Source organism: Vicia villosa, linkage group LG4 (assembly GCF_029867415.1).
Source record: "Vicia villosa cultivar HV-30 ecotype Madison, WI linkage group LG4, Vvil1.0, whole genome shotgun sequence".
NCBI classification, from domain to species: Eukaryota; Viridiplantae; Streptophyta; class Magnoliopsida; order Fabales; family Fabaceae; genus Vicia; species Vicia villosa.
In genome coordinates, this window is record NC_081183.1 from 1700917 (window position 1) to 1773005 (window position 72089).

The 72089-nt window shown below is 34.9% G+C and overlaps 3 protein-coding genes across 5 annotated transcripts; 1 reads left to right on the forward strand and 2 right to left on the reverse strand.

The window, feature by feature from the left end:
- Positions 1-23266: 23266 nt before the first annotated feature.
- Positions 23267-28742, forward strand: LOC131594299 (polyprotein of EF-Ts, chloroplastic-like). 2 transcript variants are annotated; one of them, XM_058866391.1, is made up of 6 exons: positions 23267-23494; positions 24199-25794; positions 25918-25986; positions 26186-26485; positions 27078-27789; positions 27915-28742. In XM_058866391.1, the coding sequence occupies exons 2-6, from the start codon at positions 24255-24257 to the stop codon at positions 28546-28548; spliced, it is 3255 nt and encodes a 1084-aa protein (XP_058722374.1). In that variant the 5' UTR covers positions 23267-23494; positions 24199-24254; the 3' UTR covers positions 28549-28742. The 2 variants fall into 2 exon arrangements, with proteins under 2 accessions (XP_058722374.1, XP_058722373.1); XM_058866390.1 differs by having other exon boundaries at positions 23268-23494; positions 25915-25986.
- Positions 28743-29242: 500 nt separating this feature from the next.
- Positions 29243-31831, reverse strand: LOC131594300 (uncharacterized). 2 transcript variants are annotated; one of them, XM_058866392.1, is made up of 9 exons: positions 31677-31826; positions 31507-31563; positions 31130-31227; positions 30926-30995; positions 30577-30625; positions 30103-30191; positions 29962-30009; positions 29715-29774; positions 29243-29583 (listed from the first exon to the last, which is right to left on the reverse strand). In XM_058866392.1, exons 1-9 carry the CDS (start codon positions 31734-31736, stop codon positions 29482-29484), a joined length of 633 nt encoding a protein of 210 aa, XP_058722375.1. In that variant the 5' UTR covers positions 31737-31826; the 3' UTR covers positions 29243-29481. The 2 variants fall into 2 exon arrangements, with proteins under 2 accessions (XP_058722375.1, XP_058722376.1); XM_058866393.1 differs by lacking the exon at positions 29243-29583 and having other exon boundaries at positions 29732-29827; positions 31677-31831.
- An 849-nt stretch (positions 31832-32680) lies between these two features.
- Positions 32681-35183, reverse strand: LOC131598698 (uncharacterized). Its single transcript, XM_058871284.1, has 3 exons — positions 33745-35183; positions 33589-33647; positions 32681-33039 (listed from the first exon to the last, which is right to left on the reverse strand). The coding sequence occupies exon 1, from the start codon at positions 35120-35122 to the stop codon at positions 34217-34219; it is 906 nt and encodes a 301-aa protein (XP_058727267.1). The 5' UTR covers positions 35123-35183; the 3' UTR covers positions 32681-33039; positions 33589-33647; positions 33745-34216.
- Positions 35184-72089: the final 36906 nt, after the last annotated feature.

The following is a 72089-nucleotide window of genomic DNA, read 5'->3' on the forward strand; positions in this document are numbered from 1 at the left end:
CTAAGGCTAATCGAAACAAAAACTTGCCTAAACCTAAGGGAGTGATCAATCCACCAAAGATTCAAACAACAAAATCTCGATCAAACTTCTTCCTTAACCACAAGTTTCTCAAACCAATCACAATACTTATTAGCACAATTATTCACTTTCATTTTGTTGAATGCAGTATAGGGCAAGCAACAGAAAAGATTTGGAAATATTGATCCGGGAATTATCGTCCTCAGAGATGGAGAGATGCCATTCAACAGTTTCTACGGTTTCGAACTCGGGTTTGAATGAGCAAAAAGTAAACAAAGATATAGACAGGAAAAGAATAAACACATTCTTAGAAGAGAAATAACATATCAGGAATGTAAATATATTCACTCTTCACAAACATACACTTACCAACCCGTTATACTCAACCTATGATACTCATCTATGTCATCACGTATCTCTCACATAAGCGTCCATCTCTGGAGCACAAACGAGATCATCTCACAACTAAGGTTATCTCTAACGCGAAGTCGCAAGAACATCCGTATTCTCGCGTCGGCGATCTCTCGCGCGTCGCTCAAACACAAAAGCATTAAGAACAGATACAAACGGTGAATGCTAGCTCTAAATCTATCTCTAGAGTTCATAACCAACAGATTATCATCCTAGATAAGGATTCAAGAAGTTTATCTCTAAAGCACCCCAAATCCCCAGCATAGAGCAAAAATCCAGGATAACATCAACACAGATTCGTAAAGCAAGTAAAATATAACATTATAATCGGTAAATATACATAAGATTCAAGTAAATATACAAACAAACCCAACCAAAGAGAAATACACAAAGAAGAAGAGAAATGAACCGAAGATCTCCCGGTTTGTCAGCTCCGTTCGACGCTCAATCCACCCCCGATCATCCTTATGCAACCTCCGAAGTTGTTTTCTAAGCCAATTCTACTCTAAGAATGAAGTTGATGGTGTTGGGACTCAAAAATACCCAACCCATAACCTAAAAATGTGATTTTGGCCCCTTTTAACGAGCTGCTGTCTTAGCAGGTCCGCTTAGCGGACCCCCTCCGCTCAGCGGGCTCAAAATTGCATCCAGACGCTGATTTGCTCCGCTGGAGCTCCGCTCAGCGGACCCCCCTCCGCTTAGCGGAGTCTGCTAAAAATCAGATTTTGTTTTCGCCATAACTCGAGAACCGTAACTCCGAATTGCGCCCGGTTCGAAGCGTTGGAAAGCTTATTCAATGCTCTATCAAATAATGAATGAATGGAAACCAAAATGATGATTTTGGTCATCCTTATTTTGAGTCTTTGGAAGTCTGCTTGACGGTGGCTAAGCGGGCTTTCACCAAAATTGCGAAATCGAAGTCGTGACTTTGACACTTTATTCCTCAAGGCTCCAATAAGCATGAATACCTATAAAAACAAAGGAAAAACTATCAAATGATATAAAACTATATGAAAATATAACTATTCACAAAGTATACGTATTTATACACAAAACGGGGAATTACTCAAACGGTGTTAACAAAAGTATCGATAAGTGCCACTATTTACATACACAAAATAAGTACATTTTGGCACTTATCAAACTCTCCCCAACTTGAAACTTTGTTTGTCCTCAAACAATGTCAAATAAATCAAAGAATCAAAAGTAATAAACCAAAGAATTGTGAATCAACAAGTTTTGAAAACCAAAAATAAATGTATGGCTCAATACAAAAACGTATAAACAAAGTAAATACTTACCACTATCCTACAACGACAACATGTAAACGAAACAAATCCTAAGTGCAAAAAACATACTAAACATTCTAAAGCAATACATGCTCACATCATGAATCACACCTAGCAAAAATTCATCAATGGATGAAGAACACACAAAAATGAGGACTTTTAACACTCATCCAACAATCTTGCAAACAAAAGATTAAATTATGCATTCATCCAAAAATCACATTGAAGATACAAAAGCAAGATCACAAGGGCTTTTCAAGGTTGTAATGTGGCTTGGTTAACAAACAAGGGATATATCCTAAGGCTAATCGAAACAAAAACTTGCCTAAACCTAAGGGAGTGATCAATCCACCAAAGATTCAAACAACAAAATCTCGATCAAACTTCTTCCTTAACCACAAGTTTCTCAAACCAATCACAATACTTATTAGCACAATTATTCACTTCTCTTTTCTTTTTCTTTTTCAAAACTTTTTTTCTCTTTTTTTTTTCTTTTCTTTTCACTTTTTTACTTCTTTTTTTTCTTTCTTTTCAACCTCATAGCAACAACCAAATAAGTACACAACCATTTCTCTCCCCAACTTGAATTCAACCACACCATCATATGAATACTCCCTACTTTCTAAGGCAAGGTAAAAATTCATACCAAAAATTCATGGTTGAGGGTTCAAGAAAACAAAGAATCAATCATCCATGCAAAAATGACAACTAAACACTCAAAGATAAGCATTTAGCAAATACAACATGGACATTGACAAAAAAGCTCAAAAGGGTTAACAAATGATCACACACTCACAAGGTGAATTGACTATTTGGTTATGGTGGTTGTGCTCAAAATAAAACAAAATGCCTTGATCCTTTTCATGCTTTCATAAAATCAACATAAACAAAAGATTAAGCATGATAAAATCCAGTTAAAACAAAGATTGTGGCCTCCAGCATATATGTAAACAATGGAAAGTTTCCTCACATTTATGGTTTGGGAACTAAAGTGATTCAATCAATAAGCAAGTAATGCAAAAGAATGAATGGTATGGTAATTGTACAAATGAAAAGTTTCATAAACATGTTATGCTATAGAAAGCGATAAATGAGTACCTTGAATGATACAACTTCAAAAATAATATCCTACCATACATCCGCAAGTTGAAACACTCAAGCTTTGGAAAATCACCTCAAAAATCTTCGAATTACCGACAAAATTTAAGTACAAACAACCAACAAAAGAATTAGAAAAACAAAACTAATATATACTACTAATTAGCCTTGGTGAAAGTGGGAAAAAGAGTGAACCAAGTGGAATGGGAACCCCACTGGTACAGAGTAGAAAAACAAAATTCTGCTATGCTCGCTTAGCGAGCTCTACTCCGCTTAGCGGACATAGCAGAAACCAGAAAAATCAGAACAGGATTTGTTGTTCTAATCACTCACCACTTCACCTAAATACCTCATAAATAGAAATATAAACAATATTTACAACCGTTGGGGTGCCTCCCAACAAGCGCTTGTTTTACGTCGTTAGCTCGACACCTTTATTGTTTCGGTGTTTGGAAAGTAGCCTCCTCTCGTCATGCCATGGTGACGTCTCACCGCATAAGCCTAAAGAAAGTGTCCTAACCAAAACACTCAACAAACGTTACGGGTACAAATATATACAACAATTATACAAACATAAAAGAAAACACACATATACAAATATGTACAAGAGCAAACACATATATACAAACATGAAACACATATAAGTATTAACATACATAAAGAGAAAGTTGGTGAATGTTGGATGCACAAGTTGAAAAGTGAAGATTTGTAAGGAAATAGCTAATCCGAGATCAATATGTTTCACCAACATTCACCAATAAAAGTATAATTATATGTAACATATACAAGTAAACTTATATGGTGAACATAAACAAGTAAACATGTACAAGTAAATATATATACAAGTGAAACTATACAATATATACGATATATACAAAGCTCAAAACCACGAAAACTATTGCGATGCAATCACAACCATCCCCGGCAACGGCGCCATTTTGTTGAATGCAGTATAGGGCAAGCAACAGAAAAGATTTGGAAATATTGATCCAGGAATTATCGTCCTCAGAGATGGAGAGATGCCATTCAACAGTTTCTACGGTTTCGAACTCGGGTTTGAATGAGCAAAAAGTAAACAAAGATATAGACAGGAAAAGAATAAACACATTCTTAGAAGAGAAATAACATATCAGGAATGTAAATATATTCACTCTTCACAAACATACACTTACCAACCCGTTATACTCAACCTACGATACTCATCTATGTCATCACGTATCTCTCACATAAGCGTCCATCTCTGGAGCACAAACGAGATCATCTCACAACTAAGGTTATCTCTAACGCGAAGTCGCAAGAACATCCGTATTCTCGCGTCGGCGATCTCTCGCGCGTCGCTCAAACACAAAAGCATTAAGAACAGATACAAACGGTGAATGCTAGCTCTAAATCTATCTCTAGAGTTCATAACCAACAGATTATCATCCTAGATAAGGATTCAAGAAGTTTATCTCTAAAGCACCCCAAATCCCCAGCATAGAGCAAAAATCCAGGATAACATCAACACAGATTCGTAAAGCAAGTAAAATATAACATTATAATCGGTAAATATACATAAGATTCAAGTAAATATACAAACAAACCCAACCAAAGAGAAATACACAAAGAAGAAGAGAAATGAACCGAAGATCTCCCGGTTTGTCAGCTCCGTTCGACGCTCAATCCACCCCCGATCATCCTTATGCAACCTCCGAAGTTGTTTTCTAAGCCAATTCTACTCTAAGAATGAAGTTGATGGTGTTGGGACTCAAAAATACCCAACCCATAACCTAAAAATGTGATTTTGGCCCCTTTTAACGAGCTGCTGTCTTAGCAGGTCCGCTTAGCGGACCCCCTCCGCTCAGCGGGCTCAAAATTGCATCCAGACGCTGATTTGCTCCGCTGGAGCTCCGCTCAGCGGACCCCCCTCCGCTTAGCGGAGTCTGCTAAAAATCAGATTTTGTTTTCGCCATAACTCGAGAACCGTAACTCCGAATTGCGCCCGGTTCGAAGCGTTGGAAAGCTTATTCAATGCTCTATCAAATAATGAATGAATGGAAACCAAAATGATGATTTTGGTCATCCTTATTTTGAGTCTTTGGAAGTCTGCTTGACGGTGGCTAAGCGGGCTTTCACCAAAATTGCGAAATCGAAGTCGTGACTTTGACACTTTATTCCTCAAGGCTCCAATAAGCATGAATACCTATAAAAACAAAGGAAAAACTATCAAATGATATAAAACTATATGAAAATATAACTATTCACAAAGTATACGTATTTATACACAAAACGGGGAATTACTCAAACGGTGTTAACAAAAGTATCGATAAGTGCCACTATTTACATACACAAAATAAGTACATTTTGGCACTTATCAATGACATGTTTAAATTTTGCATTTTACATTGATTATTGATAAAGAGTCTAAAATGTGCTACTGCAACTTAATCAACAAATGTTCATCCACAAAACAGTTGTTGAAACAATTGTAGTACAATTATATTATTCAATCAAAAATACAATGAAGTGAATATTTTTATATTGTCTTTACAGGGACTAGTGCAACAAAACAACTTATGAGTAATAGTCACTATTTTAAGCGAATAGGATTTTCAAGATTGTCATGAAAAATGTTTTTAGAAACTAAAAACAACAAAGTAAAAGTTGAGTATAAATAGTAATATAGACATGTTTGGGTTAGATTGCGACTACTATAACCAGATCCATCATAATAATCAATTATACATAACTTAGCTATTAACTTATACCATCGTCAATCTCTCAGTAACATCATTCATGTCTAATTATGTTGCGATATCAATTGAATAGTTTATTCGAAGATCTCTCAACCTAATGAACAATACGATAGCATTACGATTCGACATTATATCTGAATATATAACATCAATATATCTCCAGAGCTTAGCATTTGATACATGATTATTCAAGGTCTAACCTTAAATAGTGCATCTCAATAGTCGTATAAGTTCACAAAACAGGTTATAAATGATCAAACCATATTAGGCATAAATATATATCATTGGTCTAAACCTAAGAGTGCTTCTCAACATCAAATTAGACTCACAAACATGATCAAGATATAATAGGCACTAATCACGAAAATAAAGATAAATATGTTTGAACAACTAAAATGAACATAACACCATGATCAAAAGTAATACATATATGTTATAATAGCATACAAATTTAACCCATAACACCATGATCAAAAGTAATACATATTTGTTTTAAACTATACCTTTTTAAACTTGTCCAGTTCACCCCCACCCTCTTGTGTATGGAATAACATGTCACATGATCTGGAGAGCTTTAGTTGCAGCATCCGTGTCTCTCCAAATGTCAACGAATCTCTTCCATACAATAGAGTTGCTTTGAAATGAGCATGAGACTTAGGTAAAGAAATTATCAATAATAGCGCTTGATCTTCATCATCGGTACTAATCTCGATATTCTCTAGATCAAGGATCAGCTTGTTGAATGTATCCAACTGCTCTATCAAGACTCTATCTTCACTCATCTTGAATGAATACAGAGTCTGCTTCAGGTACATGCGATTTACCAAGGATTTAGACATGTACAACCCTTTGAGGTTTCTCCACACACGTGTTGTCGTCCTCTCTTTCAAGACCTGCTAAAGAACCTTATCACTGAGGTTCAATATGAAGACATTGTGGGTTTTGTCGATCATTGCTGTCTTCTCCTTCTCCGTTAGCCCAACATCCATCTTCCACAATCCTTTCAACGCTTCTAACAAACCCTACTAAATAAGTAGGGCTAGCATATTTAAACACCACAAGCCGAAATCATCACACCGGCGGATTTCTCAATCTCATACTTCGTTGACGGCATCTTGATCTATGTTCACCGCACCAGTTTGTTGTGACAATCGTCGCAACAGGAATGAATACAGACTATGAGAAAGATTGTGTTTTCTTGAACAAACATAAGAAACCCTTCAATTTTCGAGAGAGAGAGAGAGAGAGAGAGGGAGAAGGGAAGAAGAAGAATAAAATAGGATTGGCTAAAACCGTTTACTATTACTTTCTCAATTAGCGCAAATTGATTACAAGCAAATATCAACCAACCTTAACCCTCTCTCAACAACCTGGGAGAGCAACCTATTTATAGACTATAAGCTAACTTAAATACTAATTAGCTAACTAAAGAAACAAGCTAACTTATACAACTGCATGTTAGAACACGTTTTGACTACAACATGCACACCTTCGATGTAACAACCCATAATTATTTCTTATTATTTAATTTAAATGAGGATATATTATTTAATTTGAATAAGTGATATTGTGAGGATTATTGAGAAATATTGGAAAATATAGTTATTGGGTTTGCGTTATGGTTAGTAAATAGGAGGTGTTAACTTACTAAGCCCACTAACCACAATTATTCTATTTTTCATAAAATAGAAGGAATATTGTGAAAAGAGGGATTGCAGCATTTGGGAGAAGAGAAGGAACGTGAAAACCTGAAGAGCTTTGGAAAGGGGAAGACCGAAGATCAAACCTAAGGTAAGGGGGGATTCGTTTTCGGTTAATGATTATTATGTAATTGATAGTGATAGGATTGTTTAGGATGATTAGTTGGGTCAATTAGATGTATAATGAATGAGTAGGAATGTTAGGTTTTGATGATTTGATGAATTGATGAATGTTTTCGATGTTAGATGACCTCTAAAATATGTTATAATTGTAGTATATTATGTTGCTTGATGATGTTTTGATGAGGGGATGATTATGGTGTGATTGGACTGAAATTGAGAGAGGAAGGATGTCAGAATTGCAACATGCGTCGACCTGAGTGTCAGTTGCGTCGACTCATTCAGAAATTTGCGTCGACCTATAGTGTCGACTTGCGCTTACCCGAGAGTGGTAGAAATTCTATGCGTCGACCTGAAAGAGTCCATGCGTCGACGCACAACATGCATTTTTTGAAAATCTTCTGAAGGTCATAACTTTTGATCCGTTTTTCCGATTTATGTGCCATTTTGGGCATTGCGAAGCTAATTAGATGTTTTACATGATAAAGTGATAAAATGGACGGTGGTGACTTTATTTTAAAAACTCGACTTAATTGCTTTGGTGGATTGAAACATTGTTTATGTATAAATGTGTTTATATATATATATATATATATATATATATATATATATATATATATATATATATATATATATATATATATATATATATATATATGACCATGTGTTTGTGTGATGGTTTGATGATTTGTGATTGTATTAATATGTGATTAATATTAATATGACGATTGTGGTGAATATGTGTGAATGATTGAATGATGCTTAGACATGTACATGCTTACGATGTCGATGAGATAAGATGAAAATAGACGATGTTAAGCATCGTATTGATGATGATATAAGTATGTGATATGTGTGCATTCATTCATGAATCATTTGCATTGATGATATATCCCGATGATGAGTGGATTTTGTAGGACATAATTTCCATTGTGCGGAATTTGTGTCGGTGGACTGTATCTCGATGATGAGTAGATCAGTTGAATGGGTTTAGCCCATGATTTGGTACAACATGCATTAGTGTCAGTTCATTCATATGCATTATAAGATGTTATGGTTTGGAAGAATTGGGTTGTGATTGAGGATATATTTCGATATGTTTGAGGAATATGGATTATTGGAATGATTGGTATACATGTAGGTTGAGCGATTGATAATTCCTTGACGTTTTATTGCTTACGACTATATAATACTCGTTAATTGAGAATGAGACTCACCCTTACATGTTGTTTTTCAGATTGAGGAGTAGCGGCTTAGCTGATTTGGTGAGGATAGCTCTTAGAGTTCATCCATGAGTCATGTCGGTCATGCTCTGATTGTAACACTGGGGAACGCTAGTTTAGAGATGAACTACTCTAACTGGATTTTATTGTTTTAGACTTGGTTTGGATTAATTTGCATGGATGATGACTATGCAACATTATGAATTATAATCCGCTGTGTTGAACATGAAAGGTGTTTTATGTTAAATTGTTCCTCGTGTGGCATGACAATTGGCATTGGTGTTTATTTTGAATTAATTGTGATACCCTTGTATTTCATGTTTAATCTGAATTATTCTATTTATTTCCGCGGGGTTTAGAAAGGTGTTACATTCGACACCTGCATGTTTGAACAAACTTCGACTATAACATGCATCTAACCCTATCAAACTATGAAGCTATTTCTACCAAATTTAGAGTTCGATCCAATAAACCATATATATCTTAATGGATATTTTGCTAAATAAATTAAAATAACTATAAATATTAGTATTTTCCATCTAACATTTATACCAAATAGTTAAATTAAATGTAACAATTTATTGGTTATGTTGGTTTGTGTAAAAAAATGAACCAGCCCATAATTAAAAATGAACAAAATATGTAGTTAAGAAAAAAGAGAGAGAAATCATCACATACCAAATCACATAGATAATGATTAGATACAAACTAGGGATGTAAACAAGGGATTATGTTGATCCGATTAGATTTAGGTGCATTATTATGGACAGAGATACATGGGGATTATGTGTGTATCTTTTCATTCATGTTGTAATATATAGAAATAGGAAAACGTTGAAAAGGAAGTGGAAAGAGATGTAGGGAATATATGGTGGTAGTACCTACCTATTATATACATTTGTGAGGGCACATGCAAACCTCAAACATGCATGTTTCATACCAAAGGATTCGAAAAGAAAAATAGTCCTTTAAAAATGATGTATGTATTCATTGAAGCTTAAGTTTCATATCAACACAAATCAGTCACGGGGACTTGAGCCTAAATCTCATCATTGTTAAGATTAAACAATTGGGTGGGTGGGGTGTGTGTGTTAAGAATAAAATCAATGAGCCTAAAAAATTAATGATGACTATCTTTCTTGCTCGATTTCTCAATATACAATTTGTTCGGATTACAAAATTCTAATGTGCCAAAAATACGTTTTCTTAATAAATTGCATGATTTGAGAAATGTAGAGGAGACTAAGAGAAACTATCAAAGCAAACAAGATCATTATGTTGATCAATAATTTATTCAAAATATTTAGGATGAATTTCGAAAAAAATCGTATGATTTAATTCGTTGAAGTTTTTAGAATTATATGCTTATTAGATTTAGTTTTAATGTTAAGTGGAGATTTTGAATATGTGCATATGTGTTCTTTGAAACTTTTATGATCTTAGTTAATAGTTGTCCGGTCTAAAAAACTAACGACCAAAGGAAGTTGAAGAAATGTGGTCCTCTAACTCTGTTTCTCTCCTTGCTTATGCTTATGGCTGAAGGCATGAGTGGGTTATTTACTAAGGTTGTGGATTTAAGCCTTTTTCTACTTTAGAGTGGATTTTTCAGATTTGAGTGTCTCTCATCTTCATCTTCATCTTCAGTATGCGAACGATACAATTATTTTGACCTATGTTTTGATTGATAATCTTTGGGCGAATAAGGTCATTCTTGGGGTTACGAGCTACCTTCAGGTCAATTTTGTTAAGAGCAACTTCATTTGAGTCAACGTGTATCTTGTCTTTTTGGACTTATCTAATCATTTCCTCCATTGTAAGTTAAAGACCCTTTCTTTCAAGTACCTTGGGTTACAAATATGTGTCAACCCGTGAATTGACTCTATGTAGCAACTGTAACACCCGTATAATTTTAATATTAATTTAATTGGAATATTGAATTAATAATTAGAATTATTGAGGATTTTGTAAAAAATAATGGTTTATGGCATTTGGGCCATGTGAGGAAATAATGAAAGAAGGGGGTGTGATATCATAACTCTTTTACTAATTTTATTATAATTTTCATAAAACAATTGGGAATTGGGAAACGAAGAAAGAACGTGAAATAGCATAAGTTTTGGGAACGAGGAACGTGAAGGAGAACTGTAGAGGGAGAGACCAAGAATCAAGAACTCTTATCTAAGGTAAGGGGAGACTCTCCATTTAATCTCTTTTATCGTGTTATGAGTGATAATATTGTTTAGATCAATAGGTTTGCATTCTGATTTTTACAACTTTGTATTCATCATTTGGATTGGAATTTGGACATGTTAAATCCCTAATAACTGAGTAGACTTAGGGTATGATGAATGAAACTGATTATAGAATCATATACTGTGATTGTTGGATGAATTCGTATGCTGTTAGAATGTGAATTTTCTGGTTTTTAGACCTAAATCGCAGACTGTGCAGGTGAAATCGCGAGGAAGACGAATGAGTAAGTTGCAGATTCTGAGAACTGCTGCCCATTTGCGTATGATACGCGTACGGTACGCGTATGGAGGGGATGATATGCGTATGATACGCTCCCCAAGTGTGCATCAGGTTGCACCTTCTGCTCATACGCGTATGGTACGCGTATGGTGTCTAGCAGATACGCGTATGGCATGTTGGTACGCCTATGCATGTGTTTTGTGTGGATTTCTGATTCTGCCCGTACGCGTATGATACACGTATGGTGTGTATGTTTTGTCTGAAAACGTGGTTCTGCTCATACGCGTATGGTACGCGTATGGTGCGTGTGTTGTGAGTTTTTGGCTTTGTTGGTACGCGTATGGTACGCGTATGGCCAGCGTGACTTGCAGATTTTTGTAGTTTTGTGATTTTTGAAGGTTAATGGCGTGTAACTTTCGAACTGACGAATCTGTATGATTTATTGTTATATGATTTTATTGAATGATGCAATTGAATATATATATATATATATATATATATATATATATATATATATATATATATATATATATATGGACATACTTGTTAATTATGATGATGATGAATGATGATGTATGAGTATAGATGATCCTACTCATAGTAAGATGATGATGTTGGTATGTTATATATATGTGTTTGCATGCATTCATAATCATTGTTGAGGGTTGTATCCTAAAGATGAGAGGATTCAGTGAAGGGCAAGATTCCCATTGTGTGGAATCTGTGCTGGCAGGGCCGTATCTGGATGATGATAGATCGGTCAGTGGGTTTTCCCATTGATGATGTTGGTACCACATGCATAGTGTCAGTTTCATACATATGCATGATTTGTTTTATAACATGATTAATATGTGTTGCGTGATGACTCGATGTTTGCGGATGTGTGATGATGATTTGTCTGAATATGAAACAATTGGGTGAATGATATAACTATGATATATTGTTATTTATGATGCAATAACATTGGTTAACTGTGATGAGACTCACCCTTACTTGTTGTCATTTTTCAGATTAAGGATAGCGGCGTGACTTGGTTAGGATTAGCTCATAAGTCAGTTTAGTTGTCGTGTCGGTGTCGTGCTCTGGTAGATGTAACACTGGAAACGCGATGTTTTGAGTTTTGATTATAACTCTGTTTCGTTTATGTTGTTTGGAGTCTGATACATTGATGATGAATGTTGACTCGGTGATTTAATTCCGCTGTGTAAACATGATTTTATTTAATGAGTTATAATTATAGATGTTTTCAGTGATGCATGACATGTACCGACGTGTGTTTTCTTTATTTATGAATTGTGACGCCTCTTCACATGTTACTCTGATTATATTTTAGTTATTTGCCGCGGGTTATTAGAAGGGTGTTACAGGAACTTCTAGTTAGCATGAATTCTAGATTGTTACCCTCGTGGAGAAAGGTATGTCATCCTGGAGGTGGGTGATCTTACTTAACTCTGTTCTAAATGACATTCTTATCTTCCTTTTGTCTTTCTCAAAAATAATTGTTAAGGTTTGAAGAAAATTGTGAGGACTAAAATAAGGTCCCTCTAGGAGTGAAATCAAAGATCTAAGATCTCTTGGACCAAGTGGTCTAATGTTTGTAAGTCTAAGCATTGAGGTGGTATGGGAGTTCGAGATCTTTGCTTTGTAAATTTGGTCTTTCTAGCGCAGTATTGTATTCGTCAAATATGGTGTCTTTTCCTTTAGCTCCCCTTTTGTGGGTAAATCTATTTGCCTTCGCTCGTAATCTACTTCAATGAAAGATGCATCTATTCTTGGATCTACAAATGAGGACTTTTTTTATTGGTTTGTGGTCAGTCTTCGTAAGAAAGTAGAATATAGACTTGGAATTTCGACTTGTGAGTTCAAGTGGAAGAAAACTTTTTTGTTTACCAACAAGAAAGGATGGACAATCTCATGTTAGCTCTTAAGGATATGACACTATCCATGAACTCTAACAGATAGCGGTGGCGTCTTTCGAAGGATGGCGTTTTTCTGTTGCATCTTCTTACTTAGCTCTCCAAGAGCATGTGTTTCTCATATCATTTGGGGTAGTTGGCCCCCTTTAAAGTAGTTGTGTACCCTTGGCAACTTTTTCAAGATGATTCCTACCAAAAAGAATATGTAAAAGTGGATGATGTTAATGAACTCAAATGGTGTTCTTTCTTTATTGTGTAGAGGGTAATCGAGTTTGTTTTTTATTTGTTTGTGAATTGTGACTTAGAATGTCCGTTTAATATAGTGTTTTAAGATGGTGCGGAAATGTTTCAAAACTTTCTATAGATGTTTCGTCTCTATTTCATGTTTTTAGTTCTTTAAAATTTACATCTAAGATGATGTACTTTCTTTTATGATTTGTCAATTTGTTATGTGGCCAATATAGAAATCTCAATAAATTGTATTTTTATGTTCCTAAAGGATGTGAAAAATAAATTTTTTAAATATAATTATCTTTTAATAAAAATAATAACCTACTTAGTTTTCATTCCTTTAGCATAGATTCTTTGAAAAAAATTACAAAAAAAAACCAATTTTTAATGGCTCGGACTTTTCTTCATCTGATCAAATCAGAATATATTACTCCTATTTAAAATTATTGAAGTGGTACTCTGAACTATGAGTTTATTTTATTTGATTCTGGACAGAGAATACAGATCCTTCTATCTGTCACAAACATTTTGAGATGGAAAAGTCATCAGAAAGAATCTTCCAAAATTCTTTCAAGATCATGGACCCAGAATCAAATTAATTTTAAGAGATTGGTGTTAAGTTTATGCAGAAATATAATAAAATTTAATTATGCACTATCCAAGGTAAAATAACTTTATTGGATTGCATTACAAGATTTATGCACCCAAGGGTGTGTGTCTGTGTGTAGTTGGATTTCACTCATCATTGAAACCATCTAAAATCCTTAATTTATATAAAAACAATCGAAACTTGGTTTCTCTATTTAAAGTTTTTATAGATTATAAACTATTTTCAACTTTTACACCAAAAGTTTAGCCTAGATTATTTTCAAGAAGGCTATTTCTTAGTGTTGGAAAAAGTTATGGATTGAAATAGATTGCAGATTTATGGTCAAAGCTTTCTCCGATTTCGCTATTATTCCTTGGACAATCAGGTTTCGTTGGCTATGTTGTCATGCAGTGGCGGATCTAGAATTTTTCTTTGATGGGGGCTTAAAAAAAATCTATATTTTGACTATACAATTTATGAATTTTATAAAATATATAATAAAAGTAAATAAAAAAAATTAAATAATAGTTGAATGAATCCACAAGTAAACACAAAATAAATAATATTAAATAAAAAAAATTAATCTTAAATAGTAGAAAAACAATAACAATAAGAAGAGATCAAAATGGTTGTTGATATTAATGTTGGAAGGAAAGTATGGTTTAGAGTCAAAGAGAATAAAGTTAAGATTTGATAGAAAAAATTAAATTGGAAAAAGGAAGAGTTAGAAAATGATAAAATGAAATTAATGTGAAAGTGTGTGGTGAGTGGAATAAGTATAGTTTGATATGGCTAGTAAATCTTTGGGGGCTAAAAACAAAATATAACATTGATATAAAGGAAACTTTGATTTTCTTGTGGGGGCTTAAGCCCCCAATCTGCTTCAAGTGCATCCGCCCCTGTTGTCATGTGAATACTAAAAATATTGAGTTCATGATTTCTCATGTTTATAGGAAAGCAAATTTTTTTGCTGATTATCTTGCGAATATCAGATATACTAATAGGTCATATCTTTGGTTTTTCTTTGTTCCTTCGATTTTAGTTAGGGATTACTTTTTAGACAATGAAGGTACTCCTAGACTCAGGCTCTGTTCTTAAGGGGCTTTGGTTTGGTTCCCCTTTGTGTATTGTGCTTTCTTTCTTCTTTTTGTTAATTGATATTTCCAGTTTTAAAAAAAAAAATTATTTTCGAGAGAAAAACAAATTTGCACAGAAAAAGGGACATGATGTAGAAAAAATACAAAGACAAACAAACATTTTAAGGCATATTAGCAATAAAATTACTCACTCCGTCTCATAATAAGTGTCTCATTTGCATATTTTATATGTCTCAAAATAAACATCTCTTCAGAATACTAATACAACATTTATCATTTTTTTTCCAACTACTATATCTCTATTTATTAATTTCACGCTTTTCAACTACTCCACTATCTATAATAAATAAATATATTTTAAGAAATGATATTAATTTTATCATTAAAACCAACACATTTAATCATTTTCTTTAGAACCGCGTAGAACTCAAATAAAACACTTATTATAAGATGGAGAGAGTATCATAAAAAATGATAATTTACATAAGTTTTTGTAATTGAATGGATCTAAAAGATCCTAATCTTGTATTTTATGGATTATCTATTCGAGAAGATTAAGTAAATAATAGTTAAATGGTTTAGTAATAAGGACTAAGTTAAAGATCATTTCTCTTGCTCAACTCGGAAAGATGATGTGACCATTTTGTTAGAAAGACGATGCATCTTAGACGTCATATTTTTAAGGTTTTGTTTGAGAATTTGATGAGTAGGAAAATAAGCGTTTTGAAAAAAAATGATGGAGCAAAAATAAAAAGATTTAGGTGGAAAGAGTTTAGAGAGATTTATTTTATTGAAAAATCAAAATTTCTATAATTTAGAGAACTAAAAAAATTGTATTGAAGAATAGGGTTTGAGAATTTTAGAAGGTTAAGACAAATTGTTTAAATATAATTTATGCTGTTATTATATTTCAAAAACTAAAAACATGTTAATGATTATTAGAGTTTGACCTAACACATTCTTACAAAACCGATTTGTATAAAAATGAAGTTTATTTTTTCTTAAACATTAGCCATAAAAATGCTAATATCCCCCTATCAGGATTCAACGCATCAGATGTCTAATCGACAAAGTATGTAACTCGAATCTAGTTATAGCATTCTATTTTTCATAGCGTAACAGTAATCCATGTCAATCTAGTTAGTAACAACAACCACGCCTTATCCTAGTAAATAGGGTCGCTTACATATATCAACTCATGCTATAATGTTCTATCCAAGATCATGGTCTTATCTAATTTGTTAAGCTTAAGATCTTTATTAATAATTTTTCTTATTGTTTTTCTACGTATTCTTCTACTTCTAGTTATTTGACTCCTCTTCATCTGATCTATTCTTCTACCAAGGGATGACAACGGGTCGGGTGTGAATTTCACACTATCCAAACTCGCACCCAAAATCGACACCCAAACCCAAACCAAAATCCAAATACTGTTCAGGTGGCAAAATAACACCTACGCTCACACCCGTTAAATTCAGGTTTTTTCACCCAAATCCAAACCCGCAGCAAAATACGTAAAATACAATTTTCCTACAACTTTTCACAATATATATATATATATATATATATATATATATATATATATATATATATATATATATATATATATATATATATATATATATATATATATATATATATAAGTGGGTGTAATTTTGGGTTTCGGGTGCGGATTTTACACTACCCAAACCTGCACCTGAAATATTGGATGGCACCCGAACCCGAATCCAAATATAGTCAACTCTGGTTTTCACCCGTTGACTCGAGTATGGGGACGGGTGAGCCTGCGGATTTGGGTCTGCTTGTCATCTCTATGCTTACCACAGGGTCTACATGTGCTCTATCTACATGTTCAAACCACCTAAGTCCACTTTCCATCATATTTTCTACTACAAGTGTTACCCCAACACCATCTATAATATTGTTATTCTAATCATATCTTATATAGTATTATCGCACAACTAACGCAACATCTTCATCTCTACTATACATACTTTATCCTCGTGTTTATTCTTAACCGTCTAACATTCTGTCTCGTACAACATCGCAGGTTTTATAGAAGTCCAATAAAATTTCCCTTCAACTTAAGCAATACATTTGTGTCATATAGTTCCCCTAAAGTCCTCTTCAATTTCGGCCACTCAACTTAAATTTAATGGTTTACATTTTTTTTAATATTAATATGTTTTTCTAATTAAAACTTTAATCATCCTAAAATCATCGATGGCCAAAGATTTGAACAATGAATCTATTAATTTAAAATTCTTTGTGATATGTCCCGTGTTGTGAAAACGATGCAATTGTATTCCCTATTATACTATGTTCTTTGCAAAGAACATAGTATAATAGAGAATACAATGGAAAGCAAGAAGAACAATAAGGAATTTGTCATAACTGATATTCTTTACTTTCTCTTTGAATCAAGATTACAAGTGCTACAAGAATAACAAATAATCCTCTCATCCTAAATTAGGATTTGTCGTATGCAACGATGAGAGATTAGTATGCTATTTATAATAAACCTAACATACTAAACTAATGGGCTTTTTTACATAATACCCATTACAAGCTAACTTAAACAATTGAATATAGCAAACAGGCCCAATTCGAAATACTAACAACCATAGCATTTTGATACCGACATACTAGAACACACTTTGACTGCAATATGTAAGTCTTCGGCAGCAGCATGCAAACAATCTTCGACCTCATGGATATTCTCTATCGAACCAGAAGCTATCCTTCGACGTAATAGAGTTCGAACCAGAACCAGAAGCTACCCTCATGCATATTAATATGCTTTTCTAATCAAAACATGAATCATCCTAAAATCATCAATGGCCAAATATTTGAACGATGAATCTATTAATTTAAAATTCTTTGTGATATGTCCCGAATAGTAGATTAATCTTAAGTCCATTTAGTTGATAAATTACATTTTTCAAGTCAACAAAGGTATAGAACCCAAATGCAAAATTTGTTAATTAAATTTTAAAGTTCATGTCAACATCACTATGTAAGTTTTCTTGTATACATACTTAAAACTAATCCAAAACAACACTAGTTTTGCAAAGATAAGCTTGGTAGCCTTGAATACTAAAATAAGATAGATTCATTAGTAGTTAAAAATGTACATTTGAACCTAACGTGTCTTCTTAAATTTAATTATACAAATAACTTCATCTTTTTTTTTTTTTCCAACGTTTTGCTAACCTCTTGTTGAATGATCCTATTATTAAAGATTTAAAATGACTAAAGTAATGTATGTTTCATGATAAAACTTCATACTCATTGGATCAATTGTTTAGGATTTCTTTCACTGTCTTAACTTGTCTAACTAGTATGAATATAAATAGACGTCAAATTTAGTTATTCAAACAAATAATAACTTACTTATTTTATATGCACGTGTTTATGTACAAATAACGTGTTGATATAAAACTTCTATTTTTAAATTTCAACTTGTGTTGACACAATTTGGTAAGTTCTTTAAAATAACTTGATTTAATAGTTAATTTTTTTTCATGTTAAATCGATGGTCAATATATGTATTTAGGGCTGGAAATGAGTCGAGTCAAGTCGAACTCTCCTCAGTTCAGTTCGATTCGTTAAGAATTGGTCGAGTTCGAGTTCATCACGAATTTTTTTCAGCTCAAATTCGACTCGTCAAGAATTGGCCGAGTTCGAGTTCAAGGTCATCACACAAACTTTTTTTCCAGTTCAAACTCAACTTATTAGATGTTCAACTCTTTAGATTTATCTAGTTAGGTTCAACTCGCTTATTTCCCGACTTAAAAGTAATTTTTTAAAGTCTATTTTTATATATTTGACATTTTAAATTAATATGTTTTAAAATAAATAAAATATAAATAAAATAAATTTTATAAGATTAAAATTTATACGATGTTCATTCTATTTATATAATTTTTTTATAAATAATTTGCTCTCTTGAGAATGTAAATTATTAATTAAAACTGTTAGATTAAAAAAAGATAGGGTTAAGATTTTGAAAAAAAATTTAAACTTACTCTTAAAGACACTATAATTCATCTCATATATAATCGAATTGATTCATGAATCTAACGAGTCGATATATATATATATATATATATATATATATATATATATATATATATATATATTATTAAAAAATAGAAGAAAAAAAACAAGTTTAATAAAAAAACACCAATGATGTTCTAAAAAGAGAGAAACAAGAAATAACATGCACCAACAATATTATTAAAAGTTACAACCAACCGAAACCAGCAAGACAAACATAAAACCAGGGCCGGCCCTGGGCCAGGGCAAGCAGGCCCACAGCCTCAAAAAAGTGAGGGCCTCAATTGAGGGGTGTAAATAAAAAATTTTAATATTAAAATTATAAATTATATTTTTGTAGCGAAAATATTAGACAATTGGTTGTTTGTAGCTTAGCGGATGTCTTGTTGCTTGGGGAACTTTTTGATACAAGTTCGATACTTGGTGACCTCCAAGTTTTACCATCTTTCTTAAAATGACAAATTAATTCCTCCAAGTTTCAACTGCTAATAGGTTTGCAATTTCTATGTAATTGTTTGTGACAAATAAATTTTAATTATAAATAATTTTTCTATAATCAATTAAAATTCATAATGAAATTTTAAGTTAAATTTTATTCTCGATCCTTGTAATTTTATTTTAATTTATTTCAATATAAATTTTAGAAACTATTTATATCTCATAATTAAATATTTAAAAGTTTGTCATACAATTAGCTCATTTATTATTATATTTTTACGACGAAATCAAATTCATTATTAGTTGTATTTTGATTTATTATTTATCTAACCTTAAAAATAATATTTTTACTAATTAAGCTTAGAAGTTGAAGCAATTAACGTACCTACAAGATTCTCATTCTTTATTTAATTAATATATTTTGATTTTAAATTTTTTAATGATTTGCATATGATTTTTTATCTACATTCAATTTTTTTTTATGGTTAAAAAACAACTAAGACTTTATATTTTTGATATTGTCTCAAGATTCTTTTCATTTTGGAGGTAAGTAAAACTTTTTTTTTTTATTAAGGGTCCATTTTTTTATTTGTCCCGGACCTCTAAAAAGTCAGGACCGGCCCTGCATAAAACCACAATCAAAACCAAAACAGCCAAGCCAATCTGCTCTTGATCTGATCCAAACTAAAACCACACCAAAAAAACTTGAATTTATTCTGCATGTTTGGTTTATAAAATTTGAAGACATATAGTATGATATGTGCTCAAATTATATAATCCTAAATATAAATAAGAATATGTGTATTAACATGTTAAATTATTGTATAGTGATATTAGATTTGGCGACAAACCGAGACAATACAAAGATGTCATATTTAGATATTTATAGATGAAATGAGAAAATGCAATAGTAAGATGAAAAATGAGAGATTTTTTTGGGTTATATGAGATCTTCAAATTCCAGAATCCAAACACTTAAAAAATATGTTGCATATTTGAGAATATGAAAGATATTTTTGGGAACGGTTAATGAGGACTAGATCAGTGGAAAAAGAAAAACACATGAAAAATTTGAATTTATAAAAAAAAAAAAAAAAAGTGGTAGTTTTATAAATTTTCAAAGCTCCATCCCAACTTATAACCCAAAAATATGAGGAATCTACTTGACACCCATTCACTTGGACCTAACACCCTCACATGTCCCTTAATTTAATCATAATACTCTCATAGTTTAATTGGCAATTTTGAAATTATCGATAAAAATTATGCATACAAAATATTTCTAAAATGTCGGTAAAAATAAATATAAGCATACTAAATTCTTATAATGGTCGATGTATGCAGGGGTGTGATCGGATATTTTCAAATATCCGCAAGGTCAATTTCTTTTTTGTTTTTTTTTTCTATAGTGACGAGAAGAGGAAGAGACGACAAGATTATCCAGAGAGAGAGAGAGAGAGAGAGAGAGAGAGAGAGAGAGGAGAGAGAGAGAGAGAGAGAGAGAGAGAGAGAGAGAGAGAGAGAGAGAGAGAGAGAGAGAGAGAGAGAGAGAGAGAGAGAGAGAGAGGAGAGAGAGAGAGAGAGAGAGAGAGAGAGAGAGAGAGAGAGGAGAGAGAGAGAGAGAGAGAGAGAGAGAGAGAGAGAGAGAGAGAGAGAGAGAGAGAGAGAGAGAGAGAGAGAGAGAGAGAGAGAGAGAGAGAGAGAGAGAGAGAGAGAGAGAGAGAGAGTAGTAGCTGCAGAGAGCACTGAAATAGGCAACGAAGATGACAAAGAGTAGTTGCACACTAGGGTGGGTGTAGTAGTACATACCGATTCTCATCGCATGTAATTGAGATGTCTCGTTGACCGCATACTCTCTAGCGTATAAGAGGTAGAGTAGGCGGGTAAAAGATTAAGATGTCGAGACAGACGATTCCTTTGTTAATGATGTTAAGGCACCATCACAAGATGATACAGAAGTCCCTCCTAAGGCTGATATAGAGGTTCCTGCTCTATCAATTATGGAGGTGTCGACTAAAGCTAATACCTAGGCGTTTGTTTAGGTTGACATGTATTAAGGGTTTCCCAAAGGGTCTAGTGAACCTACATAACTCACTAGGTATATCGATCATGTGACATTTAAATTATGGCAGAGAGAGGTATACATATTTTATTTTAAGTTGTTTTAATTTATTATTGGTTAATTGAATATAATTGATAATTTATGCTTTATTTGTTACAGGACCACAATCCTTTGAAGGTGCCCACCCATGGGTCGGATTTGAAGAAATTCACTGAAGTGTAGATGCCAAATGAGGTTAGAATGATTATCGCTGATGTTGGTTTGTTGTCGTTGGTGGACTATTCGCTCACCATGCTTGTCGGTTATATGAGTCTGTTTCAAGTATGAATATTTATTATGTTTTATTTATTTCGTTCTTATTTATTAAAGACATTTCATATATGTGATTTGTGTTTATTGTACAGTGTTAGAAATACGAGCATTTCCCATCCATTTGTGACAGATGTGACTATGGTCCTACCATTGATGACTCCTCACATGACACCAAATAGAGGTTTGGACATTATCATTCATGTGGTCTTTTGGAGTATAAGCAGAGGCTTGATGCTCTGATTGTCGATGATGTCATATGGACACCATATGCAGACCATATAGTGCATTAGGAGTTTGATGATACTATCCTTTTTTGGGTTATCAGCAATGGGAAATTTTTGTCGCTAGATATTTACCTAAGAGGTTTTTGCACTAATCTGGGTATGTCAAGGGAATTCCTAGACCATACCCTAATGTACCACATAGGGCTATTGATAGATGGTTTAGGTGTAACGATGTCAGTAGTGTAATTGCTTTTAAAGAAAAATGGATGCTCCTTTTCTTGGGAAGTGTCTGGATGGTTATTTAGAATGATACTTTAGAGTATCACTCTCACATCATTCCACTTATTCATCACGCAAATGATGTTGGACCTTCCCATGATGGATGACCTTTATATAATGTGTCACTGCCTCTATTACCTCCATGTAGTATGACTGACTAGTAGCAGCTGCAGATGATAGCATTTCTTTCAAATAATCACATGGGTTTGGTAAACCCAGACGATGAGGTCTATGCCAGATTATCGCAGATATAACACATTATACGTGGTTGATCAATGTAGATTTTATTTGTTTATTATTTATTGTCGCTGTCATTATTTTGGATTTGTATTAAATTATTTATATATTATTGAAACTTTATCTTAACATTACATTAAATAAAAATTAGCATTATATTATTGCAGGGTGAACATAACTTAACATGAACATTGTTTAAATAACTTAAAATGAATATTACTTAACATAACTTAACATGGAAATAAAATAAACATAACTTAAATATTACTAGATGATTTAGGATGTTTTAACATGATAATATCATCAACAAATCTCGCAACTATCACATCCACCTCGATTGAACCTTGTGTTTCGTATTGCTGAAATGAACTCCACATAACTCTTAAATCTTTATTGGTTTTCAACTCAAATTTGTTAAACTTTACCTTTCTTTCGTTATCTATCGATGGTGAACAATACTTGTCTGTGAGCCTTAAATCAATAGGAAGACTCACGCCGTTGAATTACACAAATGTGAGATACCCAAATTAAGACATTGTGAAGTATTTTAGTTAACAACATACAAAACATATTTATACAAATTGAGAGGGTATTTTTCACATTATAGAAAAATAGAGGATGTTAGGTCTAAGTCGGGGTGCCTAGTAGATTCCTCCAAAAATATGTGCTTAGTTAATAATGTGGGCTTTAAAGCCCAACTAAATGTCTCTTTAACCAGGCTAAAAACCGAAGCTAAGGTTCGGCATTTCGTTCGGTTTATCAGGAAAACACAAGCAAAGAAAAACAACAACGTTGTCTCATCTCAACTGTGAATAATGAAGATAAGGATTTAAAGCCTCTCCATTCATTTCCCTCCCTCTTTATCATCATTACCCATTTCCACTTTCACCAAAAAGATTTCATTTTTACACTCTAAACTTCAAACACCTAACTTCATCTTCATTGTTCTTTCCTTTTTCATTCTACCCTTTTGAAGCTTCCGAGGTATATATCATGTTTAAACCATGAAGTGTTTTCAGTTTCTCTGTGGCAATTCTAGAGTTAATTGTGTTTACTTTTCACTTTACTATGTTGAAAATCGAATTTGCTTAATTGAAGTTTGGAATCACTTTAGTGTATTATTGTTCTACACTGTGCTTGAAATTGAAATGAATGCTTGATTCTAGTTACTTAATTGTGTAAAAAAAGTACTTTTAGGGTTTCATGGACTAGAAATGAATTTGGTATTTTCATGAAATGAGTATGAATTTTGAAAGTGTGTTTTTTTTGGTTCAATTTGTGAAATTTTGAATTTGGTTGTAATTTTCTTACTATTGTGAGATATGTTAATATGTTATCATGTTTTGTTACATAGTGATGATTGAATTGAAAGTGGTTTGAAACTGACATTGATGACATAAAGGAGATAATTGAACATGTCCAAGAATTCGATTACAAAAACCAGATATTGAAATTTAACGACTTGAAGTTTTTTCGATTACGGAATCCAGATATTGAAATTTATGTAGATATTTCTCTGCAATGTAGTTGGAGTTTGTATATACTCAATTCGTAACCGATGTGATTATGGTTGAAGTTATTGCGAGGAAATTGATTATGTAATGTGATTTGTGTATTTATAGATTTTTTTATGTATTAAATTTATCACCGAGTTTGCACGTTTTGATATTCTTCATTTGTTTTTGAAGGTGACATGCTATGAACTGATCCTGAAAAATAACTTAGATTTATAATTCAGTTCAACATGAATCCCATAATATCGTGTTCCGTTGGCAATGCTTCGATTATTCCTGGAGTTGCGTATTCGACAAGGAAGAATAACTCTTTAACTAGACTCAGTTTTTCAAGGAGTTCTTTAAAACAAGGATCGTCAACTCGGAGATTTCTCTTTCCTTCGTTTGTCGTCAATGGAGTGTTTCCGCAGAACAAACGGATATGCTCTTATCGTAGAAAATCTAGAACCTCCATATCAGCCACAGAAACGGAAGTACCCGTGGAGGTAACAGGTTCACCTGTTGCAGATGAAGTTTCTAGTGAATCTCCTTCGGTTGAAGTTGCCAAAAGCGTAGATTCGTCTCCTAAGTCCGATACGAACACTAGTTCTGCAAAAGTAAAACGTTCAAGACCGGGGAGGAAAAGCGACATGCCGCCTGTAAAGATAGAGGAATTGATTCCAGGTGCATCTTTTACGGGGAAAGTAAAATCTATCCAGCCGTTCGGTGCATTTGTTGATATTGGAGCTTTCACTGACGGACTCGTTCATATTTCTATGTTGAGTGATAACTACGTAAAGGATATTGCGAGTGTTGTTTCTGTTGGACAAGAAGTGAAGGTAAAGCTGATTGAAGTGAACTCAGAAACTAAGCGTATATCTCTCTCTATGCGTGAGAGTGCTGACACTGGCAAACGTAACGACGCACCGAACACTAGGGACCCTTCAAGATCTGGTCCAAGGAAAGACAGTGTGAATAAACAAACGAAATTCTCCGTTGGTCAGGAATTGAAGGGTAAGGTGAAGAATAAGACAAGGAGTGGTACTTTTATATCACTTCCGGAAGGTGAGGAGGGATTTCTACCGTTAGGTGAGGAGAGTAAAGATGGATCCGCGAATATAATGGGAAAATCTTCGTTGGAGGCTGGTCAAGAAGTTAGCGTACGAGTTTTGCGTATCACAAAAGGACGAGCGACGTTGACAATGAAGAAGAAAGGAGCTGTTGAAGAATGGGACAAGCCACTTTTAGAGATAGGGAATGTGGGTCTTGTATCAAACCCTTTTGCAGTGGCTTTTCGTAAAAATAAGGATATTGCTAAATTTTTGGATGAGAGGGAGAAAGTTCAAAGTGAAGCTAAATCATCAACAACAAAAACCGAGGAAGATGTGGGAAGTAGTTCATCGGTCGGTTCCTCAACAACTGTTGCGGATGATGAAAGCAGTCAAGGAAGTATTATAAATGGTGACATCGAGAAGGAAACTGAGGAAGCTTCTGCAAATTTGGCTTCTGAAGAGGATATATCTGTTGTAAATCCAATAATCGAGGAAGCTATTCAGACAGATATCACAACAAGTGATGTGGAAATCGATTCACCAGTTGAAGCCACTGATGAAAATGTAACCGAAAGTGGAGTTGATCAAGTTGTTGCGGAAGATGAAAAACAATCAGAAACTGATAATGAAAAAGAAGTTGTAGCTGCGACGCAGACAGATAGTGATGCAGTTGAGCCTGTCCCTGTGACAGAAACAGACATTACATCAAGTGCACCTGAATTACCTGAAGAAACAGAAGGTTCGTGTTTTCTCCGTCACGCTTTTATTGCTCGTTTATCGCATTCGTATTTACATATGGAAATATCGATTGAATTTCTTTTCCAAAATTTAAAACTAAAATCAGACATATTTTGTGCAGTAGATGACAATGTTGTAGCTGTTCCGGAGAATAATGAGAGTGATTTGTCTCCCGAGGGAAGCTTGAGTAAAGGTTATACTTGATTCATTTTAAAATTCTACTTGCCTGATTGAATAAGTGTTGTCAACCGCGTATCACAGAAAATAGGAAATAGTGGTTTGTTCAAATTTTGCTACGCTAAAGCACTATGGCGCTGCTAATTAACAACACTGGATTTTTTTTCTTTTGCTATGATGGGACTTTTTTTTAACTGTGACTCTTTTGCCGACAGATGGAACCGAAGAAAACATTCAAATTCCCTCTCCTGAAAGTCCTGCCACTGAAGAAGTGCTAGAAGAACAAACACTTGTAACAGCACAAGTTGAAAGTCCTGCCACTGAAGAAGTGCAAGAAGAACAACCTCTTGTAGTAGCACAAGTTGAGAGTCCTGCCACTGAAGAAGTGCAAGAAGAACAAACACCTGTGGCAGCACAAGTTGAAGAGGTTGCAATTGGATCCGAGACAAACAGCACCTTATCTAGTTCTAATGAACAAACCGACATTACTGCTTCAGATGAAGGCTTGAGTAAAGGTTTCAATTTCATTTTATTTGCTTCACATTTCAATTCATTAGTGTGATTTGAACAAACAAATTTAGACAGCTTTTGCGATAACTTTGTGGTTAAGGAAGGTTTAAATAAGTGGTTAATTATGTTCAGGAGATGGTTAATGGATATACTAGGTGTCGAAATTCATAAACTGTTAAAGTAATTTCATGGACCACGATTATTTTCCAAGTGTTCAAATCTACATGTAGCTGAACACCTGAAAAAGTATTGTTAACCAAGCTTTAAGTTTGTGGTTAATGAAGTTACATTGATAGTTAATGAGTTTCAACACCTGTTAACGGTATATCCATTAACCAACTATTGAACGTAATTAACCACCTATTTGACCTAAACTAACCACCTCTGAAGCACCGACACCTCTTAAAGAAGGCCTTCCGTGTCCGTGTGAGGCACCAACACTTGTGATTACAATCAATTTATTTATATTTTCAAACTATTACCGGTATTGACGTGTTAGTGTCGGTGTTGTGTCCAGTGTCAATCATTTCATCATAGGAATGGTTAAATATGATTTCTATTTGTAAAATGTCTGTTCCGCCCCCCTTTTGATTGCAGCTGCTATATCACCGGTACTTGTGAAGCAACTCCGAGATGAAACCGGAGCTGGAATGATGGACTGCAAAAATGCTCTATCAGAGAGTGAAGGCGACATTACTAAAGCACAAGAGCTCCTTAGGAAGAAAGGCTTAGCAAGCGCAGACAAGAAAGCAGCCAGAGCAACTGCTGAAGGAAGGATAGGTTCTTACATCCACGACAGCAGGATCGGTGTTTTGGTAGAAGTAAACTGCGAGACAGATTTTGTCTCCCGAGGTGAAATTTTTAAGGAGCTTGTTGAAGATATAGCCATGCAAGTGGCTGCGTGTCCTCAAGTAGAGTACATTACTACTGAAGATGTTCCTGAGGAAATCGTGAGCAAAGAAAAAGAGATAGAAATGCAGAAAGAAGATCTTGCTTCAAAACCGGAGCAAATCAGATCGAGGATTGTTGAAGGACGGATAAGGAAAAGACTCGAGGATTTGGCTTTGCTTGAGCAGCCTTACATCAAGAATGATAAAGTGCCCATAAAGGATTGGGTCAAGCAGACAATTGCAACTATTGGAGAAAATATTAAAGTTACAAGGTTTGTGCGGTTCAACCTCGGCGAAGGTTTGGAAAAGAGAAGCCAGGATTTTGCTGCTGAAGTCGCCGCACAAACTACAGCAAAACCAGTGACTACACCGGTGAAAGAGGAACCTGCTGCTGCTGAAGTCAAGGAGATTGAACCAAAGTAAGCAGATCTATAAGTTTTTACTTGTTAATGAGTTATTATCTATGAATTATTCTTGGTATAAACAAAATTTTACCTAAGGTGTGTTTGCTGCAAGTCTAAAATTGTTCAATATTGAATTACAGGAAATCAACAGTAACGATCTCGGCCTCATTGGTTAAGCAATTAAGGGAAGAAACCGGTGCTGGGATGATGGACTGTAAGAAAGCTCTTGCTGAAACCGAAGGTGACCTTGAAAAGGCGCAAGCATACCTCAGAAAGAAGGGTCTTTCATCTGCTGACAAGAAATCCGGAAGACTAGCAGCTGAAGGAAGAATCGGTACATACATTCATGATTCACGCATTGGAGTTCTTATTGAAGTGAACTGTGAAACCGACTTTGTTGGCAGAAGTGAGAAGTTTAAGGAACTGGTCGATGATCTTGCAATGCAAGTCGTGGCTTGTCCACAGGTTCAGTTTGTATCTATTGAAGATATCCCAGAAGCCACTGTGAAGAAGGAAAAAGAACTCGAGATGCAACGAGAAGACCTTGCTTCAAAACCCGAGAACATAAGAGAGAAAATTGTTGAAGGAAGAATCTCAAAGAGGTTAGGGGAGCTTGCTCTTCTAGAGCAGTCTTTCATTAAGGATGACAGTGTGTTGGTGAAAGATTTGGTGAAGCAAAGTATAGCTGCCATTGGAGAGAACATTAAAGTGCGGCGTTTTGTTCGGTTCACTCTTGGAGAAACAGTTGAAAAAGAAACAACAGTTGCTGCATAGCTTAAGAGATCAATTTTGAAAACCGAAAGATGATTCTTCGTAGTAACCGAATGTTCATTAGGCGCGGACACATTTTACTGATCTGTATCTGTATTGAGGATACATGAGGACTGAGTTTTGTGTAATTCTGTGGTTTGTGTTGAAATTATTAGTTGATGCATTTCTAAATTACAAAATTTCATTTAAGGTTTAAATTGCTAGTTTCATTAATTCTTGACAATTGTTACTTTTCATGTAAATTATAATAATCATTGATCTGTTTGAGAATTGTTGTAAGGATAATTTATGCATATTATAAGTTGAAAATGGATTATCTCATATCATATTTTCATTGGTAAAAATATATATAGTCTAAAAATAGAGAGAAGGAATAATGAAGCAACACTTGAATGCTTCTTGAGTTGGATTACGAAAACATCACTATGATTCATAGTCATATATACACCCTTGAATTGAGACCAACTTCACTGTATGTTTGAGAAATGTATTCGGTGTTCGACTCATGTAGTATCTGAAACAAACACATGATTATGTTTGATTTATTCAATTTTTTTCAAATTATTATTAATGTCGACATGTTAACGTCTGAGAAATGTATTCGGTGTTTGACACATGTAGTGTCTGAAACAAACACATGATTATGTTTGATTTATTCAATTTTTTCAAATTATTACTGATGTTTGACATGTTAACGTCTGGTGCATGTCTTTCACTAGAATAAATTTGAAAAGGAAGTCCAAAGTTCAAACTCTGACTACTATCAAATCATACTAACAAGTTATTGAAGAGAAATCACCCAAGTCTATCAAGAGCTTGTAACAGAGAGAAGAAAAACACATAATATCTTTAATTTTCATGTCTAATTTTCAAAATTTCATCTCTAATTTTCAATGTTATCATCTATTGCAATCTATCTGTCTTGCACTAAATGCCTCAGCTCTGATGACTTGCAGGTTCAAAACGCCAGAGATCAACAGCAATATCTACCTCTTTCTTCTTGTGAAATTTGTACAATTTCGGGACATCATACCGAAGCTGCCATAGCATACAAAAAAGATTACTTCTTCAACAATATGAGAATGGTTCAGATTTGCACCATGGTTACGCCGCCATAAATAACTAGATTAAGAAAATTAATCTGTCCAAAATACTTTAACTGCACTCACCTCACATAGAACTTCAGCACTCCTAGCATTGAAATCCCTTAAGGCTGCCCGTTTCACATGCTGCAATCATATAAAGTTAACCAATGGTATTAACCTCTGTAGTACCGACACCTCTGAAAAAAGGTGTGTTCGAGTCATTGTTCGTGTCCGAAACCAACACTGACACTTGTCAATAGCAATCTGGTAAAGTTTGCAGAACTAAATTGCTCAATTGAAAAACTAAAAATTTGAGTTGCAAGTGACTTACATCTCTAGTTGAAGTTTTATGCAAAGAATAAACAGCTTGAGAAGCAACCTAATGAAACAAAATATGGAACAAAGGTATATTATTAAATTTTTATCAGTCATATGTTAATATTTATAACCAGCATCCATGATATTGCTTTACCTTCATAGCAGCAGAAAGAAACTCCAAATCTGCACCCTTTTTCCGAGTTCCAAATGGAGGATTCATTACAACTGTATCGACAATTGGACCTGGCAAAAGCACCAATGTTACTATTACTTCTTAACTGATGACTATCACAATATTATATTGTTTGACAGCTACCAGAACAAGTCACTTTCGCATTGAATATCAGTAAATAACATACACCTAGCGCCTATTAGAATTGACTTATTTGAGCTTATTTACTGGCATAACCACTTGTGGGACTGTTGGGTTGGGAGAGCTTACCTACTGGCATAAGAATTAGTGAAACTATTTAGGAGAACTTATGCAAATGTGGCTTATGACATATCTATAAGCTCTCTAAAATAGATTCAGAAAACAACTTATAGTTTATACAAGGACAGTTTCCTACTAGATATTGTTGAAAATGTTGAAAATACTATTGAAGGACAAAGACAATGTTGAAAATACCTCTCCATTTCAAGTCCATGATATTAGATTGAATAAAATCCATGTCCAGCTGCAGTTTTAGTTGAATAACAAAGCAATAGTGTGTATCAATATCCGTTAGTGAAGGACAACTTTAACATGATAATCGCTTCAGATAAAATATATAAAAATAAAGCACTTATTTGATGACCATATTTCATCTCCTATTGTTCCAATAAAATTCAAAACATTGACCTGAATCTTTCTCACTCAACATATGTACAACAATGAAAAAATATCGAGTCTTATTATTCTTTTCCTTCAACAAGAGAACTGGTTATTATGAAACCTAAGCATTCATTTACCAATATAAGCATCAAAAAGACAATACCTCGAGTTCCTCAGCATTAAGAGATGCTATTTCAAGAGATTCTGGATCAACGTCAATGCTGAGAACATGTCTGATCAATGCTAACACCAATCAAAATTTTAGCATTACCAATATTCAACTTCATTATAATCTCCCATAAAATAGAAGACTGAGGTAAAAATAAGACAAACTGATGAAATATCCCGAAATGCGGCTGCAACTTACTCTGCGCTCAAAAGGGCAGCTGCAATGCCTAAAGTACCACAACCACATCCAAAGTCAGCCACTACTTTGTTGCTCACATCATCATAAGAGTTCTCTGCCTGATTCCAAGATTCACAATAAAAACAGGATTTTCACAATGTGGAATTATAATAAACCAATAAGGTGTTATAAAAAAAAACCAAATTAACAACTGGTTTCAACTCCAACAACAAACTAAAATTTAACAAACAATAATCACATATTATTAAAAAATACAAAACACCCATTATCAAGCATTACAGACTGAAGATGGAATAAGGCAAAAGAATGAAACTTTAGCATATTTGAAGAGTAAAACACAAAGGGTAAAGGGGAAAAGCAGGGTTTGAGAAATTTACAAGAAAGAGCATACGAGAAGCGATGTGAGGTCCTGTTGGGTATTGTTCAAGCTCAATCTGCAATAAACAATGAAGTGATTATTCACAATAATCGATTATTAGTTTAATTGATTCTTCACAATAATTGATTATTACGAAATTGAAAGTAAAAAGAGTAATGAAAGAGAAACCTTAGGGTTAGAAAATTGATCAAGAGAACCTAGGTGACCTTCTAGCTCTTTCAGCTTCATCGAATTTTTCCACCGAAATTGTGAAGAAGAAGAAGAATTGAATTGAATGAATCACCCAAATATCTGTATCAGTATATTTAAAATTATTTTTTAAATAAAATAATAAAATTTTAAAGTTTTTAATCATTAGTTATACATTTTCAATAAAATGAGAATTTGAAAAAAAAATTTAAAAATTTTTAAATGCGACTTTTTTTTTTTATAGATTTTGATAATTATTTTTATTGAAAGGAAACTGGTTTTCATTTTAATAAACAAACATAAAACAACTTCTATTTTTTTAATAAAGAATCTAAAAATGAATATCTAAATTATTGTGTATAGAAGCTATAGGTGATATCTAACTGTTTTGGTGAAAAAAGCAATCTATAGATTATCAAGAGTTAAATAAGTTCTTTACTATTAAAATAATTCAATTTTGTTGTTTTTATGTATAAACAATCCAATGGAATATGACGGAATTTATTTTATTATATTTGATTTAATCATTCAATTTTCTTTCCACCAAATCTGAGGTGTATACAGTGGAATGAAATGATTTATTATCCATTTTGATTCGCTTCATTTCATTCCATCATGTTTTATTAAGGGTGTGCATGGACTAATAACCAAATCAAATTGAATTATATATATGATTTGGTTTGGATCTTAAAACTATTTTATTAAAATTGGTTTATTTTTTAAAACGATTTACATATGGATTGGTTCGGTTCTAAACTGTTTTTTTCACAAAAACCAGTTATAACAAAAAAATCGATTTTAAACTGGTTCTCTCAAAACTAGTTTTAAAACCAGTTTTAAAACCAGTTTTATATCTAAAAATGTTTTTTTTATTTTTTTAACCATCTTTTTTATTTTAACTAGTTATAAAACTAGTTTATGTCAAAAACAAGTATTTAAAAAAAATTGGTTTAAATTTGACTCTTATAATCTTCATAAACAATATCTTGATTAAAAACACTTCCATTAGAAAGTGAAAAAGAAATAGTCTCTAAAATAAGTACACCAGCAATTCAAACGAATACAGTCTAGATCAATACAACTCCAATACATAACCAAAATAATGTAGGAAAAACAAAAGCACAGACTAATTTGCTCAAGAAAAAAACTAGATACTAATAACACTCGAAACAGAATTGCCTACCAACATCCAATTGATACCAATAAACCAATTTCCTCCATAATCACTTCAACCTAATTTTTGAAGCAGACAACACCTTAGATAATCATAATCTTGTTTGCTACATCTAATACATCATAATCAGGAGTCAACCTTACATAGGCCTTTTTGGTGCCGTCAAACCTACAACAGATTCACAATTCAAGCTTAGAGTTTTAATAACACAGTCATTTAACACAAGGTATATCCTATAAACACCTTAAGACAAGACATATAAACCTATTCACAAACTGAAAAAAAATATTTAGCTTCCATAAATTGTAGACTGTGTGATTGAAGAACACTAAAAAGAGCAACTATAAAAAATAAATGCAGTCCTAAGTAAATATCGTTTGTCTTAATAACATTAATATGCCTAAAGAATAAGAATAATGGCAATGTTATTATGTATAACCGCTTGTTAATTGATAAGTAAGATTTAGCTTATGTCCTTTCACAGTAGTACCTCTAACAAGGTTAGAATATTGAATGTGGAACCTCTTCAAAGCTAATTGAAGCTCACTTGCTTCACACTCGTCTAATGAATGTGTTACTAAAAAGCATAATTTCTCAATCTAGAAACATATACTTAAATGTATTACTAAAAATATTATTCTCCAATAAAAAATATAATTTCTCAATCTAGATATATATACTTAATGATGTAGATAGATAAACCTTAGAATTATTTACCGTTAAGTTCTGTTCGAGTGCAACAGAGATTGAAGATGTTGAACAGCTAGCATCATTTTCTGTATAAAGTAATTTTACAAAATATATAAATACATTTCATTATGTCTCAAGTATAATAAATAATAATACATTAGCGAATATACTTAGTTATCATACCTTGCTCAAATCTCTCGAGAATATCAAAATCTTCATTTGTAATCAAGGATGAAGATGATCCTTTGAGCTAATCCTGGGTGCATATCAGTGCTTCGACTGTTGATAGGTGAGTGGATTCTCCCACTTATAAATCTTCAACTCACCACATTCTTATCCAATATAAGTCATTTCCCCACTTACTTACACTTGCATTATTATTCTAACAATAATTACATGATGAATGATTGATATAAAGTGCATAATCAAATACAAAAAAGAATAATGTGTAGAATATGCAAGAATCTATGAAAGGAAATCTGTATCGAAGAGAAAATGAGAAAAAAAATTGCGTTTGATAGCATATTAGCAAGGAAGAAGCTCATAACTAACTTGACCTTATAGATAGAAAATGTGACATGTTTCTCTTACATTAATACAATACAGCTATGTGCTATATATACAATATGGTGAAGCATCATAACAAGTCTAGTTATTATTTATAAATATTCATATCACCGATCACAACATTACAATTGCCGTTGCCAGTAACTGAACCACCACTGTCTATAACAACTGCTCTCTTGGACTTACCACCATGACCTCGCGGTGGCGGAAAACTGACATCATCATCTTCTCTCTCCGGTTGCCGCCGGAACAGCTGCCTTTCAATGTTTGACAAGTTAGAACATAACATAGTTGGCTTCCAAATCTCATTTTTCATTACTTGTTCAAACATGTTATGTAATGCTCCAGTAGGGTGATGACTAGGGCCTTCCACTGTAACCTTCAAACCAACTTTCTCACATGGTTCAATATTTATAATCACACAAAGACCAACGTTTCTATTATTGATACTAAAAATATTAAAGCTACAAACAGTAAAATAGTGTGCCACAATTACCCTACAAGGCTTTTCGTTATCTCCTCTCTTTCTCACCTCTTCCAACACAAGTAGACCTCTTATTTTTCCACTGCTATAATGATAAGCACGTGTTTCCATAACATAACCCGATCCAATAATACTCTTTTTATGCTTTTTCTTAATATATTCAAAGTCTCTATCTAGATTGATACAAAAAGCAGGAGAGGCAAGAAAAGCTTCGTCTTTTTGTATTCTAAAATGAATGCAGCTACATTTTGAAGATAACTTACATAAGAGTTGGAAATATACTTTATGTGTCGACAATATGCCATCTTTGGTTACTTCTTTAGATTGCATGACTCTGAATGAACAGTCCTCTGAACCATCTATAGTGTAGGACGCCATCCAATCCCTTTTTAAACCGATATATCTTTGAGATTTTGTCACATATATGAAACCATAAGTTCCCAACTTTTCATGGTAGGTTGTAAAATCATCATCAGTTAGACGATTAACACCTTCAAGATTGTTTCTCATGTTGATTTATATATACTCTCACAACAAATAAATTTCGTAAGGCAATTGAAAAACATAGAAGCTAAATATGCCCTTATAATGGATTGTTTGCACGCGTTAGTCTAACGCAATCTTATACCATTAAATTTCGTATGGCATTTTTTTATTCTCTTTGACTAATTTAGGCATACCACTTTTCTGTGTTTCAGAATATTTATACTTTATCTCTCTCTCTCTCTCCAATAATTCTTGATTATGTTAGTACCAACTATTTTTTTTTTGATTCTTCACTTTTCTTTCACTTTTCTTTCTATTTTCTCATGGGTTTTTATGGTTCATTTGTTAGAACTTGTAATTATTAAGATTGGTGAATAATTGAGTGCGGAAAGGAAGAGAGCGAGACAATGAGAGAGAGAGAGAGAGTAATTGAGGGTAAAAATTGATCAATCTATTATTCATGAGATATTTTAAGGGTATTTATACAACTACATAAAATGAGGTACAACTATTAAACATAAAAAACTGATACGCTCTAGGTGTAACCAGTTGGCATAAAACTGAAACCGATTACATTTAACTATTGTCTTAGAAAAATGACACAATTAACCAGTTGACATATTATGTCCACCGGTTACACTACGGTTCTGTTTGAAAAATATAAAGGGGTGTAACCGGTTACACTCATATGTCAATCGGGTACATGAACATGAATTACTTTTTTTCTCTTACCACACCACCTTAATTCATGTGCTCCTAGTTTTCCATGTACATATGCTTCTTCAATCTATTGAACACTTCTTGTGACTCCTTTGGTCAGCAAATCGGACACTTGGTCTTCACTTCTACAATACTCCAACCTCAATCTTCCTTTACTAACAAGTTCTCTCAAGTAGTGAAACCTCATCTCAATATGCTTGCTTCTCCCATGGGCGGAGTTCTTAGCAAGATTTATAGAGGTAACATTATCAACCATTAGCATTACAGTATCACCCTCTTCGCTGTCCAGCTTCTTCAACAAATTCATCAACCACACGACTTTGCACGTACACAACTAAGTTGCAATGTACTCGACCTCCAAAGAAGAGAACGATATTACTAGTTCCTTCTTCGAACACCATGAGATTGGTGTTTCACAGAACATAAATATGTATCCACCTGTAGATTTTCTATCTTTCTTATCTCTGCACCAACTAGAATAGGTGAATCCGAGTAAAAATTGTATTTTCTGCCCTTGTCCACTGCAGGGAAAATAATTCCGCATCCAACAAAGCTTTTGACAAATCTTAGAATCATCTTGACTACTTCTAAGTGAGACACCTTCGGTCTCTCGATGAATCTGCTCACAATACAGACACTAAACGCCTTTCAATAACTTTTTATAAGTAACAAATTTAATTAATTTGATCATTGAATTGAGAGATATTATCAAGTAGACCAAGTCTTTAAATTTTTTATAGAATTTGATAAATTATTTGAAATTCTACCACACTAGTTTTTTCAACGTATAATAAGTTATTTAAAATATATGTAACTGTTCCAGACTGATCCAATGGCTAGACGTGGCCCAATCCACTCTTGCACCCAGAACGGTCCAATTGCCTTGGCCCAACCAACTGAGGGTAGGGGAAAGCTCTTTTTCTCCTGCCCCTCTATCGAGGACACATCTTCATCTGGCCCGAGGACAACGGACTCGTTGTCCCCAGCCAAGTCTCCACCTGTGCCAACAGAAACACTACTCGAAAATGCTCGGCATGCTCCTCTTTCGATTTGGAATAAATTAAGATATCATCTATGAAGACCATAACAAACTTATCTAGATATAAATGCAAGGTTCGATTCATATATTCCATGAAAACACATGGCGCATTAGATACACCAAACGGCATAACAGTGTATTCATAATGACCATACGTCGTTCGGAAAGCCGTCTTCGAAATATCATCTGGTTTAAAACGAAACTGATGATAACCCGACCTCAAATCAATCTTGCTAAAAACATTAGCCCCCAACAACTGATCCATCAAATCATCAATCATCAGGAGTGGATACTTATTCTTGATAGTCACTTTATTCAATTGTCTGTAGTCTACACAGAATCTCATACTTCCGTCTTTCTTCTTAACTAACAACATCGGTGCACTCCACGGAGAAACACTCGACCGAACAAACTTCTTCTCGAGTAATTCTCCCAACTGTTTCTTTAATTCATACAGTTCAGACTACATGGTGTTAGATACATATTCGGATTCCAGGTTTGTGTTACTAAATTGATTTTCCAATTGTACGGTGCAGGAGTGTTTGTTGTCATGAAACATAGCGGCTATGCGCTTCCAACACTCTTCTGCAATGTTGTCGACGACGAGGATGAATTGAAAAATATCCTGTGATACTGTTGCGTACATCCATTGCAACACTACTGCATCTAGGCGATTCCAAAGTTCATAATCGACAACCTTAAGTTTGTCCTATGCTTGTATGGTATAGACTTCCGAAGGCGGAATTATATGATCAAGAACATTGTGAACGCGTGCCTGCACGGGCATACCACGAGAGGTAGAGATTAGAATCATTTTCCAACGTCACCGGGATGATGGTTTTGACGTTGTTGATGACGAAAGCGGAGTGGAATTTAGATGTTACCGCCTGAGAGGAGTTGGATTGTCGGGCTGATGAAGTGTCATCAGATGTTCGAGAGTGGGAGGTTTCTTCTACCATGATAGAACAAAAGGTGTGCGACGGCTGGAAAAAATTGTAGATTTAGGAACATGATAAAGCTGATACCACACCATATAAGAATTGAATTCCATACTTTTTCATTGATATTCTTTGTCATAATATACAAATAATATACAAGTGATAATATCTCTATATTTAGAAGCTAACAACATACAATTATTAATATACTAATTATAGATATATTCTAATAATAAGTGGTAACTAAAATTCTGCAATAAACTTATAAAAGAGAATTAGATGTTTTTTGTTTTGTTTTTTATGGTGGAGACTTAGATGCTCTTTTCATATGATGGTGAATTAGATGCTTTGTTATAATTAAATTAAATAATACCGCGGAAGAAGAACGCTTATCTTGGAGAGAATAGGGCAAATTTTTTCCCTTTTATGCTTATAAATTTGCCTGCAATGAAGCTAGATATTTTGGTATCAATTAATGAGTTCGTTCTATCACCCACGGGCCACGGGTCCTGTTCGACACTCCTATTCATCATCATATAAAAAAAATCTTACATCAAGAGCTGAACCATTTCTCCAACATGAACAAGGACAAATTGCAAAACCACAAGGTGAACGATCAGTAGTTGCCAATCAAGGTGTAGTTAGAGGCAATAATAATGGTAATGTCCATTACAATCAATTTATTTATGTTGACCAAAGAGTAACTTTAGCTGCTTCTTCCCAATAACAAAAGTTTTCTTTTACCACTCCTTTAACTAGACAATAATTCCATAGGTTGATGTTTGCCAATGATCAAAATGTACATATATATGGTATTTACTTTTATAATCTTAATAATTATAACATAATTATAATGTAAGCATTTTTAAATTTTCTATTAGTGTGTTATATCATTAATTATATATACACTACAAAAAAACGCGGCTAAATTGCAGGGGTTTTAAGCCAAATTAGAGGTTTTTGACCTCCGTAATTGTTTTGCAGGAGTTACAAAATTTGCTGTTTATACGATTTTCATAAATTATATGCGGGGGATTTGGATGACTGCTGGTATCACGTAAATAAAATGTGGCGGTTTGCTAACGGTATATATTATAAATATATATAAAAAAATTCAAACTTTCATTATTTTTCTTTAGTTGAGAATGCAAATAATAATCATATCAATAAAATATACAAAATTTCTAAAATCAATACCCTAAACTTGAACAAAACCATCCAACTACGCAATTAACATATACAAATCTCCACTTAATTTTATGCATCACCTAGTCAGCAATAAAGATAAAATATAGTCACTTATAATTACACATACATTGTACCACCTAGATTTTGTTGAATCTTGTAGCACCTGGATTTTAAAACAAAAAGTAACAGCATAAATAGATTAAGGGTTAATACTTATTTTCACCCCTGTCATATGGGTTTGATTTGAAAAATCCCTCTGCAAAATTTCTCTAAACAAAAAAAGTTGCAAGAATTTCCCTAACATTTGAAGATTCTCTCGTTTTAAACCTTGTAAAATATTTATTTTTAAAATCAACCTTGCCATTTGAAGTTTCGGTCATTTTGAACCCTATAATCTTGTAGATTATGTCACCACACAAAATTAGGCCAAACACAAACACAAATGAAACTAGCCAAACAATACCAATCTGATTGAAACCCTATAAAAGCAAAGACAAAATTGAATTCCCTTTTAAGGAAATCTAATAAAGGGGGTAAAAATCTATAGAAACAAATCCCAAAAAATCGATCTTTTGATAGAATAAAAAAGGGGAATTTTTTAACCTACCCAATAAACAAAAACAACAACCCAGGCACGAAAAATGTAAAAAGATTCAAGATACATATCGAATCGGAAAAGAAAGAAAGGAATACCAACCGACACAGGTTTTCTCTTTCATGAGTTTATAGATAAGAACGGAGATACCGAGGGAGTGAACAACCTCAACAGCGACAAAGAGATTATTGTGATAGTGAACGATGAATTGGAGGAGAACAAGAGCGGCCACGCCGGAGACGACGGCGAGAAAAGCCTGGACCTTTGGAGGTTTTCGCCGGACCCATATGGAGATGGCGTGGATCAATGTTTTTTGAGGTCTCATGGCGAAAAGGGTTTGCTTATGAGTGCTCAAAAACACAAAGACGATAAAGCACAAAGACATGGATTCTTACAAGGTTCCCTGCTTACATGTCAACTGCTTTGAATCTTATAACATTAGTGGTGGCTGGCCGTTCATCAAACCGTGAAATCGTGAGCGTTCGTGAAACCGTGACAATCGCCGAGCAGTCGCCCAACGTAGTGGTGAGCGTCGCGGACGGTTGAGACAGTCGTGGTGGCTGCCGTGTGAGCAGTGACCGTTTTTCGTGGTGCTGGGAATGAAAGAAGAAGTGCTGGGACGAAATGAGATATGGAAAAGAATGTTAGGGTTTTGTTGAAACAAGGTAATTTATATGGGCTTTTACATCGGTTGGACTAATGAACTGATATAATGGGCAAGTTACATATGTTTTACTTCAGTTGGTAGCAATAAACTGATGTAATGGCCTCTTAAAACAAAAATCCACTTATTTACCAAACTGCCACCGTGTTTTTATTTTTTTTAAATTATTGGACTTTTTACATCAGTTAAGAAACTGGGCCGATGTAATGGCCCTTTATAACAAATCTTTTTCCAAAAAACAAATATTTTTCATATCATTGGAAATAAATGCCTGATGTAAAATCATTTTACAAATATTTTTTACATTATATATTTTTATACCTAATGTAAAGACATTTTCTAAAATGTCATATTTTTAGTAGTGAATTAAACCTTCTGAAATATGACAGACAAGGTTGGTTTTACTAAAAATATAATTTACTGGGTTAAAAATGATAGAGTCCTTCAAGTGGCAAGGTTGGTTTCAAAAATAAAAATTTCACAAGGTTTAAAACGAGAGAATCTTCAAATGTTAGGGGAATTCTTGCAACTTTTTTTTGGCAGGGGGTCTTTCGAACCAACCCCATATGGCAGGGGTGAAAATATGTATTAACCCATAAATTAATAAAGGTGGTTGTTTTGTTTAGGGTTCCTTAATGGTCTGAGAGGATTCATATGTTTCTAATGGGTAGGGATGGGGTACGGTGGGTAAAAAGATTGATATTCAAAATAATATCTGTTAGATTTTTTAAGCCATCCAAATTTGTTTTAGGTTAAAAACATTTTAGTAGTTTCTTGCAATTTTCTATTTGATTTCTATTTTTCACTACTAATAAACGCGAATTAGTGACAGAATTTAGAGAGGGAACTAAATTCCTCACTAATTATGGAGGAAAAGTTGCATTTTTTAGTAAAATCAAATTAACATACATTTCTTTCTTTATCGTCATTCTCAAAATCATTGCCTTGCTTTGCTTTATATTTCCCAACCCTAATTATTTGAAGACAAAGCCAAGCAAAGGTGTTGCAATGTCATCTTCTTCGCGATTTGGAAAGTTATGTAGTTGTCGCGCTCGTATAGTTTCGTACCAATGCAAGAAGGGAACTAATAAAGGATGGTTGTTTTGGAGATGTCCCTTTTGGAGGAGTGCTGATACGTGTGATTTGTTCATTTGGGATGAGGACTTTGGAGCAAAATCTAAAAATGAAATTGGAAGCATGATGAACTCATAGATGGAAGTTATGTCCTCTATGAGCTATATGAAGGAATTGTATGAAGATTCAAAGAAGAATAAGATTTTGATGAACAATTTCAAAGCAGAGAAATTTTATGGAAATCTAAAAAATGTTGTGTTTTGGAATGTTTGTTATATATGGTTAATGTTTATTTAGTTTTGAAATGTAATAGTTGAAAATTTGAGAGTATGAGTAACCCGATTATTATGAAATGTAATGAATATTTGAGAGTTTTATTTTGGTCTAGTTTATGAAATGTATTGAGCTGTAATGGATGGTTTTGAAATGTATTTTGAAATATGTTATGGAATTGGTAATGAAAAGTGTTGAACTTGTTTGACTTAATTTGCATTTGACCTAATTTGGCACACAATCCATAATTTACAAGCCACACAATTGGCAAACTACACAATAGGTAAACCAAAATCCATAATTTGATAGTTAGGCAGTATGCAATATAACATTGGTCACAAAACTTGTTTGCAATATAGTTTTTTTATATTCGTTAGCCATAAATTTAAAACATATAAAAAACAATCAAGCAATTTGCGAGGGGCTAAACCCTCCCAAATTCCAAAACACATGTTACTGTGCCTATGCTTGCGTGTCTACATCAGAAAAACTAGGAATTTCAGTTTTTGAGGGGGTAAGTGTAACACCCTAGCTCAATTGGTAGCAGCAATTCCTGCTACCAATTGAGCTAGTTTTTTAATGTAACAGCCATGATCCGCGGCCTACCAAGCATGTCACCAGCTTAATCAATACTACCCCTAGGTCCGCTTATCGGCTGTCCAGGAAATATCTAATCAATACTACCCCTAGGTCCGCTTATCGGCTGTCCAGGAAATATTGTTTTTGCCTCCCGCATGAATCGAACCACGTACCTAGGGGTTAAGTACGTATTCATAGCAATTTCTGCTACCAATTGAGCTGGATTCTATATCATAGTTGAATAATTTTGCGGAAGAACAACGCTTCTCTTGGAGTTATAGGGAAAATATTATATATCTTATGTCTATAAATTTCACATTCGAATGCATAGTAATCTAAACTGTCCATTTTTTTCCAATACTACAAATTATATCTTGTGTAAATAGACTTTTGATTATAATCCATTAAGAGTATCTTAGTATTCTAAATCAATAGTAAAGAGCGTGGGCTGAAATTCAAAGACCGATGAGCAGTAGCGTGTATGAGACCAAGCCTGACTCCAAACAACTCTCAGAGCTTGAGGTCGGTAGTGATGACAATGAAAGTGCAACACTACGTGAGCCAACAAATCCATTTAGTGTACCACTATGCTGGCGAATCCCATAATGTAAATTTCGAACGTTCCACAATCACTACAACCACAACTAGATTTACAGCTATTAGTTGAACTGCAAAGTCGACTATGTTTAATACATCAAAAACCTTCATTTCAAAAACTTTCACCATCACTACCACCACCAAACTACAAGAAATACACGATTTACCACCACCACTATACAAGAAATACACGATTTCCACAGGTATATTTGCGGATTTTCCTGAGATATTATTAAATAAACTAAATTTTCTTCTGGATCAAGATTTTGTAGAAAATTCTGCAGGAATACATTTGGATTTTGCTGCAAAATTTATATTTTGAATAAAAAAATCAGACTATATTACAGAATCCGCAGATAAATTCGAAGGAAACTTTTCTGCGGAATTTCTATTTTGAATAAAACCAAGGGTTAATGAACTTTTTGGTCCCTCTAAATATCTCAAACTTCATTTTTAGTCCCTTTAAAATTTTCCTTCAAAAAATGGTCCATCTAAAATTTTAAATTTTAACTTTTGGTCCCTCCTACAATTTAGTGACTGTTTTTAGCGACGGTTTTAGCAGTTTCTTTATTTTAGTGACAGAATTAGAGACCATTTTAACTACGATTTTGTTATGAGGGACCAAAAGTTAAAATTTAAAATTTTAGGAAGACTATTCTTTGAAGAAAAATTTTAGAGGGACTAAAAACGAAATTTGAGATATTTAAAAGGACCAAAAAGTTCATTAACCCTAAAACAAAACTACATTTCATAATCCGCAGGAAACTTTTCTGTAGATTTTGCTGTCGATTTTCTTTTGTATTATATTTTATTATTTTTTGAATTAAAAATTAATGCAACACGTATTTTTATTTTAAAATTAAATAAAATGTTTTTCTTTTGCAAATTTTTTAATAGATTTAAATGTTTTAAAAGAATATTAATAATTTTTTAAAATTTAATAAAAGCTAGTTTTTTAAATTTAATGTAATTCTTCAATTTATATTTTAATAAATGGTATGATCATTTTAACAAATAAAATAAAAATGTATTAAAAAAATTAAAAACAAAAATCTGATAAAATTTTTAGAGTAGGAATTGAACCTACAATCTATTTTATATTGGACGAAATAATTTACCATAAGAAAATAACTTATTGAAACGAATATTATGTATAATATATAATTTATTAATTTTAACATTTCTAGAGTAGGTGTTGAACCTACAATCTATTTTATATTGAACGAAATAATCTACCATAAGAAAATAACTTATTGAAACGAATATTATGTATAATATATAATTTATTAATTTCAAGGCAAAATACTTTTTTTGGTCTCTTATGTTAACCTCGAGGTTCATTTTGGTCCCTTAACTTCAAAAAATGTCATATTTGTCCCTTAACTCTTCAAAAGGTGTAATTTTAGTCTTTTTTGTCACATTAGCGACGGAAAAACTCAAAAATCTGTCGCTAAATCCGTCGCTAATATAACAAAAAGGACTAAAATGACATCTTTTGAAGAGTTAAGGGACCAATATGACACTTTTTAAAGTTAAGGAACCAAAATGAACCCCGAGGTTAACATAAGGGACCAAAAAAATACTTTTCCTAATTTCAACATGTACTTCTTGCGACTTCTTTATAGCTTTCTCACGCTTGATTTAATGTCATTCTTTGGAAGATCCATAATTCACACTGATCCATAAAATAATTAGAATGTTTTGAAATTTATAATTTCTCTTTTAATATTTTTGTTGTTGGAAATTAAATAATTGATTTATTATTTTGTAGAACAATAAATAATTATTCATTTGTTTTGAATTTTATATGAGTTACAAATTATTCAAGAGAGGTTTGTTTAGAAAATTTAGGCTTTAATCAACTTGGCCCATTTTTGCATTTAGCCTTTTCTCTTTCATTTTCTTGTAGAAACGTGAACACGCCCAGTTCTCCATGAAAAACCCTAGCGCCAGCGACTTTCCTTCACCAGTTTTCCAACCACAACGAACTCAACGAAAAAATAACAACATATGAAGAAAAGAAAATTACAATAGGGGGTTGGGTTGGGTTTTTAAACAAATTAAAAACTAAAGACACCTTTGGTTATCCTGGTTCGTTTGAATTCAAACTACTCCAGTTCACTCTGTTAAGGTGATTTCGCCTCTCTCTTACGAGGTCTTAATCCACTAATCTAATCTTTGATTAAAAAAACTCTTAAACAACCGTTTAAGTCTTCTCAAGAACAACCACAATCCGGTTTTCTAAAAAAACGTGGACTATCATATGCGATTTCAGGAATTGCTTTCCTTTTTTGAAAACATCGCATACATATATGTCGAGAATAATATGTAGTGATGCTATAAATAGTACAAGAAACAGACATAAGCGGTAAAAACAAGAAATGAAAATCATATACGATTCAAGCTTCCAACAAAACTGTATACAATCAACTTGTCTATAATATTGCACAACGGAAAGATAACGTCTGATAAGGTCTTCTTGCCAATAACTTGTCCACGGTCTTCGATATGGGTCATCTAGCAATTCTTCTACTTCTAACCTGTTCGTGAAAAAAAAAGAGGATTGGGGTGAGATTACTAAATCTCAGTGAGTCTCCTTATCTTATGGGTTCACTCGGTTCTACAAGGTACATTCACTCAAACGAATCCACCGTGGATCTGGGGTTTTTTCCTTACGGCCAGGTACAAACACACAACAAGGATACAATCCACATTGGAAGTCCCTTGACTAACCAATAAGATCAACAAACAAACATGAGTACCAGTTTCCTCCAGAATAGGTCTTCCGGGTTAACCTGTCAGCCTCCTGTCGGGTGCGACCCTCGAGGTCAGGTCTTCCAGGGTTACCTGTCTTTCTGCTATGGAAACTGTCCTCAAGCCAAACAAACAAGTATGCAGACCTGTACGCGTGTACGAGGAATCCAGAAGTAAGTTCTAACTTTCTACTTAGGCTACACAATACCACACCCTCGATGACTTACTCTCTTGTGTCTACGCGTCAAAAGACTTGCACATGCACACCGCTAGATTAAACAAATCATTTCTGCATGGAATTCCATCCGCGACGAGTTTTCCTATTGTGACCTTTCCTAAGTGGCGCCATAACCCCGTCGATCAACTATACACATATGTGTAACCGCTAGTGCAAATACGCCATAATGTCTACACAAGCCCAACGGGTGAATGCCTAGTGATTATCTATGTGACATCACTAGAGGTGAGTTTTCTTGACATGATATTACCTACGTGGCATCATATCCCCACCATACCAAGCACGCAAATGTTTACCTGTTAGAGGAAACGCCATAAAGACCCTCTGAGCGCATCGCAATGGTAGCTCAGGTGTGTATGACATACCAATGTGCCAATGTTTTCCTACTGAAGGTAACCCCTTCAGCCACCGCAACGAGAAGATATGTCATGTGCGCTTTACCACCTAGTAGCCTAGGTCTACTTCGATTCAAGCATACATAAATCAATGCTCATCGATCCATAAAAATCAAACAATTCTGAATGTTCAACCGGAACAACAGAACATAAGTGATCATTATCACACATAGCATCATGCCACAAACAAGCAATCATCTCCGAACATCAATCGGAACGGACGAATAAACATAATATGATTATCACATAGCATATGAATATAATGCATCAATTAATAATCCACATATTGAAAATCAACACATCCATGATCATATACAACATTATCATGTTCAAATACCAGCTAAACAAGTCTCACACGACTAAGGAGGGATTCAGTTCTCTTATTCGGAACAAAACTAATTTCGGGGTATTAGTTTCACAAAACTCCATTCACAACACTTAACTGAATGCGCATTAGGTACATCGAAAAATGATATTCTAACATTGGGGATAATTTTCCTAGATGTTATGTCTTATAAGCTTTTAGACGGTGCGAAGTACGCATCAATCGGACTTACGATGCAAAAGTTATGAATTTCCGAAGCTTTGAAAATTTTGCCCAACAGTGATGTAACCGGTTACATGAATCATGTAACGAGTTACATGACCCAAAACTGCGTTATTCACCCTTTTTCACACATGTAACCGGTTACATCAACCATGTAATTAGTTACATGGCTGACAGGACCAAAAATTCTGCATTTTAAAGGTTCAAACTCCAATCCACTTTCAATCCAATTCTCTCTAACACTCAATTATCATCCAAATCATACTACCACATTTTATAGCAGAAAAATCACACGCACTCATACAATTTATCAACATGCATTTATAGATTCTTACACTAGACCCCAAATTCCCAATTCATGCAATCATCCCTAAAACCCCAAGTCTCTATCTAATGAAACTCACCTGGTGTCAATGGAGATTAGGATGTTGAACATGTTGTAATTAAGCTTCTATATTAACCAAAATTCCTCCTCCAAGTCCACCAATCCTGTAACTCCTCTTTAACCCACTTTCAGCAACAATACACAAACTTCAAGTGCATTTTTCTCCTTCAATACAGAATCTATGGACACAAAATTTATATGCAAATCGAAGAGAACTTCATAAGCTTTCAGAAAAGTCCAAAATCACTTAAATCGGAGTTACGAGTAATAAGTTATCACCTGATTTGTGAGGGCTGTTCATGGAGTACGAAAATACAAATGTTGATGATGAACATAAGTTTTTCTTCCTTCTCTCTCTCTCTCTCTCTCTCTCTCTCTCTCTCTCTCCACTCCATCATCTAAAATCTGATTTTGGAAAGTGTCTCCACCAAAATAGATCTTATACTACTTATTAGAGTTGGAAAGGCCAAGATTTCCTTCAACTAAACAACAATTACGAGTTTGCCATTTGGTCCCTTTCTAACCAAGTTCTTAATAATTATTCTCATACAAAGAGAAAATAGGGATGTTACATTCTCCCCCATTAAATAGAATCCGCCCTCGAATTCCTTCTAATCACCATGACAACAAATTCTTCACATTTTCTTCTAACGAGGGGATGAAATGTCCTTTACATTCTTCCTTTGGATACACCTTACGACTCTGCCTGACTATAGTTCCATCCGAGGAAACACAATCCGCCAATACACTTGTGTTCTACTGTTCATGATTAGAAACCTTAATCCTCATGCCACACATCTCTTCAGACTTCGTCTTGACATACCTGGGAAAAGATCCTTCAAAGGTCCTAGACCTCTACTACTCTGCACTGGATTTTCATAACTTCAGAAACTCTAGTAATCCACTTGAGCCCTACAGTGTCATTCAGATGATTGCCAAATTCCTTGGTCTTAACTTCTGATTCCCATATGCTTAGGATGACTTGGTCCAAGTTTACCGTCTTCGTACAACGAAAATCTTAATTTGATCATTCTTCAATCTTAGACAAAATATCTGCCACTGCAAGCCATAAGGGCGTACCATTCTGCAAATACATTCTCGATGTCCAACAGCTTCACACAAAGTCATATCAATGAAAGGTGAACTCTAATAGTCAACCCACAATGATCGTCTAAGTCTTCATGCACACTCATAATGCACGAGACATAGCCATAATGAGTCCACACGAGATAAATCCCTTACTTGTCTTCACCATTCCAATGGTCACAACATCCTGTCTAACCTTCGACGCTTACAAGCTCAACCGTTGGTCTAGGAACATTTGATGACACATCAACCGCGAGTTCTCTTATAAGCGGGTCTATCAATAGTGTCTCTCAAGATTATGGTGGATCCTTGAGATAGACTGGGATGAACAAAATTTTCTTCAACGAGTTTCTCTTAGCAAAGTATCCACTCAAACCCCAACACGCAAAAAGTCTGCCCACATATAGTGCAGGCTTATCTGGTTCTTCTCACATCCGTTATGCTACTCTGATCTCAACGAGTCACACACCTCTTGAAATCCTCTGAATCACACTATGTTTGTAGTCCCATTTGTCCCTTTACTACACCATACTCAATTTTAAATAGAAACGGTTCCTTCTCAACATTCATTCAATTACGATACATGTTAGAATCTCAAACACATTCATCGACAACTACTCCTTGAGATTTAGTAATTCCAAAAAATCAAGTCGCCAATTGTTCCATCATTCTGGATCAGGTTCATTTGAACACAACTTGGTCACTTACTTCGGTTCCACAAAGTCTAAATCGAAATACTTACTACATATGAGTTCTTATTTCCTTCCCGATTTCCCCATTGCACAACTACTACAGTACATCTTTTTAATCCTACAATTTCATATTGTTGGTGTGACAACACCTCTAATAATTCATGTGACTTGACTGATACAAAATCCTTCCAGTCGCACTTCAATCACACAATCATTTAACGTCTTTTCGTTTCCGAATCTGACGCTAACTAACTACCTCAGCTGCATTCCCTTGAATTTCTCAATACTCCGAAACCAAATCGCCTTACCATGACCGACGTTCACCACTCATGAGGATATACAGATAATTCTCTAGCTGTATCTCACATCAAGCTAATCCAAGATGTGCTTCATCTATTCTAAAATTGATCACCCATGTTAAATAATAGTCACAAAATGTGTTGATCGGAACATGATGATAACACACACGTCCCATCTCGTACACTACGCACAAGGTTCACAAATTCCGATGGAACAAGAAGCATCTACGATGTAGAATCTAAAGTTTTCTCATGAATACCAATCTGAATCCTACCTTGAGTACTAGGTCAACACTGTTCCACATCTGTCAGGAAAGGATGACTCACGCACCTCGTGCACAATAGTGGTAATGTGGTGTTATATTGGTCTGGTAGCACCAACATGGTGGTCCAACTCCGAGTCCATGTACTCAAGTAACCTACCCAGTAGCGTATAACAATCTACACCTGTATCCTATAACCATGACCAATAATAAATGGACAAGTCTCCACTGAGGTCATCGCTCCTCAGGACCTTCCTGTCACACTCCATAGAATGCTAAAACCTAAGAGCGTCTCATGTTTAAGGTTTACTCCCTCTGATTGCAAAAAGCTATATCTGACTTGTTAAGATTCAAGTTCGAGTTCTTACGCCAGGTGTGCACTCAATCACACAGGGAACACACGAGAATTCCCAATGATAACTCCCACCATATTGGAATATCATGATTAAGACAACAATTACTTATTGGGGTCGGCCCGCCGATGTTACAGATAACAACTAGTTTAATTCACCTAAGTACCCAACACCTAACGTAGTTCTACGACATCACTCGGGATTAGATGAATCACAACTAGCAGGGAACGTGGATCACTTCACTCTTCACATCCATCCATTCAGCTACCTCCTAGCGTAACTCGAGGACTCACGGATGTCAGAATAACAAGGAGGTGCAGTAGTTCCCTCCATCGAAACAGGTACCCATGACTTCCCCAAATGAAGATCACAACTTCCACTCATTCTACCAATCCTTAGATAGGTAGCTTCTCACATCTCCAGTTACACCTTGTCCATCCGATCGTTTCTCTATCCATGTCCACTACTAGAACCCTGATTGCGTAGCAAAAACCTAACTGCTTCAAGCTCAGCTCAATCAAAGAATTCCCTTACTACATTCCTACTCAAGTGCTTCATGAATTTCCTTCATTGATACAAAGATCAAGAAAAGGTCTACTCTGTCCAATCGAAATCTTGGAACTCCCAGTTGTCTCAAACCTTACGATGACAGTTAGGTTGTCAACCATTCTGTGTCAACTGCTCCTCCTACGCCTCACAAACCGAACATTCCATCTACTTAACTAGCTTCCACCACTTCAGTTTGAGTCGCTTCAAATCTTACACATCCTCGTGGTGGCTCCACCGTGATCCTATCCATCATATATGCAGTAAGTGAGGTGATCAGGCTCAACAACTGAATACTATGATAGTAACAATCAGGCCAGCAACACACACATTTGAGGGAGAAGAGAATTGCTAGTGATGTTTCATGTAAGGGACATGAATCGACCTGCTCTGATACCAACTGTAACACCCCGTACATATATGTCTAGAATAATATGTAGTGATGCTATAAATGGTACAAGAAACAAACATAAGCGGTAAAGATAAGAAATGAAAATCATATACGATTCAAGCTTCCAACAAAACTATATACAATCAATTTGTCTATAACATTGTACAACGGAAAGATAACATCTGATAAGGTCTTCCTGCCAATAACTTGTCCATGGTCTTCGATATGGGTCATCTAATAATTCCTCTACTTCTAACCTGTTCTTTAAAAAAAAAAGAGGATTGGGGTGAGATTACTAAATCTCGGTGAGTCTCCCTATCTTATGGGTTCACTCGGTTCTACAAGGTCCATGCACTCAAACGGATCCACCGTGGATCTGGGTTTTTTTTCCTTACGGCTAGGTACAAACATACAACAAGGATACAATCCACATTGGAAGTCCCTTGACTAACCAATGAGATCAAAAAACAAACATGATTACCAGTTTCCCTCAGAATAGGTCTTCCAGGTTAACCTGTCAGCCTCCTGTCGGGCGCGACCTTCGAGGTCAGGTCTTCCAGGGTTATCTGTCTTTCTGCTATCGGAAACTGTCCTTAATCCAAAAAAACAAGTATCCAGACCCGTACCCGTGTACGAGGAATCCAAAAGGAAGTTCTACCTTTCTACTTAGGCTACACAATACCACACCCTCGATGAGTTACCTCTTGTGTCTACGCGTCAAAAGACTTGCACATGCACACCGCTAGATGAAACATATCATTCCTACATGAAATTCCATCCGCGACGAGTTTTACTATTGTGACCTTGCCTAAGTGGCGCCACAACCCCGTCGATCATCTATATGCAGATGTGTAACCGCTAGTGCAAATACGCCATAATGACTACACAAGCCCACTGGGTGAAAGCCTAGTGATTATCTACGTGACATCACTAGAGTGAGTTTTCCTAATATGATATTACCTACATGGCATCATATCCCCATCATACCAAGCCCGCCGATGTTTACTTGCTAGAGGAAACGCCATAAAGACCCCTTGAGCACATCACAATGGTAGCTCAGGTGTGTAAGACTTACCAATGTGCCGATGTTTTCCTACTAAAGGTGTCATGTGCGCTTTATAACCTAGTAGCCTAGGTCTACTTTGGTTCAAGCATACATAAATCAATGCTAATCGATCCATAAAAATCAAACAATTCTGAATGTTCAACCGGAACAATGGAATATAAGTGATCATTATCACACATAGCATCATGCCACAATAAAGCAACCAACTCCGAACATCCATCAGAATGGACGGATAAACATAATATGATTATCACATAGCATATCAATATAATGCATCAATTAATAATCCACATTTTGAAAATCAACACATCCATGATCATATACAACATTATCATGTTAAAATACCAGCTAAACAAGTCTGACACGACTAATGAGGCATTCAGTTCTCTTATTCGGAACATAACTACTTTCGGAGTATTAGTTTCACAAAACTCCATTCACAACACTTAACTGAATGCGTATTAGGTACATCGAAAAACGATATTCTAACATTGGGGATAATTTTCCTAGATAGTATGTCTTATAAGCTTTCAGACGGTGTGAAGTACGCATCAATCAGACTTACGATGCAAAAGTTATGAATTTCCGAAGCTTTGAAAAATCTGCCCAACAGTGATGTAACCGGTTACATGAATCATGTAACGGGTTACATGACCAAAAACTGCGTTTTCACCCTTTTTCACACATGTCATCGGTTACATCAACCATGTAATCGGTTACATGACTGACAGGCCCAAAAATTCTGCATTTTAAAGGTTCAAACTCCAATCCACTTTCAATCCAAGTCTCTCTAACACTCAATTATGATCCGAATCATACTACCACATTTTATAGCAGAAAAATCACACGCACTCATACAATTTGTCAACATGCATTTAGAGATTCTTACACTAGACCCCAAATTCCCAATTCATGCAATCATCCCTAAAACCCCAAGTCTCTATCTAATGAGACTCACCTGGTGTTAATGGAGATTAGGATATTGAACATGCTGTCATTGAGCTTTTATCTTAACCAAAATTCCTCCTCCAAGTCCACCATTCGTGTAACTCCTCTTTAACCCACTTTCAGCAACAATACACAAACTTCAAGTGCATTTTTCTCCTTCAATACAGAACCTATGGAAACAAAATTTATATGCAAATCGAAGAGAATTTCATAAGCTTTCCGAAAAGTCAAAAATCACTTAAATCAAAGTTACGAGTAAAATGTTATCACCTAATTTGTGAGGGATGTTCTTGGAGTACGAAAATACAAATGTTGATGATGAACATAAGTTGTTCTTCCTTCTCTTTCTCCACTCCATTATCTAAAATCTGATTTTGGAAAGTGTATTCACCAAAAAAGACCTCATACTACTTATTAGAGTTGGAAAGGCCAAGATGTCCTTTAACTAAACAACAATTAAGAGTTTTCCATTCGGTTCCTTTCTAACCAAGTTCTTAATAATTATTCTCATACATAGAGAAAATAGGGATGTTACATTTTCCAATAATGAGGACTATCATATGCAATTTTTATAGTTTCTTTCCCTTCTCCAAAAAATATGGTTTATCATATGCAACTTCTACAAAATTCTTTCCCTTCTCTAAAAACGTGGACTATCATATGCAATTTGTGGAATTTCTTTCCCTTTTCCAAAAAATATGGTCTATCATATGCAATAGCTAAAATTTCTTTCCCTTCTCCTAAAACATGGACTATCATATACAATTTCAAGAGTTTTTTTTCCTTTCTTCAAAATCGTGGACTATCATATGCAATTTCTGGAATTTTTTCCCTTCTCCCAAAACGTGGTCTAGCATATGCAATTTCTGTAAATTTCTTTCCCATCTCAAAAAACGTAGTAAATCATATGCAATTTCAGAAATTTCTTTCCATTTTCCAAAAACGTGGACTATCAATTTATGGAACTTCTTTCCCTTTTCCAAAAAATAAGGTCTGTCATATGAAATTTCTTTCCTTTCTCTAAAAATATGGACTATCATATACAATTTCAGAAATTCTTTTCCTGTCTTCAAAAACGTGCACTATCAGATGCAATTTCTAGAATTTCTTTCCCTTCTTAAAAAACATAGTCTAGCATAAGCAATTTCTTCAAATTTCTATTCCTTCTTAAAAAACATGGACAATCATATGCAATTTTAGGAATTCCTTTCCATTCTCCAATAACGAGGACTATCCTGTGCAATTTCTAGAATTTTTTCCCTTTTCCAAAAAATATGGTCTATCATATGCAATTTCTGAAGGTTCTTTCCCTTCTGCAAAAACATGGACAATCATATAGAATTTCAAGAATTTTTTTCCTTTATTATAAAAGGTGGACTATTATATGTAATTTCTGGAATATCTTTCCCTTCTAAAAAACATGGTCTAGCATTTGCAATTTCTGTAAATTTATTTCCCTTCTCGAAAAACGTAGACTATCATATGCAATTTTTGGAATTTCTTTCCCTTCACTAAAAACATTGTCTATCATACACAATTTCTGCAAACTTCTTCTCCTTCTCAAAAAACGTGGACTATCATATTCAATATCCGGAATTGCTTTCCCTTTTCCCATAACAAGGACTACCATATGCAATTTATAGAATTTCTTTCCCTTTTCCAAAAAATATGGTCTATCATATGCAATTTCTGCAAATTTCTTTCCCTTCCCCAAAAAGATGGACTATAATATGCAATTTCTGGAATTTCTTTCCCTTTTACAAAAAATATAGTCTATCATATGCAATTTCTGAAATTTCTTTCCCTTCTCCTAAAACATGGACTATCATATTCAATTTCTGGAGTTTTTTTTCCTTTCTTAAAAAACATGGACTATCATATGCAATTTATGGAATTTATTTCCCTTCTCCAAAAACATGGTCAAGCATATGCCATTTCTATAAACTTCTTTCCAATCTCAAAAAATGTAGACAATCATTTCCAATTTCAGAAATTTCTTTCCGTTTTCCAAATACATGGACAATCATATGCAATTTATGGAATTTCTTTCCCTTCTCAAAAAACGTAGACTATCATATGCAATTTATGGAATTTCTTTCCCTTTTCTAATAACGAGGACTATCATATGCAATTATGGAATTTCTTTCCCTTTTCTGAAAAATATGGTCTATCATATGCAATTTCTGCAAATTTCTTTCCCTTCTCAAAAAACATGGACTATAATATGCAAATTCTTGAATTTCTTTCCCTTTTCCAAAAAATAAGGTCTATCATATGTAATTTTTAAAATTTCTTTCCCTTCTCCTAAAACATGGACTATCGTATACCATTTCAGGAATTTCTTTCCTTTCTTCCAAAACATTGATTGTCTTATACAATTTCAGGAATTTCTTTCGTTTCTACAAATACGTGGACTATAATATGCATTTTCTGGAATTTCTTTCCCTTCCCAAAGAACATGGACTATCAATTGCAATTTCTTCAAATTTCTTTCCCTTCTCAAAAAACATGGACTATCATATGCAATTTCCAGAGTTTATTTCCCTTTTCCAATAGCAAGGACTATCATATGCATTTTATGGAATTTCTTCCCTTTTCCAAAAATTATGGTCTATCATATGCAATTTTTGAAATTTATTTCCATTTTCCAAAAACGTGGACTATCATATGCAATTTCTAGAATTTCATTCCCTTTTCCAAAAATTAAGGTCTTTCATATGAAATTTTTGAAATTTATTTCCCTTTTATAAAAACGTGTACTTCATATACAGTTTCAGGAATTTTTTCCTTTCTTAAAAAACGTGGACTATCTTATGCAATTTCTGGAATTTCTTTCCTTTCTACAAAAACATAGTCTACCATAGGCAATTTCTCCAAATTTCTTTCCTTGTTCAAAAAACATGTACTATCTTATGCAATTTTAGGAATTCTTTTCCCTTCTCTAATAACAAGGACTATCATATGCATTTTCTGCAAATTTCTTTCCCTTCTCCAAAAACGTGGACGAGCATATGTATTTTCTGGAATTTCTTTCCCTTTTACAAAAAATATGGTCTATCATATGCATTTTCTGAAATTTCTTTCCGTTCTCCTAAAACGTGGACTATCATATACAATTTAAGGAAATTTTTTTCATTCTTAAAAAACATGGACTATCATATGCAATTTCTGGAATTTCTTTCCCTTCTTAAAATAGTGGTCTAGCATATGCAATTTCTACAAATTTCTTTCCCTTCTCAAAATATGTAGACTATCATATGCAATTTCAGGAATTCCTTTCCCTTCTCCAATAACGAGGACTATCATATGCAATTTCGGGAATTTATTTCCCTTCTCCGAAAACGTGGACTATCGTATACAATTTTTGGAACTTCTTTCCTTTATTAAAAAAAGTGGACTATCATAAAAAATTTCAGGATTTTCTTTCCTTTCGTAAAAAACGTGGACTATCATATGCAATTTAAGGAATTGCTTTTTCTTTTCCAATAAGGAGGACTATATTATGCAATTTCTATAATTTCTTTCCCTTTTAAATAAACATGGTCTATCTTATGCATTTTCTACAATTTTCTTTCCATTCTCTAAAAACATGGACTATCATACGCAATTTGTGGAATTTCTTTCCCTTTTCCAAAAAATATGGTCTATCATATGCAATTTTTGAAATTTCTCTCCCTTCTCCTAAAACATAGACTATCATATACAATTTCAGGAGTTTTTTTCTTTCTTAAAAAACGTGGACTATCATATGCAACTTCTGGAATTTCTTTCCCTTCTCCAAAAATATAGTCTAGCATATGCAATTTCTGTAAATTTCTTTCCTTCTCAAAAAACATAGACAATTATATGCAGTTTCAGAAATTTCATTCAATTTTCCAAAAACATGGACAATCATATGCAATTCATGGAATTTCTTTCCCTTCTCAAAAAACGTAGACAATCATATGCAATTTCAGAAATTTCATTGAATTTTCCAAAAACGTGGACTATCATATGCAATTTATGGAACTTCTTTCCCTTTTCCAAAAAATAAGGTCTGTCATATGAAATTTCTTTCCTTTCTCTAAAAATGTGGACTATCATATACAATTTCAGAAATTCTTTTCCATTCTTAAAAACGTGCACTATCATATGTATTTTCTGGAATTTTTTCCCTTCTTAAAAAACGTAGTCTAGCATAAGCAATTTCTTTAAATTTCTTTTCCTTCTTAAAAAACTTGGACAATCATATGCAATTTTAGGAATTCCTTTCCCTTCTCCAATAACGAGGACTATCCTATGTAATTTCTAGAATTTCTTCCCTTTTCCAAAAAATATGGTCTATCATATGCAATTTCTGAAGGTTCTTTCCCTTCTGCAAAAACATGGACAATCATATTCAATTTCAAGAATTTTTTCCTTTATTATAAAACGTGGACTAGTATCTGCAATTTCTGGAATATCTTTCCCTTCTAAAAAACGTGGTCTAGCATTTGCAATTTCTGTAAATTTATTTCCCTTCTCGAAAACCATGGACTATCATATGCAATTTCTGGAATTTATTTCCCTTCACTAAAAACATGGACTATCATACACAATTTCTGCAAACTTTTTCTCCTAAAAAATCGTGGACTATCATATTCAATTTCCGGAATTGCTTTCCCCTTTCCCATAACAAGGACTATCATATGCAATTTATGGAATTTCTTTCCCTTTTCTGAAAAATATGGTCTATCATATGCAATTTCTGCAAATTTCTTTCCCTTCTCAAAAAACATGGACTATAATATGCAAATTCTTGAATTTCTTTCCCTTTTCCAAAAAATAAGGTCTATCATATGTAATTTTTAAAATTTCTTTCCCTTCTCCTAAAACATGGACTATCGTATACCATTTCAGGAATTTCTTTCCTTTCTTCCAAAACATTGATTGTCTTATACAATTTCAGGAATTTCTTTCGTTTCTACAAATACGTGGACTATAATATGCATTTTCTGGAATTTCTTTCCCTTCCCAAAGAACATGGACTATCAATTGCAATTTCTTCAAATTTCTTTCCCTTCTCAAAAAACATGGACTATCATATGCAATTTCCAGAGTTTATTTCCCTTTTCCAATAGCAAGGACTATCATATGCATTTTATGGAATTTCTTTCCTTTTCCAAAAATTATGGTCTATCATATGCAATTTTTGAAATTTATTTCCATTTTCCAAAAACGTGGACTATCATATGCAATTTTTAGAATTTCATTCCCTTTTCCAAAAATTAAGGTCTTTCATATGAAATTTTTGAAATTTATTTCCCTTTTATAAAAACGTGTACTTCATATACAGTTTCAGGAATTTTTTCCTTTCTTAAAAAACGTGGACTATCTTATGCAATTTCTGGAATTTCTTTCCTTTCTACAAAAACATAGTCTACCATAGGCAATTTCTTCAAATTTCTTTCCTTGTTCAAAAAACATGTACTATCTTATGCAATTTTAGGAATTCTTTTCCCTTCTCTAATAACAAGGACTATCATATGCATTTTCTGCAAATTTCTTTCCCTTCTCCAAAAACGTGGACGAGCATATGCATTTTCTGGAATTTCTTTCCCTTTTACAAAAAATATGGTCTATCATATGCATTTTCTGAAATTTCTTTCCGTTCTCCTAAAACGTGGACTATCATATACAATTTAAGGAAATTTTTTTCATTCTTAAAAAACATGGACTATCATATGCAATTTCTGGAATTTCTTTCCCTTCTTAAAATAGTGGTCTAGCATATGCAATTTCTACAAATTTCTTTCCCTTCTCAAAATATGTAGACTATCATATGCAATTTCAGGAATTCCTTTCCCTTCTCCAATAACGAGGACTATCATATGCAATTTCCGGAATTTATTTCCCTTCTCCGAAAACGTGGACTATCGTATACAATTTTTGGAACTTCTTTCCTTTCTTAAAAAAAGTGGACTATCATAAAAAATTTCAGGATTTTCTTTCCTTTCGTAAAAAACGTGGACTATCATATGCAATTTAAGGAATTGCTTTTTCTTTTCCAATAACGAGGACTATATTATGCAATTTCTATAATTTCTTTCCCTTTTAAATAAACATGGTATATCTTATGCAACTTCTACAATTTTCTTTCCATTCTCTAAAAACATGGACTATCATACGCAATTTGTGGAATTTCTTTCCCTTTTCCAAAAAATATGGTCTATCATATGCAATTTTTGAAATTTCTCTCCCTTCTCCTAACACATGGACACATATACAATTTCAAGAGTTTTTTCCTTTCTTCAAAAACGTGGACTATCATATGCAACTTCTGGAATTTCTTTCCCTTCTCTAAAAACATGGTCTAGCATATGCAATTTCTGTAAATTTCTTTCCTTCTCAAAAAACATAGACAATTATATGCAGTTTCAGAAATTTCTTTCAATTTTCCAAAAACATGGACAATCATATGCAATTCATGGAATTTCTTTCCCTTCTCAAAAAACGTAGACAATCATATGCAATTTCAGAAATTTCATTGAATTTTCCAAAAACGTGGACTATCATATGCAATTTATGGAACTTCTTTCCCTTTTCCAAAAAATAAGGTCTGTCATATGAAATTTCTTTCCTTTCTCTAAAAATGTGGACTATCATATACAATTTCAGAAATTCTTTTCCTTTCTTAAAAAACGTGTTCCCTTCTTAAAAAACGTAGTCTAGCATAAGCAATTTCTTTAAATTTCTTTTCCTTCTTAAAAAACGTGGACAATCATATGCAATTTTAGGAATTCCTTTCCCTTCTCCAATAGTGAGGACTATCCTATGTAATTTCTAGGATTTCTTCCCTTTTCCAAAAAATATTGTCTATCATATGCAATTTCTGAAGGTTCTTTCCTTCTACAAAAACATGGACAATCATATACAATTTCAAGAATTTTTTCCTTTATTATAAAACGTGGACTATTATATGCAATTTCTGGAATATCTTTCCCTTCTAAAAAACGTGGTCTAGCATTTGCAATTTCTGTAAATTTATTTCCCTTCTCGAAAAACGTAGACTATCATATGCAGTTTCCGGAATTTATTTCCCTTCACTAAAAACATGGACTATCTGTTTACGGTGATTTTCGGTAAACAACCGCTTGTCTTCCAAACTATAATAAATATGATTTGGTTACTCGCAGTATCGACTAGATTGATCCTAGGACATAGTCAAAAAGATTGTTATTAATGGTCATTCGAACCATATCTATGATTCATCTTGTCAATAAGAATTACTTCGAACGAAACAAATAAAATTAGCAATCACTTCGTTATACACGTGAGTATAACTTCAGCGAAAGGTAAGTCAAGATAAAATATGAAACGAAACTGTAATAGTGCAAAAATCTTAAAGTGCAGAAATGTTAAATACTTCAAAGATAAATGACATGAAAATAAAGAGTACAAAAACGTAAATGGCAAGAAGTAAACGAAATGCAATAATATTGAAAGATACTTGAAAATAAAGGGAAAATACACATGTATTAAAATGGAGGTGTCATACGTACATTTCTCAGCGAACTCTTTCTCTTTAACACTTGATACTTGAGTAATATGTGAGTGATTTGTACAAAATGAACACACGTAATCCTAATATTAAGACCCTTATTTATACTAGTTTCGACCTTAACGGTCCTACGCTAATCTAATGCCACGTTTCTCATAAGAACCTCAGGAACGCCATCTGTCTTTAGACAGTTACGAAACCGTCTTCGAATTTCAAATCCTCCCGCCTAAGTCCTTCTTCGACGCGTGGTAGTGTATTTAACATTAAAACACTACAAAAGCACGCTAAGTGTCAATACTTAACATATTTCACGAAATCTGTCTAAGTCTTCGAAGACATATACTCCTACTAGCTTCAGCATTCACTATCTTCGTTATAACTTAGAAATCTTCATTCTCGAAGCATGGCCATCAGGAGCCATTTTTATCTTCAAAGATGGTCATTAGTAACCATCCTTCCTTCGAGTTTTTATCCTTCGAAGGACCATGTTTGCAAAACGAAATCTTCAGCTAACAAATTGCCCCCAATAAATGCCTGTTTCAAAAAACAAGAGAAATAGGCGTTTCTTGTCGTCATAAGATTTCGTCCCTTACTTATCTTTGAAAGTTCCAAGATTGCTGACTGACGTCATAATCATTGATGACCCTGTTTCCAAAAACGTCTTGTCATTTTCAAAGATGTCTTCTCATAACTTACATTCCCACGTTTTTGACCTTACTTCTGGATCATTACTCCTACATACTAGGAGTAAAGCTAATTTATTCGACCGCCGTTGGATTAAATCAATGCCTGCCGCGTGTCCCTTGGTTTTTACCCAAAATATTTAAAAGGGTTTCCGTTAAACCTTTAAATACTTGACCTTGTACTTTTATACTCCTATTTCTTCATTCTCCTTCAAAAGAACAACTTCAGTCCCTTCAAAACCTATTTTCTTAATCAAACTTCTCCATGGCTTCACCTTCAAATGTTCTTCATCCTGTTCTAAAGCTCCAAAATCCAACGCAGTTAGGAGAACAAGAACACATACCAAACCCTAATACTGCAGAGGCGCGCGCTATCTACGCTTCTCAGGTAATCATCCCCTTTGAAATTTCTGGAAAACCTCTTGCTTTTATGGGTCCGATACCAGGAGAAAACAATCCATCTATGAACAAATTCTTTCCTGCTTATTATAAAACTAGACCCTTAGTTAGTAAGATTAAGATAGATGAAGATGGACATTCATCTCTAGGAGAACCTGATAATGCTGAAGAAGCTTCAACTGCAACCCCTTTGGTCTTGACGAAAATTAGGTTAAACTATATGACCAACTTTGTGAAAGTGTTTAGGTCAATCCCGTTAGCAAAAGATCCTGAACTATACTATGCCTGGTTAACGAAAGTAGAAGGAAAGAAGGAATCCTTCTGGAAAACATTAGGAATATATGATTTAATTCAATTATCCAAAACGGGCTTAGAGTATAACCAACCCATGTTAGTAGCAGCGGTTCACTTCTGGGATGCTTCCCACAACAGCTTCCACCTTCCATGTGGAATGGTTACCCCCACTCTTTTCGATATAGCTGCTATTACAGGACTTCGACCAACTAGGGAAACCTTTGACCCAAATGATATGGATACTGATACTATTAATTTCAATGAGGCAACAGTCACTTACACTGCATTCATTCAGAAGTACCATAACACAACGCAAGCAGAGGTCTCCGATAAGGAGCATATATTGCTTTCCTAGCACTATGGCTCTCACGATGTGTTTTCTGCTCAAGGTCCATACAGGTTGCAAAGAGATATCTTTGTATGGCTAATCAGCTACATGCTGGAAAGAAACTCAACCTGAACCAGCTAATCCTAGGATTTCTTTATGAGAACCTTAGCGAAGCCGCGAACCTTACTAAAAACTACAAAAATGGAACTTTGCTTTTTGCTGGTCCTTTCTGGCTATTGCAGTTGTGGCTTAACGCTACTTTTGAAACTCATCTTCCCTTTCGAGGCATCGTCAATGAAGAAGATAATAAGATCAGAAATCGAACTGTAGAAGGAACCAGGTTGGCTTACCTAACTCCGAAAGAAGAGACTGGGAAACTCCGTGAACACTTTCTAGCATATATAATGATGTTCGCCCAGCGTAATCAATTCGATCCTTCCATGGCTCCGTTCGTACACAGAACAGTCGGTCCTGAGTGGTTCACTCGAAGGTTCCCATCAATATCTTAGGATCAACAAACTGAGTCTATGGAAATTTGGGAAGCCTTTCTTACTCCAAGGCTGTTTTATCACCGTCTTCGACCATCCAAAGGCCAATGTGTTCTTGTATGCTACCAACCAAATCTAGTCTCGAGACAATTTGGGTTGGTTCAAATAAAACTCAAATGTTTGTACGATAAAAGGAACCATATGTGTTTCCATACCTTGCATTTATCTGAAGAAGAGTGTGAATAAAAAATCAACAAATATGTTAGCGTTGCCAATCTCTCTCCTATTTCCTTCGAACCTGCTTTTTATTCTACACCAGATTTTCACCAATGGTGGACGGGTTATTACACCACACAAATCTTTGATGCCGATAGTCTTACTCAAGAACTAACTACAGCTTTTGCTGATGTGCAGGAGAATTTTCACAAAGGTACTTCGACTCATATTAAAGAAATCCAAGCCTTTCAAAAATTCTTTGAAACTATCTACAGGCCTGATGATCTTAGTCGGACCGTTCGTGAAGCTGCAGTCATTTTATGCGAAAAGTTTTCCGCTAAACTGGATAAGTTGAAATTGCCCCCGTTTGTTCGACCAGAACTACGTTATGAAGTGGCTTTCAAACTTAATCCTCCAAGATTCCCTCCATTGCCAAGTGCTGATTTTGGTGTGGCCCTAAGCCCTCCTTTTTCAGACTGGTTTGTGTGTGGAAACGCTTTCAAAATTCTTCAAGAAAGTACTAAAAAACGCGCCGAACGAGTGGTTCCAACTAAGCATACCCTGGATACTTTCAAAGGGCATCTTCATATAGATCTTGTACATGTTCGTGTGTTGACTCCAATACCTGAAGGTTTGGGCTCAGGCAATCTTTCGACTAACTCTTCTTTTCTCTGCTGATATACTGATCCCAGTTTCAACTACAGCCGTCGCTCGAAAGAGAAAGATCAAAGAAGCTTCTGCATAGAAGGATTCTGAAGCGTCTAAAAGTAACAAGCCGAATGAGAGTGATTCTGTCACCACTGATAAGAGGCCCACGGTACATACCCACTTTATATTCTAATCTTGTACAATCTATGAGTAGTACTTACTTTGCTCAATTCATATTTTCCAGAGCTCGATACCCCCGACAGGTTCGAAGCGGAAAGTCTCTTCAACGGTTGTCTCAAATGATGAAGACAAATCTCCTCCCCGTACTAGGCAAGGACATAGAAAGAGACAAAAAGTTGTTACCCCTTTGGGAAAAGAGAAAGGGCCAGGTTCCTCTAAATTCGTTTCCTCTAGCGACAAGGCGTCTTCTGAAGAATCACCTTTAAAAACTGCCAGCAATGCTTTTGTTGTCGAAAGCCACAATTCGAGTCCAGACAACATTCCACCCAAGGTATTTGGGTTTCAACCCGAAATCATCTTATAAATTTTAACTAAACGATCACATTAACATCTTACCTTGTTATTGCAGGATGATACTGGCACTGCTACTTCGGATCTTAAGGCTTCTGACCTTACCATTAATGTCGACAAACTCCAAGGTAATCATAACCTCTTCATTTTCATTAATAAACTCCTCAAAACTTTGTCACTATGATTAATTCTGGTTTGTTTAACGCAGATGTTTCTCAAAACAAATCTCATGTTCTCTCACCAGTTCTTGAAGATGCTAGGCCTCTTGCCACCATCTTTCCTAATGCGCCAGTCGAAGAAAGCCATTCCACTGATGAATCACCACCTACCCACCAAGGTAAAAACCTGGGAGAAGATCATCCATGCTCAGGTAGTGATAATGCGAATCCGCGACCAAATGGTAGTGAAGATACTGTGTCTGAACAAGATGCCATGGAGGAAATTTCTAAACCGGATAAAAACAATCCTCAAGAAACTTCAACCTTTGACACAAAAGTTTCTCCTGGGGCAACTTCGACGCCTATCTCTGTGCAACTTACTCCTTCAGAACTGGAACAGCTTAAGCAAACTGACCCCCTCAGTTTCCTGAAGGCCATGATGAATGTGAACACTACTTCGTCTTCTGAACTTGATGTCTCTCCAGCTGTTCCTGTAGAATCTGGTGACAAGGAGGACATCCCTGGTCTCCTTCGTCAGATAAAAGAAAAATTCTTTGAGACCAACCTTGCGGATGTTCTTAGTCAGAATCCTACTAAGAGTCATAGCTTGAATCAACTTTTGAAGAAAGTGGACTTGTTTCAAGTCTCAAAAGAAGTTTCAGAGGTAATTGTCTTGCTAGGTTCTCTAGTCGAACAACTCCAGGCCAATATTCTTCGAAAACAAAATGTCGACGATCAGTTAAGCGAAAAAATGGCCTCTCACAACTCTTCATGGAACTCTGCTATGGATGCAACCAAACAAGGTGAGGCCCTCAAGCTTAAACATTCAGAGAATCAGAAAGTATATGACGACTGTGAGAAGAATATCAACTCCTGGAAACAAGAGATAAAAGTACTCGAAGAGAAAATAAAGGAAGCTGAAACTTGTCAGGCAACCATTCAAAAGGCCAACCAACAAGATTTGCTCGAAGTGGCGCAATTGGGGATTAAACATTTCGAAACTGCCCAAAAGTTAGTGCCAGAGATTGAAGGACTGAAGAAACAACGGGCATTACTCGAGCTTCGTATGTCTTCATGGGAAACTCAATATTCGAAGATCAAAAATAGTCTCCCTGAGGACTTTAACTAGTTACCTCAAACTCTGTATTTTGTTATAATGCTGCACCTTCGTTTTGTAACCAAACCCTTCGTGGAAATATATATGTATGCTTGACTTTTATTTTTTCACTTTGTCCATATTTCCAATATTCGCAAGCACTATTTTTCAGCAAATCTTTCAGGTTCTGTCAAAATATATTTTCAGATTTTCCACAGTGATTTTAATTAATGTACCACATATGATCTGACTATCCTTTGCAGCATCCTTACTCTTAGACTTGACGTTTCTACTCCCTTAGCCGTAATCATCATTAAATGGTGACGTCACTTTCTTCAAAACGTTTCTTTGAGACGTGCGTGCATCAATTTTCATGATTACTTCTCAACTTCCCAAGGCGGGAAACGGCGGAAGCCATAACTTCTCTTTTTGGAATACCAAACGCAGTCCAATCAATCACTAAAATTTAGACCGCCCCTTACTGCCCCAGGTCTATATAAGGGCTTAATATCACATTTATCTCTTCATTCTTGTTTAATCAACTTCCGTCTACAATTTCATTTTTCTTGCATTTCCTTAAACACAAACAACAGAAAAAGTATCCTTTTTTCCTCTAAGCTCTCTTTTCTGAAATGGCTGTACCTCTTTCTTACAACAACATCAGAGCTTGTATTAAAAAGGAGTTCAAATTTTCTGAGGAAGAACTTGAGGACAACTTCATCAGCCTCAATACTCTCTTTGCTAACCAAGAGCTGGATTTCTACTATGGTGAAATCCTAGAGGGTTCCGTTTACCCTAACATGCTAGCAGATTTCTGGATGTTTGCGTCTCTACGCATTGATCCCGAAGGTAGAACCACGATAGTCTCTGAGGTGCGACATGCTCATCTTAGCATCACTCCTACCACCATTGCTAACTTGATGAGATGTAACAATTTTGGGGAGACTTTTGATGATAACTGCTTCAACATGACCACTCATCTTTTGTTGAGGACTCTCATGGACAATGATCCTTTCAGTGCCAAGGTTATAAGGATTTGGCATCAAATGCTTGTGGGTAACTTCCATCCTCGGAAGCATGACGAAAATAGCATCATGGTCGAGGACTTAGAGTTCATTCTCTGTGGCCTTCGAGGGAAGAAAATCAACTTTCCCTTGATGATTTTCAAAGGGCTCGTTGAAGCCGTTTCTATGGCTGCTGCCCGTCAAGGGAATGTGACGTGTCTTCCATATGGGAGACTCCTCTCTTACATATTCCTCAAAAAGGGTATAGTGAGGAGGATGCGCACCTCTGGATCTATAGATATGTTCGAGGCAGAAAGCTTGCCTGTGCTGTCCTTAGAAGGACTAGATCAAAGGATCAATTAGCAAGTGTTTGCCCTAGGTTTTCATGTTTTCTTTTTTGTAATCTCAAATGTTCTTGGGTCACGTTCTTAGATCTCTTTTGTAATGCATGCACTTTTGCCTTTTAAATGACAAATATTTTGGTGTTTCTCAGTCTCTTTACTTTACCTATCATATATTTTGATTATAAAGCCATTTTGGTAATGGTTTGACCATTTTGGCTTTCGTAGTACCTTGAATATCTACGTTTTTGCAATCTTTACTTCGTACATGCTTGGTTTATATCTCTTCGGATATTTCCCGTTTACTCTTAAGATCCTAAGATTTTCAGCTAATTCTTCAATTTCGTAAGCATTATTTGAAAATACCTTTAAGATTCGAAAGGGTCCTTCCCAGTGTGGGGACCATTTACCAAGTGCCTGATTCTTTCGATCTATAGGTAAAATAACTTTCCAAACTAGGTCATTATTAATAAACGTTTTACCTTTCACCTTTTTGTTGTATGCTCTGGATACTCTTTCCTTTTGTCTTTTTATCATCTCCAACGCTCGAAGTCTGTCTTCGTCCAGATCTACTAACTCATTCATCATTAACTCCCAGTATACGTTAGGAGGAATATCTGCCTGTCTTTGTATCCTTATTGACTGCAGATATATCTCGATTGGGAGTACTGCGTCATGACCAAACGTCAGTTGGAAAGGCGTTGTATTTGTAGCTTCTTTTGGAGACGTTCGACAAGCCCAAAGTGCTTGGTCCAAATTTTATGCCAATTCTTGGGTTTCTTCCCCACATGTTTTTTGATAAGGCCAATTATTATCTTGTTTGCTGCTTCAACTTGCCCATTTGCTTGAGCATAGTAAGGTGTAGAAGTAAATAATTTGAAACCTATTTCTTTGGCGAAGTCTTTCATTTTCCGCCCAGTAAAGACCGATCCTTGATCAGTAGTTACACTTTCTGGGATTCAAAATCTGTATATAATATGTTTCTGAATAAACTCAATCACGGCCTCTTGATCCACATTCACCAGTGGTATTGCTTCGACCCATTTTGTGAAGTAGTCTATTCCTACTAATATGTATCTTTGACCTTTAGACGACTTGGGGTGAATTTCTCCAATCAAATCTAGTGCCCATCCCCTAAAAGGCCAAGGTTTCACTATTGTACTTAATTCGTTTGCTGGGGCGTGTTGGATACCTGCATGTTCTTGACATTCTTGACACCCTTTCGCAAACTCTATGCAGTCTTTTAACATGGAAGGCCAATACATTCCACAACGAAACAGAAGCCATTTCATTTTGTGTCCTGCTTGATGTGCACCACGTGCTCCACTGTGTACATTCGAAAGAGCTAAATATGCTTCTGCTTCACCCAAGCATTTCAACAATACACCTTCAGGAGTTTTCTTAAACAATTCGTTTCCCATCAGGAAATATGACAGGGCTCTATACTTTACCTTCCTGTCTGTATCTGTTGAAGGATGTTTTAGATAGTTTATTATTGGACTCCTCCAATCTGTATCTGCCAATGAGTCTATGTTTAGTATTTCGAACTCTTCTTTGTTGGCGTAACCTAATTGTGATTTCTCCAGATCACTTGGGGAAAGTTTAGTAGACATTGCTCTCCCTCTTACTTCAATCAATTCTTCTAACTTCTCTTTTGATACTTTATATCTTGAAGCTAGTTGTGCCAAGTCATTTGCTTCTTGGTTGTTGGTCCTTGAGATGTGTTTTAATTCCACAAATTCGAATTTCTTGAGCAACCTATTTGCTATGACAAAGTACATGATCAAATTTTCTTTGATGCATTTGTATTCCTTTGTCAGTTGTTTAATGGCCAATTCAGAGTCTCCTTTAATTTCGACTCTGGTTGCCCCCAATTCTAACAAAGCTTCAAGTCCAGCGATTAATGCTTCGTATTCAGCTTCGTTGTTGGAGCATAAAGGGCCTTCGATTTTATACTTAAGCTTTGTTGGAATTCCATCAGGAGAAATTATTAGTATTCCAACTCCGGTTCCCTCTCTATGAGTCGAACCATCGAAATATAACTTCCAAGGCTTTAGATCCACATACTGTTGATGACTCTCAACTACTGCATGGTCGACAATGAAATCTGACACAATTTGACCTTTCATCGCCTTGAGAGGCTGAAATATCAGTGAATATTCAGTAAGGGCTAAAGCCCATTTACCAATTCGACTATGCAATATTGGCTTAGATAACATATGTTTAATAACATCACAATGAGACGAAATATAAACATCAACTGGCTTTATATAATACTTAAGTTTGATACAAGAGAAATACAAGCAAAGGCAGAGTTTTTCTATCGCGGTATATCTAGTCTCTGCATCATTGAGTACTCTACTTAAGTAATAAATGGCTCTTTCGATGCCATTTTCATCTTCTTGTGCCAACATGCTGCCTATTGTTTTATCTGAAGCATAAATGTATAGGCGCATGTGTTTCTTCCCATTTGGGGGAGATAAAATTGGTGGATGAATCAAGTATTGCTTGATTTTATCAAAAGCTTCTTGATGTTCAGCACGCCATTCAAATTTTCCTTGCTTAAGCCGTAGTAGAGGTGAGAAAGCTTGCGTGCGTCCACTCAAATTAGAGATAAATCTTCTTAAGAAGTTTATCTTTCCCAATAAAGATTGCAGTTCTTTCTTCGTGGATGGAGACTTGGTTTCCATTATAACTTTCGTCTTATTTTGGTTGATTTCTATCCCTTTCTTGTGGACTACGAAACCCAAGAAATCACCTGCCTGCACAAAGAAAGCACATTTGAGGGGATTCATCTTCAGGCCATGTTTCCTCATTCTTTCGAATGATTGGCCCAGATGATCGAGATGACTGATATCTGAGGTAGACTTTACTACAATGTCATCTATATATACTTGCATGAATGTTTCTATAAAGTCATGGAATATAGAATTCATTGCTCTTTGATAGGTTGCCCCGACATTTTTTAAACCAAAAGGCATTACGACCCATTCGTAAGTACCTATTGCCCCTGGGCAACGAAATGCCGTTTTGGATACATCATCTTCTGCAATAAAGATCTGATTGTATCCAGAATATCCGTCCAACATGCTCAAATACTCAAAGCCTGCGGTTGAGTCCACTAGCATTTCTGCCACAGGCATGGGATATTCATCTTTAGGAGTGGCTGCATTGAGATCACGAAAATCTATGCATACTCTTAATGACCCATTCTTTTTAATTACAGGTACTATATTAGCAATCCATTCAACATACCTTGTAGTTTGGATGAACTTGCAACGTAGAAGCCTTTCGACCTCTGCTTTAATCTTTGAATGAATATCCGGCGCGAACCTCCTGGGAGTCTGCTTTATAGGTTTCTTCCCTTCTTTTATTGGTAATTTTAGCTCGACCAAATCTCTTCCTAGCCCAGGCATCTCATCGTAACCCCAAGCAAAACAATCTTTGTTTTCTTTTAACATTTTGATGACCGTCGCTTTTTGTGCTGGTTTTAGTTTCGCGCTGATGTACGTTATCCTCTTTTGACCTTCGTCTCCAAGATTTACTTCTTCGAGTGGTGGATCTTGGGCTAACATCTTTATGTTTGATGCCATTGGGTCCTTTTCGAATCCCAGAGGCTCTTCATCGTAAATTGCGTCTAACCTCTGACTCGATTCCTCTTCTATGATCTCTTCGACTTGAACCGGATCTCCAAAGGATTTAGAACTCGTATGTATCTCTGGATCTGTCACTTCTTTTTTGGTTAGAACTGTGTTAATCATTACATTTGATAATTCGGCTTCGAGAGCCGCCTTTCTTTTGTTCTCGGCTACGTAAGCCGAAATCTTTTCGAAGAAGGAGGACTCAGACATTATTAATGTCATCGTCCCAGCCTGTTGGCCGTATTGGTTGATAATTCTCCAATGGTGCTGTATCTGTTGGTTCATCCATGATCTCTCTGTCCCACTGGAATTCATTTGGGTATAGAGTTAAATAGTACAACGCATTCTTATTTGGGGTATACATCTCCTCTGCAGCATGACAAGGACCTATGTTTGCCAAGTTTCTATCGAAGTTAGTTTTATTAACTTGGTTAACTTCAGCCATATAGTAGCTCTGATCCCCTTCGATATTCTCTACTATACCATCTTCTCTCCAAATGGTTACCCTCTGATGCATTGTTGAAGGCACAACTGCAACTCCATGGATCCACTCTCTCCCAAGCAAAAGGTTGTAGTTTGCTTTTGCTGGTATAACCATAAACATAGTTGGCCTCGTGACTGATCCCACGGTTAAATTCACCTGAACAACTCCTAGTGTTTGTCCTATCTTGCCTTCGTAGTTAGATAGAACCATGTTGTGTGGCCTTATATTAGTATCGAATATACCAATTCTTTTCAGCATGTATTGGGGCATTAGGTTCACTGCTGCCCCCCCCATCGACTAGGACTTTATTAATGCCAACATTTTCAATTTTAGCCCTTATATAGAGTGGTTTCAAGTGATTTCGCATACCTTCATCGGGCCTCTTGAAGAAAGCGTTCTATTCTTCAACTGCACCATTATTCAGCACATAGTAACACACAGGTCTGTGTTTCGCCATTTCTTCGATATCAGCCTCTTCGCAGTCTTCAACTTCAGTTTCCTGATTAAACTCATGAGGGAGCACAGACACAACGTTGTAGTTGAGGTTTATAGATGACACCCCATCAGAATCGAAATCATTTGTCATTCTATCTTCTTCTTTCCAAGAACTGGAATGCATCTTTTCTTCTTCATCCAAGATCTTTTCAGCTTCGAATAGTCTGCGTTCCACCGGAGGTTTGCTTGACTTTGCCCCCTGATGTGGGACTTGGTTGCTACTAGATTCTCTAGCTTCTCTTGGCCTATATTCCCTTTGAGCTTTTTTCATTCTCTGGTGCCTTCTCCACTGGGATCGGGACATAGGATTTTTTCCTTTGTAATTTTCCAATCGATACATATCTCGATTTGGTTTTTGGAATTGCTTCCTATATGCCATTGCAGTCCTTCCTCCTTGGTCCCAACTTCGCCATTTGTTGGTTCTTGCACCAGCTTGCACCCATCTGTCCCTGGGTACATCCGCAGGAACTTTGAATGTTACCCTTCGAGCTCTAGGATGTGGGTTATCAGGTCTTTTCGTTGGGATCCATATGTCGAAACCGTATAGGTTAGGACGCAATCCCTGAGTTTCTCGACCCATGTAGCAGTACACACGTTCGAATGATCGTGCCAGCATTTCATCATAGACTGCCCCACATCTGGGACAGAGTGCAACTTCAGTGTTTTCCCTGTGACATCTGACCAAAAATCCCACTAAGCTTTCCTCCATCTTTGGGTACACTTGTAGCAGAGGGTTTGGTTCTCTCCCAGGGTGTTCCCATCTTTCGCGTCGAGCCCTTTCGAAGTTAGCTTCGACCCTTCGATTCAGCATGATCGAACATCTTGGACACATCCATTGTTTTCCGCCATTCCTTTCATGGCAATTCCAGAGGTAGTCCTTGAGGCTTTCTCCTCTTGGAGGAATTTCAATGCCCCCCTTTTGCCTTGTCAACCATGTCTCCAATTCGCCAAATTCAGACACAGGACGTCTGGCGCTGACCATGTTAACAACTGCTGGAGGAACTTCAGAGATCTGGATTTTCTCGAGCTTCACCCT

Coding starts and splice junctions, on each gene's coding strand:
- LOC131594299 (XM_058866390.1), top strand. CDS start 24,255: ATGAATCCCATAATATCGTGTTCCGTTGGCAATGCTTCGATTATTCCT. Junction 25,795..25,914: donor ATTACCTGAAGAAACAGAAG/GTTCGTGTTTTC, acceptor TATTTTGTGCAG/TAGATGACAATGTTGTAGCT. Junction 27,790..27,914: donor GTCAAGGAGATTGAACCAAA/GTAAGCAGATCT, acceptor ATTGAATTACAG/GAAATCAACAGTAACGATCT.
- LOC131594300 (XM_058866392.1), bottom strand. CDS start 31,736: ATGAAGCTGAAAGAGCTAGAAGGTCACCTAGGTTCTCTTGATCAATTT. Junction 31,564..31,676: donor ATCAATTTTCTAACCCTAAG/GTTTCTCTTTCA, acceptor TGTTTATTGCAG/ATTGAGCTTGAACAATACCC. Junction 30,626..30,925: donor TTAATGCTGAGGAACTCGAG/GTATTGTCTTTT, acceptor CTAAAACTGCAG/CTGGACATGGATTTTATTCA.
- LOC131598698 (XM_058871284.1), bottom strand. CDS start 35,122: ATGAGAAACAATCTTGAAGGTGTTAATCGTCTAACTGATGATGATTTT.